Source organism: Chelonia mydas, chromosome 6 (genome assembly GCF_015237465.2).
Source record: "Chelonia mydas isolate rCheMyd1 chromosome 6, rCheMyd1.pri.v2, whole genome shotgun sequence".
NCBI lineage: Eukaryota > Metazoa > Chordata > Testudines > Cheloniidae > Chelonia > Chelonia mydas.
In genome coordinates this window covers 54,489,791-54,561,879 of record NC_051246.2, presented here as the reverse complement: position 1 = coordinate 54,561,879, position 72,089 = coordinate 54,489,791, and the positions used below count along the sequence as shown (strand labels likewise).

Genomic DNA, 72,089 nt, shown 5'->3' with positions numbered 1-72,089 from the left:
TTGCCTAGTGGTTGCACCGGCCCTGGGGTAGAGGCTGACAGCTCGCAACCCCCCACATAATAACCTTGCGACCCCCTGAGGAGTCATGACCCCTAGTTGGAGAACCCCGGAGCTACATTGTTGTAACAACCAAGCAAGGTACTAACAAACTTCAACTTTATTTTTAAAGTGGAAACCTCTTTACCAAGCTGCTGTTGCACCCTCAGTAGCTCTCACTCTGCCTCCTCAACTTCCCCCCCTCCTTCCTGTTTCCTGTCCTTTCAGACTCCCAACAGCCAGTGCTCCCAGTTCTAATCATTACAAGCAACATCCCCTCCTCTCTTAAGAAACTCTCCCAATTAAAATAAACGTTGTTCTAACCACAGAAACAAATATGAAACAAGACACTATACTGTTGGCAGAAATATTACACTGAAAACACTGTAGATACTACATAACATAGTCTCTAGTCCAGACAGGTGGTCGTCTGGGTATGACAGGCCGTCTCTCAAGCCCCGGTTCCAGTGCAATGTCTTGTTGTGTTGATACTACAGTGAAGTCATCCAGTGCAGACTGGGTGTTGGCATAATCTCCTCTTGGTGCATAGGCAGGTGCAAAATAAGAAGCATTCCATACCCACCCATCAGAAAGTAGATAGGTGTAAGGTCCCTTCTTGTCTATGATTTTAAGAGGAGCTGTGAATTTATGGTCCCCTTTGCATAAAATTCCAGCTTTTCGTATTCTAATGAAGGAACCACACTCGAACTTTGGTTCCTTAGCACCTCTCTTCTTGTCTGTGAAAGCCTTATACTTTGCTTGGTTCTGTTCAACTGTTTTTCTCACATCATCCTTGGTTGGGGCATCAGGTCGTGCCTTTAACAATCCAGCAATATTCAGTTTAGTATTCATCTGTTTCCCATGCAGTAATTCTGTGGGTGATCTTTGCGTTGTGGCACATTGTGTAGCCCAGTATGCTTGCAAGAAATCAGTAGTGAAGGTTATCCACAATCACCCTTCCAGTTTAGCTGTTTGCAAACTCTCTTTCAAACTTCTGTTAAACCGTTCAATTTTCCCATTGGCTTGAGGGTAATATAGGGCAGACCTTCTGTATAAAATGTTCCTCTCTGCTAGAAAAGTTTCAAACTCCAGGGAAGTAAATTGACTACCATTATCTGAAACCAGTTCTTTGGGGTTACCTTCTCTGCTAAAAACTGAAGAGAGGAACTTAATTACTGTATCAGAAGAGATTTGCGACGTAAATGGTACCTCAGGCCATTTACTGAAATAGTCTATTAAAGTGAGAGCATAACGGTAGTCACTTGGAGCAAAGGGTCCTACAATGTCAATCGCCACTTTTTCCAATGCAGATTCAGGAAGAGGAACAGGCTCTAATGGAGGGGTACATGTCACTGCTGACTTATCATGCATTTGGCAAGTGACACAGCATTTTATGAGTGCTTCAGTTTGAGAGTCCATCCCTGGCCACCAATACAGATCCCGTAGTCTTTGTTTAGTTCTGACAATTCCTTGATGAGTATCGTGTGCCAGGTGTATGAGTTTTGACTGTAATTCTTCTGGCACAAGTAGCCAGTATGTACCTTGTAGCACACAGCCATCAAGCAAAGAAAGTTCATCCCGAACTCTAAAATAAGGCAGCAAAACTGGGTCAAGGTTTTTAGGGTTACTGGGCCATCTCTTTGTCAGAAATTCCCATAGCGTTTGTTGAATTGGACACGCTGAACAAGCAGCTTGAAATTGTTCTTTTGTAACTGCAGTAAGAGTGCTTGTAATAAGAGCAACTACTACATCCTCATCCTCCAGTGGACCATCTGGTGAAGGCAAAGGCAGGCGAGAAAGGCAATCAGTTACTACATTTTGGTTTCCAGGCTTATATTCCAGCTCATAATTGAAAGAGAGTAGTCTTGCAGACCATCTAGCAATATGATATTCTGCTCTTCCCAGTCCTTTCGTGGTGAGCAACGTCATCAAAGGGCTCTGGTCTGTGCGCAACTTGAACGTGTGGCCCCACAGGTAAGTTCTCCATTTTTCAGTAGCCCAGACACAACCAAGTGCTTCTTTTTCAACTGTAGAATATTTCCTCTCAGCATTACTTAGTGTCCTTGAAGCAAATGCAACAGTCCTCTCTGTGTTGTCCTCATGAAGTTGTGTGAGGACAGCCCCAAGTCCATAATCAGAAGCATCAGTAGTTACAATTATGGGCAATGTAGGAGTGAATAGTGCAACTACTGGACTATGTACAATCAAGTCTTTCACCATTTTGAAACTAGCTTGTGCATCCGTTGTCCACACTGAGGTTGAACTTCTCCATAGTAATTCTCATAACAGTTCCATGACAGAAGCATAATTGGGAATGAATTTTGCATACCAGGAGGTAAGACCCAAGAAGGAACGTAAGGTTTGCAAATCTGTTGGAGGAGGAACATTTGAAATTGCCAGGATATGATCTGAATCAGGTTTTAGTCCAGCCTGTGAAATTGTATATCCCAGAAAGGAGAGTTCAGTTTGTCTAAATTTGCATTTGAACCTATTGAGCTTGAGGCCTGCTTTGCTGATGCAGTTTAGTACAGACTGCAGGTTATTGTCATGCTCCTCAGAAGTATTTCCAAACATGATAATATCATCCAGATAGCACTGAACTCCATGTTAATTCTTCAGAATCAATTACATCATTTTTTGGAAGGCACTTGGGGCAGATGTGAGACCGTATGGAATACCTTTAAAACGAAATAGTCCCTCATGTGTAATAAATGCTGTGAGGTCGCTGCTATCTTCATGCAACATAACCTGGTAGTATGAGGTCTGCAAATCAAGAGTAGAAAACATCTTTGCTCCACGGAGTTCTGCAAATACTTCTTCTAAGTGAGGAAGAGGATGGCTGTCAATCACAATAGCTTTATTTGGCTCCCTTAAGTCCACACAAAGGCGAATGCCTCTATCCTTCTTCTGCGTCACTACTATAGGTGAAACCCATTCCGAGGAGTCAATCTCTTCAATAATGTCCTTTTGAACAAGTTTTCTAAGTTCCTCTGAAACAGCTTCCCTGACTGAAAATGGTAGGCTCCGTAACTTCTGTCGTACAGGCATCACATTATTCCACATTTTAACTTTATTCAGAAACCCATAAGCACAGCCGAGTTTCTTCCCAACTTGGCGTTGGGTCCCATATGAAACTGGTGTGTGTACCACAAGAGTGCTTTGCTGAGGAAGATCAATTCATCCATTAACTATCCTGAGATTTAAAGCAGCCAATAAATCTCTGCCAAGGATCGGAGTGCCTTTTTGGACAATGTAGAACTCTGCAGTTACACAGCAATCACCAAAAGTAACTATTGCTAGCAGGCAGCCATGTACTGGAATATGGGTTTTTTCAAATAGCACACCAAGTGAAGTTTGGGTTCAGTAAGAGGCACATCTTTAAAGTAGTGCAAATAGATTGAATCAAGTAGTATAGATACTGCTGAATCAGCGTCCAACATTAGCTGAATAGAGTGGGATTTGCCTGAGGGTATGGCAGAAACGTTAACAGTGCACTTTATTCATTCTGAAATATGTGCAGTAGTGATTTTGTCCAAGCTCAGCACAGTAACATCTGATATTGTAACTGCATGCACCTGTTGAGTGAACTGGCTGCTGCGACATACTTTAGCAAAATGTCCAATCTTTTTGCAATGATTGCACTGAGCTACTTTTGCCGGACATCCTGTGCAGCTTGCAAGGTGTTGTGGGGATCCACAGCGAAACCATGCTTTTACTGTATTTTGAATTTGCTGATTCGGTGATTTTCCATTAGTTTTCCTCTTGTAATTGTTTGTCTGCAGCGATAGTGAACTTTTCTGCAAAGGAGTCCCAGCCTGGACAGTGCCTCCTGTATCCATGCTCATTATTTTGGCTTCAGCTGTAGCTGACTCAATCAGAGTAGCAATGGTTATTGCTTTTTCTAGTGTAAGTTGTGGTTCTAGAAGTAAGCGTTCTCTTACATGAAGCACGGTTGTTTTCTCAATGAGCTGGTCTCTAATCATCTCATCTGCCATATTCCCAAAGTCACAAGTTACAATCAGACTCCTCAGGGAAGCAATATATTGCATTATAGTCTCCCCTGATTTCTGCTCACGCTGGCGAAATCTGTAGCTTTCTTACTTCAGAAATCTCTGTAGCAGTGCTTGCAAGCAGATAAGTCTCAAACATATGGATCCAGGCAGTAAAAGCAATTGGAGGCTCACCTGGGCTTTCCAGAAAGGGTGCAGGTGGGTTCAGAGGCAGAAGATCCATCCTCGTCACCAAAATGTTGTAACAACCAGGCAAGGTACTAACAAACTTCAACTTTATTTTTAAAGTGGAAACCTCTTTACCAAGCTGCTGCTGCACCCTCAGTAGCTCTCACTCCGCCTCCTCAACTTCCACCCCCCTTCCTGTTTCCTGTCCTTTCAGACTCCCAACAGCCAGTGCTCCCAGTTCTAATAAATACAAGCAGCATCTAAACACCACATATATCAACAGAAGAATTCTTCCTTCAGCCTAGCCAGGTCTATGCTGGGGGTTAGGTCAACCTAACTATGGCAATGAGGGCATGAAATGTTTCACAAGTGGCATAGCTGGGTCAGCCTAAATTTTAGGTGTAGACCAGGCCTGAGTGTCATCGTTATAATCCTACACTGCAGGCCCATGGAAACGTGCATGTCAATTGGTACAATAAAAAAATGTACATGTGCATGTGTGTACACACATAGTCACATGTACACACACACTGTTTTCAGCTCAGCTTTAACTAAGTCTCTGATGTTGTCCCTGAACATTTACAAGCTCTATATAGGTCATTTAAACATCTAACCAACTAATTTCCAGGTGCAGTCATGTACCTAGATATTTAAATTATGCCAGTTACCACCTCAAAATATAACATGCATAATTCTGTCCTTAACTTGCAGTGTCAAAAACAGAAGCTAGTATTTCCCTTTGTTGCTCATTATTTTATATATAATCATTTGAATACTTATTGAAATTATAAGCAGAAATAATAGTATGTGATCATGAAGTTAAAAACTATCATAATGCATACACACATGGGGGCCAAATTAAGGTTACATGGGAAACCTCAAGTCTGGCATTTCCTAACTTTTGAGTGCTTGATTTTGCAACATAATGTTATTTTAATTTAAATTAATTATATTAATTAATATATTAATTGATTAATATACTTACAGTCTGGTGTATTATATCTTAACTACCATGAATGGCTTATTTTCTATATTTTGCCCTGATCCTAAATAATTTTAATGACAATGCAGGACAATATAAAAAGGGCATATTGATCACATTCATAGTATTATTATTGCAATAAAACTCTAGGTTTGTATGTTGTCTAAACTAGCTAACTTAATGGCTGCCATAGAGATACAATCCATAATCTCCTATTCCAAGGACACACTTCTTTACATTTTAGCTAGAGACTCTTGGCTGGCTGTTAATACAGGGTCTATGACAAACAGTTGAGCAGTTCAGATACCATCCAGTAGAGGGCAGAGGTTCACATACATTGGCTGATTCATTCAAGCATTTCAGCCTTCTTTCCTGTCTGTTTTATACTTAACTGCTAGTTAGTAATAACCCCCACCATAAGTAGAAAACAAGAATTTCTGCAGGTTGTGCATAGGGATAAATCCTAACATAGGTATGGGAAGGCCCTCTTAAAGGACTTTACTGTCCCCATTAATATATGTTACTGATATCTGCAAATTGTATCTCACCTTCTTTAACACTGTCAATCAGTATTTCACTATTGGATTTAGGTTTAAAAGTGGGGTAGGAAATAACTTCATATATGACAATGAAATAATTACAAGGGCATATAAGACCCACACAGAAAGGTGGGGGGAAACTCCCGGCCACATGTGGAAACAAAGAATGAATAGCTTTGAGGGGAAAGCTTTTATATGCTATCTGTAAAGAAAATCCCCAAGCTTTACTTTATACAAGAGTTTTCAAAAGATCCGCGGCTTTTGTTGAAAAGAGAGTCTAATGAATAGCCTATGTGAAGCCATTTACAGCTGGAAGACATGCAGATCCTTTGGTAAATTCTGCTAATAGGGCTAAACACTCTTTCCATTCAGCATATGCTTTGGTGACTACTCCTCTGAAGCTTCTGGGAGCCTTTATCTCTTGATACTTTTAATTACCAACTGGGCCAGTCACTGGCTGATGCTATTGTTCTGGCACAAGAATAATAGTACTTGGCACACAGTGTTCCCTCTAATTTTTTCCATCCATGTGGGGAATAAATTTTGTTATGTGCACTGAGGTATGTGCGGATGTGCGCCACCGGTAGAAACAAAAAACCTAGGTATAATATATATATTTTTTAAAAGTTGCCATAGTGATAATTACTCCAGCCAGAACAGGTTAGGCATTTTAGAACTCACTACTCAAAGAATTCAATTTAAGTGTAAGAGAAATAAAAATTATGTAATGCATAGACCAGTCAGAACACTAAAATAACACACTTCAAAAGAATAAAATTACAGAGAATATATGTGCATTGCAGGAAATACCAAGAAGTAACAACAACAATAATATAAGTATGTCTTGGAAGGTGAGTGTGAAAGAGACTCTGTGTGTGTATGAGTGTGACACACAGAGAGAGACAGACAGAGCCAGAGACTCTGTGAGCTGGCTGCTGGGGAAAGCTCAGAAACAGTGCACTGTCTCCTTAAGAAAAGCACTCACTCAGTGTTCACCACAGCAGCTCTGAGTCCTGAGCCAGGCTGTATCCTCTGTCCCCTGCCCTGCAGAGATGAGGTACTGGGCTGGAGGGAAGGGGGCACACTGACATCAGCACCCCCTGCTCCTTCCACCACCCCCTCCTCTGCACAGCCAGCAGGATGGTCCTGGGAGCAGCTGCAGGACGGAGCAACGTGGGGGGAAGGGCACCTGAACACTTGCTGCTGGCTGTGCGTGCTCTGCTAATCAGTTGGGCGGCATTTGAATTTCTCCTGGGCGTCCCGCAAGTGCGCAGCTTACAGGAAACACAGCTTGGCAGTTATATAATACATTAAATTTTCAAAGGCTGCAAAAGTATTATTTTTCACAACACCCCGGTAAGTATTATTAGCTGCATTTTTCAGAACAAGATGTTGTGAAAACAAGGGCTATAACAAGAGAAAGTTACTCATCCCAAGCCATGCAGAACAATTTAGTCATAGATGGGGATTAGAACTTTGTAGTTTTTCTTATGTCTACACTACAAAATTAGGTCGAATTTATAGAAGTCGGTTTTGTAGAAAGCATTTTAATACAGTCGATTGTGTGTGTCCCCACACAAATGCTCTAAGTGCATGTAGTCGGCGGAGTGTGTCCACAGTACCGAGGCAACCATCGACTTCTGGAGCATTGCACTGTGGGTAGCTATCCCACAGTTCCTGCAGTCTCTGCCACCCATTTGAATTCTGGGTAGAAATCCGAATGCCTGATGGGGCTAAAACATAGTGGCGGGTGGTTCTGGGTACATATCGTCAGGCCCCCGTTCCCTCCCTCTCTTCGTGAAAGCAAGGGCAGACAATCATTTTGCACCTTTTTTCTTGAGTTACCTGTGCAGACGCCATAACACAGCAAGCATGGAGCCTGCTCAGCTAACCGTCACTGTATGTCTCCTGGGTGCTGGCAGACGCGGTATTGCATTGCTACACAGCAGCAGTTTATTGCCTTTTGGCAGCAGACAGTGCAGTATGATTGGTAGCCGTCGTCAACGTAGTCCTGGGTGCTCTTTTAACCAGGCGACTGGGCAAACATGGGAGTGACTCAGCTACGTCATTTCCCTTGTTTCGTCTCATGGAGATTCAGTCCTACCGGCAGTGCACTGTCTTTTAATCTGCAGCTAGCAGAAGACGGTGGCCAATAGTCATACTGCATCATCTTCTGCCGAGCACCCAGGAGATGATGATGGCTAGTGGTCATACTGCACAATCTGCTGCCAGCAAGATGTATAAAGATAGATGAAGTGGCTCAAAACAAGAAACAGACCAGATTTGTTTTGTATTCATTTTCTCCTCCCTCCCTCCCTCCCTCTGTGAAATCAACGGCCTGCTAAACCCAGTTTTGAATTCTATCCTTGAGGTTTTGAGTTCTATCCTTGAGGGGGCCATTCAGTTTCTTGCAAAGCCACCCCCTTTGTTGATTTTAATTCCCTGTAAGCCAACCCTGTAAGCCATGTCATCAGTCGCCCCTCCCTCCGTCAGGGCAACGGCAGACAATCGTTCCACGCCTTTTTTCTGTGCAGACGCCATACCACGGCAAGCATGGAGCCTGCTCAGATCACTTTGGCAGTTAGGAGCACATTAAACACCACACACATTATCCAGCAGTATATGCAGCACCAGAACCTGGCAAAACGAAACCGGGCAAGTAGGCAACGTCAGCACAGTGACGAGAGTGATGAGCACATGGACACAGACTTCTCTCAAAGCATGGGCCCTGGCAATGTGGGCATCCTGGTGCTAATGGGGCAGGCTCATGTGGTGGAACGCTGATTCTGGGCCCGGTAAACAAGCACAGACTGGTGGGACCACATAGTGTTGCAGGTCTGGGATGATTCCCAGTGGCTGCAAAACTTTCGCATGCGTAAGGGCACTTTCATGGAACTTTGTGACTTGCTTTCCCCTTCCCTGAGGCGCAAGAATACCAAGATGAGAGCAGCCCTCACAGTTGAGAAGTGAGTGGCAATAGCCCTGTGGAAGCTTGCAATGCCAGACAGCTACCGGTCAGTCAGGAATCAATTTGGAGTGGGCAAATCTACTGTGGGGGCTGCTGTGATGCAAGTAGCCAACGCAATCAAAGATCTGCTGATATCAAGGGTAGTGACCCTGGGAAATGTGCAGGTCATAGTGGATGGCTTTGCTGCAATGGGATTCCCTAACTGTGGTGGGGCCATAGACGGAACCCATATCCCTATCTTGACACCGGAGCACCAAGCCGGCGAGTACATAAACTGCAAGGGGTACTTTTCAATAGTGCTGCAAGGACTGGTGGATCACAAGGGATGTTTCACCAACATCAACGTGGGATGGCCGGGAAAGGTACATGACTCTCGCATCTTCAGGAACTCTGGTCTGTTTCAAAAGCTGCAGGAAGGGACTTTCTTCCCAGACCAGAAAATAACCATTGGGGATGTTGAAATGTCTATAGTTATCCTTGGGGACCCAGCCTACCCCTTAATGCCATGGCTCATAAAGCCATACACAGGCAGCCTGGACAGTAGTCAGGAGCTGTTCAACTACAGGCCGAGCAAGTGCAGAATGGTGGTAGAATGTACATTTGGACGTTTAAAAGCACGCTGGCACAGTTTACTGACTCGGTTAGACCTCAGCAAAACCAATATTCCCACTGTTATTACTGCTTGCTGTGCACTCCACAATATCTGTGAGAGTAAGGGGGAGACATTTATGGCAGGGTGGGAGGTTGAGGCAAATCGCTTGGCTGCTGGTTACGCACAGCCAGACACCAGGCGGTTAGAAGAGCACAGGAGGGCGCAGTGCGCATCAGAGAAGCTTTGAAAACCAGTTTCATGACTGGCCAGGCTATGGTGTGAAAGTTCTGTTTGTTTCTCCTTGATGAAACCCCCCGCCCTTTGGTTTACTCTACTTCCCTGAGGCTAATCACCCTCCCCTCCTCCCTTTGATCACCGCTGGCAGAGGCAATAAAGTCATTGTTGCTTCACATTCATGCATTCTTTATTAATTCATCACACAAATAGGGGGATAACTACCAAGGTAGCCCAGGAGGGGTGGTGGAGGAGAGAAGCACCAGGAGGGGTTGTGGAGGAGGGAAGGACAAGGCCACACAGCACTTTAAAAGTTTAAAACTTTAAAACTTATTGAATGCCAGCCTTCAGTTGCTTGGGCAATCCTCTGGGGTGGAGTGGCTGGGTGGCCGGAGGCTACCGCGTTCTTGGGCATCTGGGTGAGGAGGCTATGGAACTTGGGGAGGAGGGCGGTTGCTTACACAGGGGCTGTAGCGGAAGTCTGTACTCCTGCTGCCTTTCCTGCAGCTCAACCATATGCTGGAGCATATTAGTTTGATCCTCCAGCAGCCTCAGCATTGAATCCTGCCTCCTCTCATCACGCTGCCGCCACCTTTCAGCTTCAGCCCTCTCTTCAGCCCGCCACTTACTCTCTTCGGCCCGCCACCTCTCCTCCCGGTCATTTTGTGCTTTCCTACACTCTGACATTGTCTGCCTCCACGCATTTGTCTGTGCTCTGTCAGAGTGGGAGGACAGCATGAGCTCAGAGAACATTTCATCACGAGTGCATTTTTTTCGCCTTCTAATCTTCGCTAGACTCTAGGAAGGAGAAGATCCTGTGATGGTTGAAAGACATGCAGCTGGTGGAGAAAAAAAAGGGACAGTGGTATTTAAAAAGACACATTTTACAGAACAATGGGTACACTCTTTCACGGTAAACCTTGCTGTTAACATTACATACATAGCACATGTGCTTTCATTCCAAGGTCACATTTTGCCTCCCCCCAGCGCGTGGCTAGCCCCTACACCCTCCCAGCTCCCCAGGGCTAACAGCAGGGAACATTTCTGTTCAGCCACAGGCAAACAGCCCAGCAGGAACGGGCACCTCTGAATGTCCACTTAAGAAAAGCACCCTATTTCAACCAGGTGACCATGAATGATATCACTCTCCTGAGGATAACACAGAGAAATAAAGAATGGATGTTGTTTCAATGCCAGCAAACATACACTTCAATGCTTTGTTCTACAATGATTCCTGAGTACGTGCTACTGGCCTGGAGTGGTAAAATGTCCTACCATGGTGGATGGAATAAGGCTGCCCTCCCCAGAAACCTTTTGCAAAGGCTTTGGGAGTATATCCAGGAGATACACGAATGACAGGGCAAATTAATCATTAAACATGCTTGCTTTTGAACCATGTATACTATTTTAAAAGGTACACTCACCAGAGGTCCCTTCTCCGCCTGGCGGGTCCGGGAGGCAGCCTAGGGTGGGTTCAGGAGGTACTGGCTCCAGGTCCAGGGTGAGAAACAGTTCCTGGCTGTCGGGAAAACCGGTTTCTCCGCTTGCTTGCTGTGAGCTATCTACAACCTCATCATCATCATCTTCCTCATCCCCAAAACCTGTTTCTGTGTTGCCTCCATCTCCATTGAAGGAGTCAAACAACACGGCTGGGGTTGTGGTGGCTGAACCCCCTAAAATGGCATGCAGCTCATCATAGAAGCGGCATGTTTGAGGCTCTGACCCGGAGCGGCCGTTAGCCTCTCTGGTTTTCTGGTAGGCTTGCCTCAGTTCCTTAAGTTTCATGTGGCACTGCTTCGGGTCCCTGTTATGGCCTCTGTCCTTCATGCCCTGGGAGATTTTGACAAATGTTTTGGCATTTCAAAAACTGGAACGGAGTTCTAATAGCATGGATTCCTCTCCCCATACAGCGATCAGATCCAGTACCTCGCATTCGGTCCATGCTGGAGCTCTTTTGTGATTCTGGGCCTCCATCATGGTCACCTCTGCTGATGAGCTCTGCATGGTCACCTGCAGCTTGCCACGCTGGCCAAACAGGAAATTGAGATTCAAAAGTTTGCGAGCCTTCTCCTGTCTACCTGGCCAGTGCAACTGAGCTGAGAGTGCTGTCCAGAGCAGTCACAATGGAGCACTCTGGAATAGCTCCCGGAGGCCAATACCATCTAATTGCTTCCACAGCACCCCAAATTCGACCCGGCAAGGCCGATTTCGGCGCTAATCCCCTTGTCGGGGGTGGAGTAAGGAAATCAATTTTAAGAGCCCTTTAAGTCGAAAAAAAGGGCTTCGTCTTGTGGACGGGTGCAGGGTTAAATCGATTTAACACTTCTAAATTCGACCTCAACTCCTAGTGTAGACCAGGGCTCAGATGTGTGTTTAGGCCACTAAACTGTGATTCCATGTTTCAGAAACATGATGACCTTTTACAGCTTATCTACACTTGGAGATTTAGCAAAACAGCTATTCTGGAATAATTATTTCTGTATAACACTCTGTGCGGACATTCTTATTCTGGAATAGCTTTTTTAGTAACTTTCCAAATGTAAACAAGCCTTTAATGAAGCTTCTGAGTTTTGCTATGAACTGATAACATTTGATGAAGTGCCTGGGAGCTTTGTAGCTCTATAGCTATGAATCTCTGGGCCTGTTCTTATTCACACTAAGGGTACGTCTACACTGTACATTGAGTAGACATGCCCACACTAGCCCTGACTGAACTAGCGTGATAACAACAGAAGTATAGCCATGGTGGTGCAAGCAGGTAGGCACCCAGGGTATGTAACTAGGGTCTTGGATGAGATTGCATTTGACTCTCTCACTGCTTTTGCTGCCACAGGTACACTTCTATTTTTAGTGCACTCAAATCTAGTGCAGTGTAAGGAGGCCTTAAGGTTGAAGTAATTTACATTTACGTCCACTTTAAGGCCCTTTTACATGGCCAGGGATTTAGGACCTCATCCAAAGCTAATTAAAGTCAATTTGGGGGTCTTTCCATTTACTTCAGTGGGCTTTGGATCAGGCCCTTAGCGTAAATGAGAATCAGGCTCTCTATGTCTAAATGTCGATCTTGGGTGCATGATTTAAGACACATAATTTTGCATTTGGGTATTAACTCCAATGCTTAAGAGTGAACTTTGGTCCTGTTTAAGTCAATGAGTTGGAGTTTTGCCAATGAGTCCAATGGAGCCAAGATTTTACCCTGCTCCCACATTTAGGTACCCTCCTCAGTTCAACACCCAGATGCCGAAAACTGTGGTTTGGGTACGTGAGTGTACTAATAACCATTGCTCATTTACAATACATAAATGAATCATTTGGATAAAGTAAGAAGCAGTCTGCACTTTCATCCCAAATTCAACATTCAAACCCAACAAATACCAATCATTTACTTGTTTAAGCTTTTGCTACCCCAATTGTTTCCTTTCTCAAACCCCCCACTTCATTGCTGACTTCCTTGTCTGTTATTCTGGGATAGTTTAGAAAAACTTTTTCTCACTAAAAAGACTGAATGCTTGTGTGACATGTGTGCTCTTTTTGTTTGTCATTAAGTTTCATAGTTCCAGTAACTGAGGTGTTTATCCTTCTGGATTGGGCTGCCGCATGAGATTTCATCATGAAACATTTTATATAAAGTAACAAGACAGACATGCAAGAAACACAATAGCTAGCATCTTCAGTAGGGCTCAGCACCCTCAATCAGGTTTTTGAAACAGCTCAGCTCCCACCAAAATAAGTGGCCAGATTTTCAAGTGAACACAGTATAAGAAATTATGAAAATTCAGCTGTGGGTACTGAGTACTTAAAAATCCGATCCATTGTGAAAGAAATAAAGTAGTAAAAAAACATATACACAATTTGATACAGTTAACTAGTACTGTAGGATCTGTGAGTCCATTGGGGCACCATGTTCTCTGGGTTCCACGTGGCTGTATCTAGACAGACCATCATTGGATGATTAAGATCTGTGGTCCTATTTGAAGGGCGATAAAACAGCTATTCAACGAGTCCAAAGGTAAGCATATTGCAGTTTTGACCTTATTCCCACCTGCCACTCAATGATATCGTCTGATTGATCATCTAATATAAATAGAGATTGAATCTCTAATGAGGGATTCAAGTAAAATTACTCCCACGACGAGTATAATCCAAGTCAAGATTTTATAAACTTTGACTTAGATCAAAATTTTGTTTGCCTTCCTTTTCATAAAAAGATTTACATGCCCTGTGATAGCCTTTTCCTTAGATAGCTAGCACAACTATTATAAGTAATTATGTGACAGATCTCCTAAATTATTATATTAAACAAGGATGAAAACTTATCAAAATATTTAAGGGACCCCTCTGTACAGCTATCCATCTTTGTTCCCTTTTCTTTTATACCTGACTGGTTATGCTATGTCAGTTCAAGGTTCTTTGGACCTGGTTGTGATTGCCTGAAATGGAGTTACTCCTGATTTACACTTGTGTAAAAGCAGAACCAAGTCATTTGTCCCCAGATTCAAAATGTCTTTCACATCATGAATCAAGAGCAACTACATGCCAATTCCTTACTCAAATTTCACTCAGTCCTTATTCAGCCAAAAAAAATCCTGTGACTGTTTGTTTCCCATTGTGAGAAGATTTGTTGCTTTCTCCTGGACTAGGTTCATGCATTCCTTGGGGTGAAACTCACTCCTGTTTAGCAGGCCAGCAGAAGGGCTGTGCACCTCTTAACCTTATTTTGAAGGTTTGTGATGGATTTCAGTGGTGCCTAGACCAAGCCCTAGTCCTCTGCACAAGGTTGAATTTTTCTCTTGAAAAATTTATGAAACTTACATGGTTCGGGGATCACCCAGATAAATACGGAGTTCTAACACCCCATGCCTTGTAACTGTGGTTGCCTTAATGCTCTGCTGCTGTGGCTCCAAGCCCTGACACCAGTAGCCAGCCCAAAATCATAAATGTCTCACCCTGGCTTCCACCAGTCTAGTTAAGCTTTACAGGGTGACCCCAACAGCCCTTGCAGTCCCGAGTCTCCTCACATCCATCTTTTCCCAGCTCTTAACTCCCAGACATTCAGACTTTTCCCCTCTGGTTCATCACTGCTAAAGGACTGAAAACAGCCTCCAGTAATTAGTTCACTTTCGGACACATAGTCCACAGCATTTGTACAACAGAGACTTGCTTGGGGTAAAAATAAATAAAAAATTCATTTAATAGGAAAATTGCAGATTCACAAGCTGAAAGAAAAGGAAAAAGCAAACATATACAAGTTGCACAGAAAACAAGCATAAAGAGGCAACTTCAAGATTTTACACTTCTCTGTTCGATAAATTCTTTTTTCTAATACAAGTTACCTTGTACCTTTGAACAGTTTCCTAGCATGCCCCCTGTCAGAGAGGGGATCCAGCATATCATGGGCATCTTCCTACTTAAAGGTTTGCCCTCAGTTTCTGGATCACCTACACTTCAAACCATGACTCTTTGAAAGGATTGCAGGTTTGTTTGTTTTGTATTTTTCTTTCTCACAAGCAATGGTGATTCATGCTAGGGAAAATTGCCTCTCGGCGTGGCAGTTGGGATGTCCCAATGTCTTCCCTCTAACAGTAACGGTCCATCATTTTTCTCTTCTGGGGTTGTACCATGGATTGTTACTTACATCTGGTTTTGTGTAAGCATTTGGCTTTGGAGAAGCTCCTCCCTGCTGTGAGATGTATTTGAAATTGTAGTACAGGTCATGAGCATAGTATTCTGTATACTTACATGTACAGATTCATAACTAGACCTTTGGGCACATTTACATGAATAAAACACAATTAAAGGAAATTGATATATAACCTCTTGTCAAGAAGGCAAAGGATTTCCCATGTGTTTGATGGTATTTTACAACTTACAGTTGAGTCCACGCTTTTTTCCACTTGTTGCTTTCTAACAGGTTCCCCCATCTAACCGGGACCTGCCATTCCATGTAGTCTGCACCACTGTAACTACAGTAGAGAGACCAGTGTTAGATATAGTGGATTCTTAGCAAAATGTTCAGAAGTATCATCTTAAACTGCAATTTTCTTCTACTTCACTCCAGGCTGTAAGATACCCATGATATAGACAGAGTGCCATATTGCTGCACACAACAAACTCAACCGGAGAAAGTAGCCTGAATACCAACCACTTGGGTACCTGGCTTTTTCTTTTTCAGCTTCATATGCTTTATGTTTTCTGCAAGGGCTCACACTATACAGCTCAATTCTTCTTAGCACTTTTCCACGTCACATCTCACAACTCTGTGGAGAAATGAAACCATATCCCAGAACAGCCTGGAGATTTTTTGATCTGATCCATTAGGTTATGGTGTTCAATGAACCAAGCTATATTTTTCCCCCTGATTTCTTCAGTGGAGTTTATAAGAAGAAAGAAAAAGTTAATTGGAATCATACTCTGCAGCCATAAGAGGAAAAAGAACACACAAATATTCCCTACTAATCAAATCTAGCTTGCTCTATGGCCAATATAGGGATAGGTAACTGCAAGTCCAAGAATTGGATTCCACCAATGATTACATTAGATGTAATTAAGGAACAGGTCCCTTGGCAAAGGAAAGTCCATCAAGAAGGTGGTTGTAGTGCCACAAATTGTCCATAAGCTCTTCTTCAATGGAAATGCTCTCAGACACCTAGCACAACCCCAAAAGTGGACAGCACTGGCCTGGTTAGAGGGGGAGGGCAGACAGCTTCCAGCAACTGAGACCCCAGTAGTTGTTACCCCCCTCCCCAGGCAGAAATGTCAAGGGCAGGCAGGGGGCACTACTTTTGCCTGTCTTTCCTGTAGGTTAATCCCCAAGAGATGTAGCAAATGGGCAGCTGGAGGAAGGTGTATTTACAGGAAAAGAAAGTCTGACCAGTATATTTAGAAAGATGAATGAAGCAATCATATTTCAAATGCATATGAGAATAAATAAATAGATAAAATCAAGACATAACTAGATAGATGCTAGGTAGTTTAATAATCCACAGTATCATAAACACTCCTAGAAGATTACTCAGTAGAGAACTTTATAATGGCCCCTGGTCTCTGCATCAAGACTGAGTAAATGGGCTTGGCACAGCAGGTTGACTAGTGGTTTAAGTGGGGGAAGGTCCAAAATGCCCCTCATGCACCTCAATTGCCACTGCAATAGCTTCTGGCTGCACTCTCTGTTGGGTTCTACCAGTGTCATGGCGGTAATGGATCCAGTGGCTGCATTCTCACCAAGACCATCCAAACACCTCCATGCTCCCACTATGGCAAGAATAGAACCCTGGCAGAGCAGAGTTCTGTGTCATGCACTTTCTTGTAGTGGTCACATCTGCCCACACCAGTCACCATGCAGTTCGATCCACTAGTTCCTCTGCCCCATGGGAAAGGGAACAGGATTTGCTCTAGGGTAGTTATGTTCATGTCCTGAAGTGCTCATGAAGTTGGATTGGAACTATACCTTTGTAATCTATGATAGTTACATAAAGGGAAACATTTCTGAATTTGTTCAAGATTCTTCAGGTCACTCAGATATTCACATATTTATATGTTTCCAAGCAATTTTTAATTAGTTGGCAATTACATTCTTCTTCCTCCTGTAGCTGATGCCTGGCCAGACATGAGTAATTAACACATGACGGGAGACTTCATTTCCTAGAGGATAGAATTAGGGAGGTAAACAGGTCATTTGTAAAACTAAGATTTTGTCATGAATATTTTTACTAAAAGTCAAGGACAGGTCACGGGCAAAAAAGAAAAATTCACAGAAACTGTGACCTGTGCCTGACTTTTACTAAATATATACCAGACAAAATGGGGATCTGCGGGTCCCCACACTGCCTGAACCAGGCAGCTGTTCAGGGGCTAGAAGCCACCTCCAGTAGCTGGTGCCTGCTTCCCACGGGAAGCTGTGGGATTCCCGTGGTGGCTGGAGGCTTGGGGGTTCTCCTGCCACCAGCGGCCAGGGCCTCAGGCCCGGGCTCCCCACATCGAGGGTCCTCTGCCAGGGGCTCTGGGATTCTCCTGCCATTGCCGGCGGTGGCCAGGGGCTCAGGCCTGGGGTTCCCCCACCATGGGTTCTCTGCCACAGGTTCAGGGATTCCCCTGCTGCCGCCAGTGGCTGGGGTGTTCTTCTGCTGGCAGCCCTCTGCCGGTAGGAGCTTGGGGGTCCCCCCCACCACCTGCAGTGGCTGGAAGCTCCGGGGGGCTGCCAGAGGCGCCGGGGGGGGGACCCCACAGCTCCCTGTCCCCGCTGAAGGCAGGGAACCCTGCAGCTCCCAATCACTGCAGGCTGAAGTCAAAGAGGTCACTGGAAGTCACGGATTCCATGACTTCCACGACCTCCATGACTAAATCATAGCCTTAATCATTAGGCTAAAGTAAATAGGTCAATAAGCTAAAAAGACAGAATGGCTGAACAAGCTAAGATAAGAGGGAGAACATCCCGGGAATTATTTGCTAACAATGAACAAGATAAGTTAGGAATGTACAGAGGAGGTCGAGCATGGACAATGCATGGACAACACATGCTGCACAGGGATTGGTTCCTGCAAAGTAATCAAGAGAACCCAAAAATGTGTGATGTAATGTATAGCAAATGCAATGAGATATGTAAACATATATGAATATCAATGTGTAACGTTGGATGTATGGTCTACCTTAAATCCACCCTGTACACTTGAGTCTGATCAACTCAGTGTAGCTTTGCTGTATGCAAAATAAAGGAACATGAGTGATGAAATCGAGAGTTGAACTGAGTTTTTTTGGATCCCGGAAAACTGGATAAAGTGTTCTCCCAGGACTGAAGAAGGTGTTCTGGATAAGCTGAGTTGAAAAGGTATTGAAGGGAATACTGCGCAACCCAGTCAGATATTTTCCCTTTTCTCCCAGCTTGTCTGATTATCTGAGTTCCCCAATCCTGTTTTTCTCCTTCTTAACTCTCAGCACAATCACCTCTTCAGTTGATTTCCATGATTTGGATCTTGGGGCTTCCATTCTCCTTAGTGTTTGTCCTTCTTCTCTCAATTTCCTTCTCCTCAAGCTCCATTAGCCCATTTCTGTAGTCCTGGAAAGCTTGGGCTGGTATCCACAAGTTGGGGTATTTCCTCAGGTACGTGTAGTTGAGGATGTCAAAAATGGGGATGGCCTATTTGAAATTTACCTGTAGCTATCATGTTGCACATTGCATCATTTCATCTCCTCAGCATACACAAAATGTGGATCTCTCTCTCTTTGTTAATGAGTTTGCATAAATGCAATGAAACAGATATCATTTCTTCTCCTCCTCCATCACTCCAGAGCAGCAAAAAGAATGGTAAAGTGAAAACCTTGAAATCTCTATCAGATACTGAATCATAGGGCTTGTCTACACTACTGCTTAACACTATGTAACTTACATCACTCCGGCTGTAAAAAACCACCTTCCCTGAGCAACATAAATTACATCAACTTAAAGCGGTGTCTACACTGTGTGTCTTCACACTGCGCCTGTGTAGCACAATAATGAAGACAAGCCCACAGTGATTAGTTAAATCTTTCTATTCATTTCTAGAGCCTTAGAATGGTAGTAATAAAGATCATTTCAGCAGCAAGGGTGCTCGATGAGAATGACAGAGATAGTAATGAAAATGTTACCGTCTGGGGTTTTTCAACTCCACGTACTATAAGACAGCTTGAAGAGAGTCCATGACAGTGATTCATGGCTTGAAACTCAGGACCATCTGCTCTCTCAGAGAGTTCCCTGGCCAAGGTAAAAAGGTGAGGCTTAACAGCTGTATTGTCTTTGCTTTATAAAGTTTATCTAAAACTGTCCAACGATCAGCAAAATTCTGGCACTAGTACGATTATGGCAGACTCAACCTTCCATATGTTTCAATATCAATGAATTCTCATAAAGCAACTCTCCTGTGTCTTGTCATGTGTTGTCTCTAGGCTGTTGACATGAAGTGTAGATCTGTTGCTCTCTCTTTCAAATCTCAGCTTTTATCCTATGCCACCTTTTGCAATTTATAGACTCCCTTTAGTTTGACTGAAAGTGTTACCACTTAACATGGGCTTTGCATAAAATCTTCAGCATGTGATACTAGAACTTATTGTCTATAGTTTGTCATGTAAGTAACTTCTGCAGAGATATTACAGTCATAGTAGTTACCATTTAGACACTGGTTTACATCTTTGAAGCAACTATTTGACATCCATAAGTCACGGTGAAAATGTCAAATGAATGGAGTCCATATTTATTCTTTCATTACTCTCATGAAGAGAGAAATACCACCCTGTCTTTTTTCTTCCTATTTTAGGTAGCACTGTGCCATTTTTCCCTCCAAGTTGAATGAAAGGACAATATATAATTGTGCTGTCTGTATAACAGAGCAACAGTGCCGGTTTTTTAGGGCTTTACAAGTATTTTACGAACATGACATAAAAACTAAGCAAATAATAATACTTAATATTTATACAGGCTCTCTACACAGGGGCAGGCACTATGCTGCCACTAGCACGCCTTCAGAGCTATAAGAAGGCTGGCTAGGACACTAGTTGAAAACACACTGTCATTTCTTGTAGGAAATTTGTTTTCCCCTACATTTCCTGTGGGGAAAAAAATTCCAGCAGAGAACTGAAACGGGAAGCCTCATATTTTTGGTAAACATTCACCTCCACACACACACACACACACCAAAAAAAGAGTAATGAAATGTTTCGTTTTGGTGAAAAAGTCAAGTTTTATTAACAAAAGGTTTTGGAAAACACACACACACACACACACACACACACACACACACACACACAACCTCCCCAGCTCTGCTATCATTCCATAGCCCAAAGGGGCCATAGTCAGTGAAATTTATGGGAGTGACCAGGGCCAGTCCCTCTGATTCCCCCACCCCTTGCCAATACTAATCCCAGCGTTCAACTGCAGCAGGCAATGGAGGAAGCATGTGCTGATTATATCTGATGGTGTACGGGAAATCTCTGTTCAGACGTTATTTCTCTGATGAAAAAAGCCAACATCTGATTCCATTTTTAACCCTATTAAAATAGTACACTGGGAACAACTGGGAAATGTCAAAGAGCTACAGGGCAAACTTCTCTCTGTACAGAGCCAGTTCTGCAATTCCACCACTGACTTCTGCTCTTTTCCTGAAGGCTCAAACATCTTCCTGGCAGCAATCCACTGCATGTAACTGCAGCTCCCCCCTTTCAGCTAGCTAGCAAAGCTGCAGCTGCATTGACTGACTGTTCACACGTGCTGGGTCCCTCTTCTACTACTGCTCCCCCATAAGTTCACCTCTATGCATTGATCCAGCCTCTATCAGACATAGCTCCTACCTCAGCTGCTATTGATTTTTACCTCCTTTCTTAATTTTAAAAGCTAAGTAGAAATTAAGGGGCTAATGGTACCATAAACTGGCAAGTAGAAATGATGACACAATAAAACCCCATTTCTAAATAGTGACAAGCATGTGGCTGGAACTCCCAATAGCAACACAAGCTTTGACAACGTACTGTCACAGTGGGTTACAAAAACTAAAAGGCAGTAGTCTGGGAGAAAAAACACTGCATATGGGTAATGAACAAGGTGCTAATTGGGTTAGGTGAGTGAGACTATAAAGGAAGCACAGGTGCTACCTCCAAGGTTTGTGCTGTGACCAGAGCAGTTAGGAGGGCTGAGATCTAGGAACAGTCTTAAAACTGACTGAACTTGAACTGAACTGTGTTTTCTTGAACTCTTTGTTACCAATAGCAAGCAGAGACAGAGAATCAGTGTGTCAGAGAGCAATAGGGCTCTTTGAGAAGAGAGGAAACAGAATGAGCCCTTTAGAAACAAAGGCAGAGTCTTGGAAAGGAGAGAGGCTGTTTCCTAAATAGCTAAACTAAACTAATAGTGTAGTAGAAATGTGAAGTAGAAAATCTTAGTTTATTTAGCTTGTCCCCCACCCTAGCTAGTGCAAGATTTTTTAAAGTTAACTAATCCTTTGTCCATTTCAATTTCAAATATCCTAATGAACGAAGCTCCCACCTTTTCACTTGGGAAACTTTTTCAATTTAATATGCAAAGAAATCTGTGATATGTTCTCCTTAAATTTTCCCCTTCTTATTGTCCTTTCATTTTTATTTAGCTATCCTTCTTAAGTAATTTCTCCACTTTTTTTTTCAAACCATTTCTTAACAAAGTCTTATGAAGACTCAACACATTAAAGGAGGTAAAATATTCTATTGATTAAGGTTATGACAGAAAAGACCCAGCTGCTTATGGACTTTTCTGTGTCAAAGTAAACCTAAACTGCTGAATGGTTATCAACTCACATTTGGGGGCATGCATCTACCACTCAGTTTGATGCTGATATGAGTTTGATTTGTATTAGAGCAAATGCAGTCTCTTAGAGATGTGTGCAGGAAGTTAAAGAAACACAAGAACTATACCTGAGTTATTTTCCTTCTCATCTTTTAGGAATTCATCTAGCTGGCATGGCCCCAGGTCAGCCATACCACAGACAGCCTTTTCATTTGTTTCAGAGTAGCAGCCGTGTTAGTCTGTATTTGCAAAAAGAAAAAGAGTACTTGTGGCACCTTAGAGACCAAGGTGAGCTGTAGCTCACGAAAGCTTATGCTCACATAAATTTGTTGGTCTCTAAGGTGCCACAAGTACTCCTTTTCTTTTTTCATTTGTTGTCACTAGCTTGTGGTATTTCAGGAGTGGTGAGGAGTTTTGGGGGAGGGTTGTTTTGATCTTTGTGCTGCTGTTAAGATCTGATGAGAGATGGGCTCTGAGAGAGGCAGTACCCAGGATTGCAAACCCTCCAGGATTGTCCTGGAGTCTCCAGGGATTAAAGATTAATATTTAATTAAAGATTATGTCATGGGACGTAACCTCCAGAAATACGTCCAACCAAAATTGGCAACCCTAGCAGTTCCTGATAGCCTCATGATCTCTTCTTACACCACAGTCAGCTTCCTCTATTTCAGTGGCTCCAATTAGTGGGGACTGGAAGGGAGCTTTTTGCCCCTTTCCCCCTGGCCCAAGATGTTTGCCCGTGCTCAATGTTCCATAGGCTGTGGAGCTCGGGGCGGGAGAGGGAGTGGCTTGGTCACTTTTAAGCAGTGGTCCCATATTAAATCAGTATGACTGTTGCTGGAGCAGTCAGGAGCATAAGTGTTGCTCCGGCTGTGTGGTCACTATGCTGTTGATATTTGACCCAGCCACCCCTCCATTCAAATGCAGTGCTGGCTGGGCCAAATTTCTGCAAGTGGCATTGCAATCCTGTGTGCCAGGTGGCAATGCGGCTCAAATCTGGGGGGCCGGCTGTTTCAAATGTTGTGACAGGGTGCAGAGAGTCTGTACCTGTACAGCGGAGCACTGGGGAATCCATCAAGAACTTGATTCCTGGCAGCACCAGCTCATGCTCTGAGTGGGTGAGAGAGGAGTGACTCCCCAGCAGAGGGAGACCTGGGGTCCCTATGGGAGGAGTGAGGCGGGGGAGGAGAGACTGGAATGGGATCCCTGCTGACGGAGGACACCAGAATTTCCCATCACCCAAGAAACATCTGAGTTGGCGCTCCATTTGACAATTAATTTGTTTTCTTCCTCCAGTATAGTGTGCTTTATCCCCCAACCTTGGTCTTCACCTGAACCTTTCCTTAGGTCAGATCATCCTGTACAGGCTTGAGTGGAGGACAGGAAACTGTAAGCAAAAACTTTGTAGTTACTTCCTAATGATTCTGTCAGAGAGGCAGGGCATGGGTTTTACTCTAAGGGCTCGGCTACACTTGCAAGTTAGAGCGCATTAAAGCAGCCTCAGGTGCCCTAACTCTCATGATCTGTCCACACTGACAAGGCACTTAGAGCACCTGGACTCTGCAGCTGGAGCATTCCTGGTAATCCACCTCCACGAGAAGCATCACGCTTGCTACGCATCGGCTGAAACACCCCAGCGTCAGTGTGAACGAGGTGTTGCATTACTGAGCTCTGATCAGCCTCCAGAAACGTCCCATAACGTCCCATAATCCCCTTAAGATGATAATGAAACTTGAAAATATATGGTTCTGTAAATGTCATTTCTTTTCTTTAAGACAAGGGGGGTGAGATAATATCTTTTATTGGACCAACTTCTGTTGATGTAAGAGACGAGCTTTTGAGTTTCACAGAGCACTTCCTTTCTTTTGGTGAATATTGAAGCTAAAATGAATGAATTAACCAAAGCTGAACACCCAGGAAAAAATAAATGTTGTTGTATTGAGACATTAGTAGTAGTTCTTTGGATATAATTGTGAAGAGGGGCACTTATATAAGGCCCTATGCACCCATCTCACAGGTTACCAGGCTGAAAATTGAATAGCAGCATGCACCCAAGAGACAGCAGAACTCAGCCCCCAGTAAAATACAAAACTCCCTTCCCCTATGGAGATCTAACCTTCATTAAGCAACAAGCCATGCAAATGGATGTTCCTTGCAGTGTAAGTGTGACACCCAATAAAAGGTTAAATTTTATGTAACACTAGATCATCCACTAGCAGCTAGCAATAACATCATATCCTTTAAGACATGACTGACCAATGGGAGTTTATTCCAGTGATGTGCTTTTGGCTTGATATATCCTGTGGCCCCAGATGGAACTGGAATACTTTCTCCTGCTTCCTCATGCAGTTTTAATTAACCTCCAATGTATACATCTCTTACTGTTAATAAAACCACCAGGTGTCTCCATTTCCTTCAGATTTTGAAATAGGATCAACTGTCCCTAGCTGCCATTTGATTTGTTTCACTGCCTGATTTCATTGTGAAATCAGAAATGCCTGATCCAAAATTATGATAAAATGTCAGTTACTCTTTATAATTATTTAAACTCTCTCTCCCCTTGATCTTGGAGGTTGGAATTAATATAATAGTAATAGTAATATAATATTAATAAAATAACTATCAGAATTAAAGCTGGGCCAGAACCCCAAATTTAGTTCTGCATTGCAATCTAAATTGTCTCTAACATATACAAAAATTCCTGATGCACACAGTTGCCGGATGTTTAGAGATCCTCAGGCAGACCCTAAAGGCAACTAGCATCCAGCTTGAATTTCTTAACCATTCTCTGAAGGTGATTTTTGTTGCCTTTTCAGATACATTTTATTATCCTAAATTCTTTGAATAGTATAGCCAAAATAATGCAATCCTGTCAGTGTACATGAAGAGTTCAAAACAGAATGAATGACTGAAAGCTCACCATTCTTGGTCAAGGAATGAGGCTACAGAATGAACTTCCAGAGGAGAATAGATGTTTTATGACATTTTAGTTTATACTACAATCTCTCTTTGAGAGAACATTTCCATCATAACCAGGATAACAATTACAAGAAGTGTTCTTATTCCCCGACCTTCCAAACAGTCCTCTACTTCAAGCGTTACTTCCAATAGTAACCAGAAAAGGGAGGTTTCAGAGTAACAGCCGTGTTAGTCTGTATTCGTAAAAAGAAAAGGAGTACTTGTGGCACCTTAGAGACTAACCAGTTTATTTGAGCATGAGCTTTCGTGAGCTACAGCTCACTTCATCGGATGCATAGCATATCGTGGAAACTGCAGAAAAGGGAGAAGAGCCAAAAACTTCATAAACTTTTGAGGGATTTTGTTATGCTAATCTAATGAAGATGATATACTGAAGATAAATAGAGTCTCTAGACAACCTCTATGAGATCCATTTGTACTCTCTCATGTAAACAGGTCCTCCTCCTTGCAGAAAACCTCCATAACTATTCCTTAACGGTTTATGGGACATTGTGAGACTCCAGGTGGAGTTGAAAGTGACTGAGTTTCCAGAGATTTTTAGGGGAATTATACCAGTTAGATAGATTTGGTTCTATCAGTGGAAATTCTGCAAGTGAATTTGAGATTTCAATAAATGGGTAATACAGTCTATGAGAATACAGATCAGGGAATGGAAACACTATTAGCAGCTGTAGGGGGCTTGATCAAAGTGAGTTTGAAAGCCAGATTAATGAGTGGTATACAAGCTGCTTTGCGGTGACCCTAGGCTGTATGAGGATAACTGGGACTCTCTTGAAAATAGGGACTTTTCTTCCAATTGCAGCTCCAGTGGGGGAGCTGGCAGGGGTATATCACAGGTTTCCCTTCACACACACTTCCTCCTCCTGTTTAGGAGGAAACCTTGATCTACTATCCCTTTGCCCCTTGCATCCCTAAACACATGCAATAGCTATGGGCATAGTCCCTGTCTTCTCCCAGCTTGTACATGGCAGAGCAGTTTGGGACAGATCACACACAGAATCCTGGATCATGCAGAAGGAGAGCCCCATTCAAATGACTTTGCTGGGGACCATGGATTTACCTGAGCCAAACTTTGATCCTAAAGATGACGCATGTGCACGTATGCAGATATATGCACGCTTGTGCTACAAGTACCTAGTCCCATGGCCCTTCCTCACACAAAATGCCAATTGAAATCAATAGTTTTGCCTCAGGTAAGAAAGCAAGGTCAGGCCCAAAATGTATTATTCAAGGAAGTTCTAATAAAGAGCTTGTGCAGCCCAGAATGCAGCAAAAAAATACATCAGATTAGAGCAGCAGCAGCAAGTGGCAACTGCTTTTCTGAAGCTAAATACAAAGCAAAACGATTTCCTGCGTGCAAGATAATTTGCAAATGCTAAAGCCGTTAATCCTACCAACACCCTCGCTGTCTAATTAGCAACTCATGCATCATTGTTCAGCAAAAGGCAGAGGGAGATTCTAACATTTGTATTTAATAATGAGTGGGAAATGAATGTACCCAAAAGAAACCACCAAACAAAACCCCATTGTCTCTGGGAATCCAGCTCATACCTGCGCTGTACAAGTGCACAAACTTCCTGCTGGCTCCACAAACAGCAGTTGCTTGGCAACGGGAGCCCAGCTCCCAATAATAACCCGAGCGGCTTTACAACTGCTGCTAGACCCAATCTTCCTACACCCAAATGTATTTATTTATTTTAAACAGGGAAAAAAATCTTGCCTTATTTACAGTGGAGCAAGTTGAAGATTCTTAATGAATGCAAAATCAGATGAAATGTTAATCAAGCGGGGGAACAAATAAAAATGAGGCACAGATGTGTCCTTTTCCATCTCTTCTTCTCTTCCGCTCTTGAAGCATTGTTATTTAAAACACCTATCCAATTTGGCTCAGGGGCCTAGTACACCGTGGTGTCATAGCCCATTGAAATCTGAGAAGGACAGGTCTGACCCCAGCCAGCAAACTAATTAGAACTGCAGCAGCAGCAGAAGCAAGGAGCTGAGCTGAAATAACAGGCAAGGTGGGTAAATGTGCAGTTGGGATTTGTAGTTAATATCCTCCTGAAAGAAATTAAATCTTGTTTGAGTGAGTCAGTGGGTGGGGAGGGCGAGAAAGTGAGTGAACGAGCCTTGCTGTGAAATTAATAGATACAAAATAGACTGCACTAAAGCAGCTAAACTTCCTTCTATAATAACTTTGGGAGGAGGCTGGCATGAAGGATGTGGCACAGAGCAATAGAAATGTTTAACACCTAAGAGGGAGCTTTTAGAACTGTGTTAGAATAACTGTGTTGAATGTAATGTAAAGCTTGAGTGTGTGCTGTGGAGGTGAATGATGTAAAACAAACTTCAGTTCCTCTGAATATCTGGCAGATAATGACTTAAGCACAGGTACAACCATTTGAGACTTTTTTCAAATCACAGATGATCCATCTGCATGAACGTCTCTTTGATTCAATCCCTGAGTTTCTCATGTTGCACTCTGAGCCTTTTCTTCCCTTCAGTTCCTTTTTTCCTTATTCTCCTCTATTAAAGGCAAAAAGAAAAGGAGTACTTGTGGCACCTTAGAGACTAACCAATTTATTTAGTCTCTAAGGTGCCACAAGTACTCCTTTTCTTTTTGCGAATACAGACTAACACGGCTGCTACTCTGAAATCTATTAAAGGCAGATAACACAGCATCTTCTATTAACTTAGAATCATAGAAGTTGTCAAAAGTAGCTTTGGAAGGAACTGTGTTCTTGTCACTTGTTAAAAAGTAACTTCCTTGCTAGGTGGGTATTTTCAATATCCCAAAACTCTCCCACAGGACTACCTGTGTGGAGAAATTCTTTGGCTGTGAGGTATACTGGGGGACAGAGGGGAAAAAACAGCTTTGGATCTTTTTGAATGAAATTAATTGGAATCCAAGTGCATTGCTACGATAAATAGAACAGGGGGAAATATCATTGCAGAATGAAGCGGTGATGTGCTTGGCCTTCATAATGGCTGTTCTAGAGCATTAGGTGCCTGTGCGCACATCTTCATTATTAGTATTTCAGACTGCAATCTTTCATCTGCGGGAGAAACCCACATTAGTGAGATGCCTCAGTAATGTAATATCAAGGCTTTTTTGTTCAGGGAGACTAGATTCTTACCACTCTTACGTTTTAGTTTCACAAATTCCTTTTGTGGAGTGGTGGGCGGGAGAAGTGTGTGCTGTTGCTGCTCAAAAGCAGAAATGCTTGGCAAGTCACATCAGATCAGGCTAGTATGGCATTGTTCAACTGTACTGGGAGGACGCCAGGAGACACTGGATGTGGTTTTATTAGACCGCAACTTTATTATTAACTGTCTGAGAGTTCCTGACAAATTAGTGCACAGTGCAGATAATTCTATGATCATTTCAATATATGCCCGGGGGCTTCTGTCAGCCTCCCCATATTTTCCCATCCTGGTCCTTAGCCAACCCACTGTTGGGACCTTACCATCCTCACCCCTCAAATGAGGGTAAATGTAGGCTACAGAGGAGGGGGGTTGGCTTCCTGCTGTGCTAGTCATAGGAGCACTGAACCCCTCTACCCCCGTGCCCACTCCTTTAACGAATAGCTCCTTTACATCTTTTACCAATCTCTTTATCTGGTTACTGTATCCCTTCCCTACAGAGTACCTGCACTGGACATCTGCCACAAAGAGGCAGCCTCAATTAGCTTGGCTGCCTCCCACCCTATATACAGCCGGGTTCCCAGACATCCCCTAATGCCCCCTTTAATATCAGCCGAAACCGTGTCAGCCCCCAAGTCTGACAAGTGAACCCCATTCTCCCTGAATAATTTTGGGGTCCCATATGCTATGTCGGGATGTGAAGTTACCAACCCCTCTTATAACTCCCATGAATTTAGCCACCTCCCTATTCACATGCGTCCTAGCCTTGTCGACCGTGGGGACATCATAGCTCCCCACTACACCCTGCATTGCAGCATGTCCAGCCATAAAAGTGTTTTTACACCTGGGAAAAGTTCCAAGATCTGTCCCAAGTCCCTCTTAGCACTGAGCATTAAGGCTATCCCTTTACACGTTACCAGAGCATTTTCCCCAAGGTGAACCACAATCATATCTGGTGCACATTCACAGGCCACTACGGTGTACAGAAGGCGCATCAGCTGGTTCCATAATACACCCCTTCTTCCATGCCATCTCAGGACAGATTCATTACTGAGACCGAGTTGTGAACCTGGAAGCATGCCTATGTACCCAGAAAGCAATACTGTGCCCACAGATCCACAGAACAATCTGCCTGGCCTGTCTTCCTGCATCTGGAACGAAAACACAAAGGAAAATTATCACTGATTGCCATGGGTGGCGGGTATAAGAGGCCAGGGAAGGCTTAGCCTTCCCTGGTGCTGCCACTGACCTGACACCTGAAGCCACCCTTCCCTGAGACCCACATTGCCTCCTCCACTCCACACACACCCCACCCCACCCCAGGTCCCCACTGCTCGCTGCATCCCTCCTCCTTGGCCAGTCATCTGAGGAGGGTCGGGTGGCTGGTGGCGGCAGCTTGGCCCAATGCAGTTGGGGTTGGTGGGCCGGGACCCCTCAGAGCTTCTCCTTTTATGGGTTGGGGGAGGGTTTAAGGCTCTGGTGTGCGGGGTGGTGGCCTTAGATGGAAGGGGCTGGCCAGCAGGCTAGCCTCCCCAAAGCAGGGGTTCACCCGCCGCCCATGCTGATTGCCTGCTGGGGTCTCATGTACGTTCTGTATGCTTCCAAATGTCAATGTCCAGTTGCCTAGTCCCCATACCTGTCTGTGCCCATGATGTTGCAACTCCAATCCTGAATGAGTGGGAACCAAATTCATGGTCTGGGAGCCCCAATCTCATCAGTCCCCATCTCAACACTGTAACAAACTCATATGCTGTGAGGGGACTCCTGTCTCTGTGCATAAAGAGGGGCACACCCATCCCCATTCTTATCACCATGTAGGCTATCAAAGCCTCCAGTAGGCAGACCCTGGGCCCACCACCCTCCCATAGGATAATGGATTCACCCCAGCCTTCTTGATCTGTCTTTGACTTCTACTATAACTATTTGCCCCTCCCAGTGTATATCCAACAGTTCCAAAGCCCTTCCAGAAAAATCCTTACAGGACCAAGGTACAAATTCTCTGATCCTAAAAAATCCAAAAAGTGATACCAAAAATGCCGCTCTGAACAAGGCCACCACCTGTTCATTGTGGACAGGATATATATGACATATATTCTCCAGGATCCACACCAAATCCCTAAGAGTAGCAAATGTGATGGGACAATGTGTATGCTTCCTGAAGTCAGGGGTCAGTGCTGCGTGACCACCCTTCTAGAAACCTTCAAATTAAAAAATTGCTGCAAGGATATGGGGTAACCCTTCAGGCTACTTACAAATGTCAGGGCTGATAGGTGATTGGAGATAGTTGAGGACACCAGTTGTCGAGTTACTAACAATACCATTTACTGCAGCACATGTTCCTCTGTAATGGGCCATGTAGGTAAGTGGCCTTCCAGATCCTGAAATTGCACAAAATCATTAAAACTTCTCCCACAGCTCTGCAGTGTTTGTGCACTACACTAACAGCCATCATACGCCAAGGTTCCATAGAGCTAGCTATATCTGTTTGGGTTCCTTGCTGGCTCCTGGTGCTGGTTCCCAAAATCTGTCCATCTAAAAATGAGGCATGCATTTGCTATTCCATTATCAGTCCTGAGCATATGCTTGGAAAAGAAGTGGTGGACTTCTTTTGGATCATGCCTATGGGAGAAATCCACAAATTCTGTAGAGGTAATTGCCTGAATGGCCCTGCTACCCTATTCTCATTTAATTCCTGTGTAATCTTTTTTGTTACAATATGACCCATCTCCACTAAGGACTTCAAATTTGTAGACATCACTTGACCCCCTTTCCCCATAAAGATGATTCTAAACCTCACAGTAAATCAATCCCACAAATATGCCCCATCTACCTTGTTAAGGGTTCTCCTTTGGGATTACCTTAACACCTCCAGCTTAATTGAGGCAAGTGCCTTTGTCCAACCCACTGTTTTCAGCTCACCCCCCACCCTTGCCTCTGTTTTGTCCCCCATCTCCTGCTCCCTATGTGCAGCACCTGACCTACCCCCAATCCTGTTCGCGCACTGTGACCTTCCTCTACTGATCTGTCAAAAACGGCTGTCTGGGCTCCAAAGCACATTTCACAAGCATGCCTGAATTTGCAGATGCTACAAAAACTAATGTTTTCATTGAATGTCCAGAAAATGTTGTTACATGCCGCAGGCCTCCGTTGGGCTTGTGCCAGAATGAACAGTCCACTGTCCATGTGGACTTCAGGCTCCTGTGGCATCATTCACTCCAACCACAGAGTATGATGTGATATGTCCCACCGGATCTCAGTTTGTGTGGTTGCCTCAATCTAAACTGTTTGTCATAATTAAACCAAGCCATGTTCCTGAGCGTATTATATGCCAGCCTGATTATACCCATATATTTAATCAGTGTTGGGCTTCTGTCTGGGTAAGCCTCTGCAATAACTCCCACATAGATCAGGAAGGCAATCTCCCAATTTTCCCATGTTCTAGCTATACGTGCCCGCTTGGGCATTTCATTGCCCCTGTTGCTCTGCCCCAACTTACTGTCTGGCAGCACTTCTCTGTGCAACAATGATAATATGTGTACATATTCACCTCTCAACATTTTATCCCTGATAGTACTGAGAAGGTGAACTCCACCGAGTCAGCCACCCCAGCGTAACTGTACTCGAGGGTGACCGTTGGGGCACACTCCATGTCCTATTGCCCCCCTATTGCCCCCCAGCAAGCCTTGGGACTGCAGTTCTATCCCATGAATAGAATCCCATGAATAGTTCTATCCCATGAATAGTCCCTGTCAATGGGTGAATCAAAAGGTGCCCAGAAATCTACCCCCCATTAGGGGATCACATCCCCTGGTAAGGGGCCTGCCCTGCTTATCTCCTGTTTCTCAAACTCGAGCCCACGCTGGGCTTCCATTACTACCCATTCCAGACCCCTGCACCCATGTGCACTCCCAGCTGCTGCAACAACTGCAGATTAGCTTGCAGCAGCTATGTAACACCATTAGCATCCATAGAAGGTGTTTGTACCCCAGACATCTCAGATACAATTCCAACTTCCCAGGACACCCAGTGTTCCCCATGGTCTATTTATTACCCTCCTATGTCCACCCTCTGCTCCCCTGTGTAAGTGCCCTAAGGGGAAAGGTGCGGTCCCTGAACTGCAATAGGGTTCCCCCTACAACACCTATTGCCACACTGGGTGACAAGGACTCACATTCACACCCTGCCCATGTAACATCCATCTGGTGCCGTCATGGATACACAGGTCCAGTGCTCTGGAACAGCTATGGAACAATCCCTCGGAGGACACTTTTAGTGTGCCAGACCCACTTAGTGTCTCACGCTGTCACTCGGATAAGCTGCTAGGGTACTTACCCTTGGACTAAATCTCGGCGCCTTCAGAGCCCCTGCTTCACACCATGAGCTCCCTTCAGTCAGTCCACCCGAGTTAGGCACCTGAGAGAGACTTGTACACAGAGGCGGATTAGGAGGTTGTCGGGCCCTGCACCAAAGCAAGCGGGGGTCCCTCCCTATCCCTTCTGCCTGCAGTCCCCTGGCACTCCTGTCAGGGAGTGAGATCAGGATGCAGGGGCTTCCCCTACTCCCCGGCGATGGGCAGAGCAGGTTGGAGCACAGGGCCACCCATTTTTCTGGAGGAACCCTCAGTTGGCTGGTCCCCCTGGGCACGGGCTCCGTTGGCCCAATGGCTAATCCACCACTGCTTGTACAGCCAAAGGGAGCAAAACACTGCCACCTTCAGCAGCTGCAGTGACTCTCAGCCAGTGTTGTAAAAGCAGTAGAGTTTATTAGATGTCAGGATCACAGCATAGAAAGTTCTTGGTCAGCACAGAGAAAAGAAAGTTATAGCATGGTCCATTCTGGATACCCAGAGCCCCAGCCAAACAGTGTCCACCCTTGGCTTCTGCTCTGTCCCTCTGTCCTCTTTTTCAAATTCCTGAGCTAGTCTCACCTGGCCCTTCCTCATGCTTTGTTGTCCAGCTGGTCAAACATGGCTGGCTTCCAGGAAAGATGGGCCATCCAGAGTTGGGTTCATCTTAATTAATTAGCCTCTTACCGTTTGTATGGCAACTTCCACCTTCTCTGTATGTGTGTGTGTGTGTGTGTTCTTACTATATGTTCCATTCTATTCATCCGATGAAGTGGGCTGTAGCCCACGAAAGCTTATGCTCTAATAAATTTGTTAGTCTCTAATGTGCCACGAGTACTCCTTTTCTTCATCCAGAGTTGTTAATTGTTAAGTAGTAAATGTCCCACTGATTGGATTTGCCATTGTCTTCATGGATCCTCCACTGACCTGGGCCACAAACCCTGGAGAGTTAGACTCCACCACCAACCCTAGTAAAATATGCACTAGGAACTATTTTGGATACATTCTATGGCCTGTGTTATATAGATGATCAGATTAAATGATCACAGTAGTCCCTTCTGGCCTGGGAATCTACAAATCCCTTCATTATTTTTACACAAATTAGGCCTAATTCCCAACATATCAGTTTTGGTCCATTAATTTCTGTTTCCATTCTCCTGTTATTCAACAGTCAAGATCTCAACACAATCCTTACGGTGGTATCAGTTTGAACTAATCCACTCTCTCTCTCGTAATCTTTTTTCTAAACAATTTTATATATCTTTTTAAGCTGGACATTTGTAGACTTGGGCAATTTAGAGTGCAGGTATCTGCATAACACTTGGATGTGAATGGGATTGCTCATATGCCAAAAGTTGCACACATGCTTAGGTACCATGTTGAATTCAGGTATAAATGCAGCTCTTTCAAGAGAGGGGAAACTGTGATAGTCAGTAAAACGTATTTTCTAGTTCAGAGCCCAGAAATAGTGCATTTATGTCTTTGCATACTGACTCTGTATATTGCCTTTGGGGAATCTTTCAGTGTTGTGCCATCATAGGGAGGGATTCCTCCCCAGGGTGATTGTGGAGTGAAGGGCACTATGTGAAATGTCGGATGAAATTATTGCAATATTCTTTTCTGTGCCCATTGAAGCTCTGGGACATGCATTCCTTATCACTTTCTTTCATGAGGAATACCTTCCAAGGTATCAGATCTGTGGATCTTTCACCAATTTCTAAGACATGGCTACTATACTGAGTATTGAATACTGGTTATTGGTGGAATATGAGGTTCAGTGCAAGATTCTGCAGCTTTTAAATAATGCTATGGGTAGATGGGTCCAAATTTGTTTCCAGGACATATAACCTTCCATTTCTTATGGCCTTTTCTTTATTCCTCACATGAAAACTTGATAGGTTAATCACACTATGCTCCCCTGGTATGACACCTCCAAAATTCTCCTTTCTGTAGTTCTTCTTGGAAGAGCTTACAAAGATTTACATCTAACTATAACACCTGCTTCTCGAGTCAAACTTTTTAAAAATTCACTGTTGCAGAGCATTTTGACATTGCTTGCTAGGAAGATTCTGTGAAGAGAGAGATGAAGAGAGGAAATAACCTGGTGATACACATTAGCAGCCATGAAATATACCACGGATTGACAGTGAATTGACTGCAGATTCTGGTGGCTCACTGTGAATTACAATAAAGTAGCTGCAATATTACTATTGGGGAACAGTGGTAACTACATCATGGCTATCCCACAGCATGGCAATTAATTTGTACCTCACTGTATTTCTCAGATTATAATTAGTCTAGGGTGGGTTGTTGTTTTTTTAGTTGTTATTTTATGGAAGGGAGGAAGTCAGCCCGCCAGGTGTGGACTTCAGTGGGAGTTGAGGTCACTCAGCATCTTAAAGAAGGCTCTCAGAGCCTTCATAGAGATTTTTGAAGGGTTTTTGTATATCAAAGACGCCTCTGGATTTTTTAGGTGATTTCCAAAATCAGATCAGCCAAGTAATAAGGGCCACACTGAGGCCCTTTAAGATATAAAGGTATTTCTATTTTGATTTTATCCCTTCACTTGAAGTAGGAAGAAGGTCTTCCTTTGTGTTTATATAGCTCCTGATCAGGGTCTCTGGGTTCTACTTGAATATAAATACTCAATATAATGTTATTCTGAAAGGGGCTAATGGCCACCAGCAGGTGTCTTGAATGCAAAGACAATCACAGATCTCATTAAAGCCAATGGGTGTGCCATGTATAACTCTTTCAGGCTCAACAGGAGCAATGAAGGCTCTTTATTTAGTAAAAACAACTGGGATCCATGGAGCAAGCAATTGCCTTAGGCATGGCAGGTGTAGACTGTGTATGTTGGAGTCAGTGAAAGCCAGGAGAAACAGTTGTGAGTGTGACCCTGAGAAGAAGCTAAGGGACATGGATTGTTTGGGCACAGAGTTCACTGGAGTAGCTGATTTGGGGATTTCTGAGCAAGGAATGGTCTGTTGATATTGGTTTCTACTGGCAGAGAAAAATGACTTTTTGCACCATTTTAAAACAAACATGATTACATTGTGAATATACCTGTCATGTCACCAATTTCTAATCCTAATAGAAGCAACCCGGCAAGGCCTCAAATTTTGGCTAACTGCTTGGGCCAGAGGGGCAATAATCAGAATAATAATAAGCATAGAATAAGAAATTTGCTACCATAGTGTAAAAATAAGTGTTGATGAACTTCCCTAGTTGAATTTCTCTAGCCAACTCTTCTTCTAAGGAATGGCCAGCAACATTCTAAGCCATCCCTTTGCACTTCAGTATCTGCAGCAAAGTGTTCTTTTAAACAAAATGACTTTTATACAATTGCATTAGGCCCAGAAATGAAAGTGCAATATATTAAACTCAGATTTTAGATTGCCCTGGAAATACATAGATTCAGGTCTTTTATTGTCGTTAGACAGAGACAATTTGTACAATTGCTCTGCTGAGCAGAGCTCCTGTGCTAGACAAGCACCTATATTTCAGTATTAGATTTGGCATATGAAATCTATCTGAGGGATTTCTTCCACTCTCCCTCTTGCCTTGTACACTGTTGTTGTTGTTGTTAGTTTGTTTCCATTGGAGAGTTGCACAGTAAATCTACAGACCTTATTATCCAGTCCTTGAAGAGAACAACCCATGGACCAAAGACACAGTCTTGTGTTATGGAAACAGCAGTGAGGCTGAATCAAAGGAGTCTCCAAGAGGAATTCTGGGATTGCAGCTGGTGGGAGGTATGGCTAAAACTAAAAGCCACCTTTCTGTTCCCCCCAGTCCTGAGCTAGCCAGAAGCCAAAACGCCCACTGGCATAACTGAAAGCAGACTTAGGAATGCAGTTAGCTGCTGTTCCAGCTGAAGATCTGGGAGATACCATGCACTCTGACCTTCCCCAAAATACACACCTATCCATGCCCAGCGCACTCTTACCCAGCGATTGGAGGGGAGGCACAGCCTGTGGTGTAAAGTTGACTACTTGTGCTTTGTGCAACCCCAGTGTTCCCTGGGGGATCCTTTGCTGCCCCTTTCTGCCTGAATCAGAGATAATTCTTCCTGGGGAGTGCATGCAGCGGCTGTGCCGCCCTTTAAATAGATCCAGTGTGTGCTGTGCAGCCCAGATTCAGGAGGCAGTGAGGCATGGTCCCACCCTCGTTTCCTTTACCCCTCTAATAGCTAGTGCCACTGCTGGTGCTAGCATGGAGCAGCATCAGTTGTCCCCAGCCACATTGTCCACGAAAAAATAGAGGGGGAAGATTCCTGGATCCTCAACTCTCAACGCTTTGCACACTATGGAGAGCCAGTTACAATTTGGACCGGTAAATTTAAAGGGGTTTGATAAACTGTTTGATCAGCATGTGCTAATTCAGTTTTGCAAAACTCTCCTGGAAACTTACCAGCCCAGACACAAAATCTCCTCAGCCCCTTTCTACTATGGCTTTGAGGGGGGAAATGAGCATTGTTTTACTCACACTACATAAATGCAAAGGGGTAAATCCTCAGATGGTATAAACTGGCATAGCTCCATTGATTTCAAATGGATCTGCCTCAGAGTGTTTATACTTTTTTCCCTTCCACTATTGCATTCTAAATATACTATATACAGAGCACTGTCTCTTGGATTAAGAAGATGTGGTGAACCACAAATAACCATGGCCAACAGATGGGATTTAGATCTGAGCTTCCTTACATTTTAAGGATGTTTGGATCTGGGTTTTGGTTCAGGACCATCTCTAAAATTTTTCTTGAATGTTTTTAATCAAGTTTTTACCACTATTAAAGGTCTCTCAAAAAGATGTAAAGAACAAAGGACTAATTCTGATCTCACTCAGGTCAGTTTTACACTAACGTAACTTTGTAGATATCAGTGGAGTTTCTCCTAATTTCCACTGGTAGAACTGAGATCTGCATCTTGCTCCAACTCTGTGTGGACAGATACTGTACAGGATGAGTTGCACTTGGAAGAACCTAGAAGGAAAATGTCAAAAGTATCTTAACACATATCTCTTATAAAAGATGTAAAACCACTGCAGTTCATACACAAGGTAATTAGATGTTCAGTCTGTTGTTATCAAATTGCAGGTGTTACTCCTGCATAAAAGGTGGCGTTGCTGACATTTTTCCTAGTCAAGACAGCAGCAGATCTAACAGCTACCTATTCAATCACCTATTCAGATATAGCAAAGAGTTTTTTGTAGCTTCTCAAAAGCAAACCTTTTTTTTCCCCCCCTCCCTTTGGGAAATCTATGTCTTTTCTAACTCCGTGGGGAAAAAATGAACTAATAGGACATTTTGGAATCTGAGTTACGAATGCAGTCTCATGGGATTTTTTCAAAATTCAGAGACTAGATAGAGAGAAGCTCATCAGAGGGTGATGAAATAAAGAATGATACTCCCCTTTGTCTGACCGTCAGATCATACATTATCCAAAACTTTGGAGTGATGAACCTGTGAAGCACAGAAAGCCGTCAGAGAACTGTGAGCTTCAAGGTTCCATCTGAACATAAAGCTATATAAAGAACAGAGCAATGAAATAAAGAAGGCTGCACACATTAACCTAGCAGAGTAATGGAGAAGAATTCAGCCTCAAGGTAAAGGCCTTATCTACACTACAAACAAAACCATCTCGGGGGGTCAATTGAAATGTAGTTGTCTCCTGACACAGTTAAAACACTCATCCATTTTCCAGCCAAGATGGATCCTTCACCATTAGTGTGTATTTGAAGTGAGCAAGGGGGAAGAATTTCATTTTGGATAACATTTCATGAAATGCTGAAAAAATTCCTTCTGGGTTTTTTAACTCTTGTCCAAATTTCAGCTGCCTGAATCTCAGATATGGTCAATCTCAAGGTCTTTAGCTGTCACCAAATGCAAGTTTTACAACTTTATAGGCAATTTTAATTCTTCTGCACCTTTACCCTGAACTGTGGGTGAGGAGGTTCACCTCCCCAATTCCCTTACAGTGCGTCTGTGTGAGGTCCTCAAGTCTTTGGGCTTTAGGTGGAGGCAGTAGATTTCACTCAATCTGAATGCAGAAACAAATCACATTTAAGTGAATAAAGAGGGACAGATGGCATAAGAAAAAAAAAGGGAAAATCCTTTTCCAGGTCTGGAGCCAGCCAGTATTCCCAAATATTTTATAACATAGCCCACTGTAGTCTATACATATGCCATATAAAATGAACTGTAAATCTAAGGACCACTGAACAATGAATTTTCCCATTATGTCACAATTACAGAAATATCTGCACTAAATATCTTTGAGCTGATCCAGGAAGAAAATGTAAAGAGTGTTTGCAATCCTTCAGAATATAGCCTTTTGTCCCTGTGGTGAAATGGCTCGCTCCTTGATTCTCATATAGACTTCCTCTGAAACCCTGGAGAACTCATTTATCCTCTCTCTGACCGATCCATCTATCTGTAAAATGAAGGTAATATTTCCCCATTTCCAAGACTCAATTCCTGAATGTTCAAAGCACTCTGAATTTCTGGGATGGAGGGCACAATATAGGCATGAAGTTTTGTTATTATTTATTGGAAGGTGTTAATGTGCTTAGCAAATATAATCCAGCAATTGAAGGATTAATTATCTGTTTCTGTTGTACATATAAATAAAACAAGTGGTGCCTGCTTTGTCTCCTATTTGATCAAAGCACCTAGGAATGGGGAAAAAATACAAGGCCTTGTTGAATCTAAAGTTGTAACATTCTTTTGTGTTCATTCTTTCAGATGATGTCACAGCATCCTTTCATGCTGAGGATACCCCTCCGGGCAAAGGAACCCCAGTTATTAGGAACAACTGGGTAATAGTAATGCGGGATTGATTATTACAAGTATAGATAGTTGGGTTTGTGATGACTGGAAGAACCGTATGGTGAATTCACGGCTGGGTGTGAAGATAGGCACACAGGATCTGTGTCAAGAGATAAATATAGCTGAACTACTCAGTAATAACAACCATAATATCATTGTATTGAACATCTTTGTAGGGGGGAAATGCCTAAGAAACCCACCACAGTAGCATTTAACTTCAAAAAAGTTAAAGAACTACAAAAAAATGAGGAAGTTAGTTAAATGGGAATTAAAAGGAACAGTCACAAGACTGAAATGCCTGCAGGCTGCATCATAACTATTTATAAACACCATAATAGAGGCTCAAACTAGATGTATACCCCCAAGTAAAAAAAATAAAAGCAATAAGAGGACAAAAAGAAATGCCATCATGGCTAAACAACAGAGTTAAAGATGCAGTTAGAGACAAAAGGACATAATTTTAAAAACTGGAAGTCATACCCTAATAAGTAAAATAGAAAGAGCAAGTCAAGAATAAAAATATAATTAAGCAGGTCAGAAAAGAATTTGAAGAGCAACTAGCAAAAGACAAAAAAATTAACAGCAAACATTTTTTCAAACATATGGGAAACAGGAAGGCTTCCAAAAAAGTCAGTGGGGCCACTGGATAATCAGGTTGCTAAAGGAGCACTCAAGGAAGACAAGCCATTGAGAAGAAGCTAAATTAACTCTTTGCATTGGTCTTTACTGCAGATAATGTGTAGCAGATTCCCACACCTGAGTCATATTCTTTTTCAGTGACAAATCTGATGAACTGTCACAGATTGAGAGTCAATAGAGGAGATTGTGGAACAAATTGATAAATTAAACAGTAGTAAGTCACCAGGGCCAGATGATATTCACCCAAGAGTTCTGAAGGAATTCAAATATGAAATTTCAGAACTACTAACTGTGGTATGCAATCTATAGCTTAATTCAGCCTCTGTACCATATGGCTGAAGGATAGCTAATGTAACATGGATTTTCAAAAAAGGTTCCAGAGGCAATCCTGGAAATTACAGGCCACTAAACCTAATTTCAGTACCAGGAAAATTGGTCGAAACTATAGTAAAGAACAGAATTATCAGACACACAGATAAACATGATATGTTGGGGAAGAGTCAACATAGCATTTGTAAAGGGAAATCACGCCTCGCCCATCTATCAGAACTTTTTGTGGGTGTCAACAACCATGTGGATAAGGGTATTCCAGTTGATATAATGTATTTGGACTTTCAGAAAGTCTTGGACAACGTCCCACACTAAAGGCTTTTAAACAAAGTAAGCAGTCATGGTATAAGAGGGAAGGTCCTCTCATGGATCAATGACTGATTGACAGGAAACAAAGACAGGAAACAAAGGGTAGGAATAAATGGTCAGTTTTCACTGGAAAGAGAAGTAAACAGTGGGGTCCCTCAAGAGATCTGTACAGGGACCAGTGCTTTTCAACATTTTCATAAATGATCTGGAAAAGGGGATAAACAGTGAGGTGGCAAATTTGCAGATGAAACAAAAGTACTCAAGACAGTTAAATCCAAAGCTGACTGCAGAGAGTTACAAAGGGATCTCACAAAACTGGGTGATGGGGCAACAAAATGGCAGATGAAATTCAATGTTGATAAGTGCAAAGTAATGCACATTGGAAAACATAATCCCCACTATACATACTAAATGATGGAGTCTAAATTAGGTTTTACCACTCAAAAAAGAGATCTTGGAGTCATGGTGTACAGTTCTCTGAAAACATCTGTTCAATGTGTAGTAGCAGTCAAAAATGCTAACAGAATGTTAGGAACCATTAAGAAAGGGAGAGATAATAAGACAGAAAATATCATAATGTTATTATATAAATCCATTGTATGCCCAAACCTTCAATACTGTGTGCAGTTCTGGTTGCCCCAACTCAAAAAAGATATAATAGAATTGGAAAAAGTACAGAGAAGAGCATCTGAAATGATTAGGTATATGGAACAACTTCCATATGAGGAGAAATTAAAATGACTGGGACTATTCAACTTAAAAAAGAGATGACTAAGGTGGAATATGATAGAGGTCTATAAAATCATGAATGGTGTGGAGAAAATGAGTAATGAAGTGTTATTAGCCCCTTTTCTTAACACAAGAACCAGGGTCACACAATGAAAGTAATAGGCAGCAGGTTTCAAACAAGCATAAAGTACTTCTTCACACAATGGATAGTCAACTTGTGGAACTCATTGCCATGGGATGTTGTGAAAACCAAAAGTATGACTGGCTTAAAAAAAGAATTAGATAAGTTCCTGGAGGATAGGTCCATCAATGGTTATTAGCCAAGATGGTCAGGGACAAAACCCCATGCTCCTGATATCCCTAAACCTTGACTATCAGAAGCTGGACTGGATGATAGGATGAATCACTCAATAATTGCTCTGTTCTGTTCATTCCCTCTAAAGCATCTGGCACCAGCTGCTGTCAGAAGACAGGATACTGCGCTAGATGGACCACTGGTCTGACCCACTTTGGCCATTCCTTTGTTCCTATTAATTACTATAAAAACAGCCCTGCAAAATAACAATTTAAGAGCTACATAGGAGAGGCCGTGTTGGCTTTGAGTAGACTTCTGTTTAAAAAAAAATGTTTTTCTCTGTATAATAAATCTTTGCTTTGGTAGTCTTCAATATAATGTGGAATGAAATAGGCTTCACCTGGATAAGATCATTATAGGTTCTCATGACAGTCATGGAAATGGAAAGAACAAGGGAAAGAAATACAAAAGGTTAACTGGGGAGGGGGGTGTCTCAGCAATCTTAATACAGAGGCCAAAGACTGAATAAGCCTGAAGACAATTACAAATGATCTTTCAGATCAAGGATGAGGAGCAGCCAGGGATGGACTGCAATTGCTTTGCATTCTGTTCTAGCCTATCCTATAATGGGGACTCTTATTCTGTATATAAGTTTTCATCACCACCCATTTAAATTTTACACATCTGCGCGTTGTTAGCAGTGTATTTAACAGTGTTTCTGAAAATGCCCAGGTTTATGGTAAATCATGTGTGCATTCTTTCCTACATTTTTTAGTCAATTTGGTTAATTTACTGTGGTTCTGTTTAGACAACCACCTACTGCCCAAAATCCTCTATATCTCCTTAGAACAGGTGGTTGTTTTACCAAAAGCTTCAGATCATCATTTGAATTTTTGACTGCTTATTAGAGCCCACATCTCTGAATCATTTGAGGTTACTGCTTTCTACCTCAATCGAATTTAAAATTGGGCTTCCAAAGGTTAAAGCCTACCCCGGTAACCACTGGACCACCAAACAATATGTCGAGGTCTGATTTTGAATAATCATAAAGCTGGAAAGTTTTATGGGAAGATTTCAAAGGCACCAGTGGGAGTTAGGTGCCCAGCACCCAGTGAAAGACTTGATTAGACATAATTAGACTTTCATTGGAAGCTGGGTATTTGTGCCTTTGAACGTCTCCCCCTTAATATCTAATTGTAACTACCAATTTTGTTTGTGTTATTTGTATGTTTGACTGTCCCCAGTCAAGTGCCATAGCAAGTTTGACTGTCCCCAGTCAAGTGCTCTGAGTTACACTTTCAGATTAAATATATGGGGGGTAATTCATCCCTGTGAGTGCAGGGAAGAGCAATTTGTACCCTTTGCACAGAAGGGAGCCGCAACACCTAAGCAGGATTCTACACAGTGTATAACCCCGACTCCCACCTTCTACCAGCAGGGAGTAACTTTCTATTCTGACTAAGGCTCCTTGAGCCTCCAACAACAGAGGCTGCAGGAGAAACCTGCTGTATCAGAACATCTCTCATGTGCACTTACCAGCCTACTCAGTGCGTTGTGCCAGTCAGCTCCACTCTCCTCAACAGAATAGGGCTTACAGGTAACTTGCACCTCTCTACCCCTGCTCCAGGTGGACTTTTTATGATCATGAGCTTACAGTCTTTTTCCTGCTAGCTGTAAACTAGTCCATCATTGTCTTAATGTCCTCTGGAGACATTCTAAGTGACTGGCTATGCATTTTTGCTGTTTCTAATGTTACATGATCATCAAACAGCAGCAATGGCATCTGAAATGCACAGTAAGTAATATATGATTCAGACAAGAATTACCTGTGTTCACACAGCTATTTATAAAATACACTGACAATAAGATGAAGTAGTCAGCTTCCTCTATGCTTCCACAGCCAATGCATATATAACCCAACCCAATAAGTACATACACTTGCAGCATTAAATAGATTTCCTTTTTTGTTCTATTGCGCTATGCCCTAGGGTTCCAAAGCTGGGATGTATGAGTTTAGATACAAGTCAATCGGTAGCTGCCAGATAAATTGTGTCTAAATAAATAGAAGTTCTAGATAAAATTAAACAGCCTGTGGCAAGACACTTGTGGAAATAAACCCACTGATACTTAGTATATGATATATGAAAATTGTATTTGTCAGACCCAAAAGAATGAACACATATTGTGCACGCGAGCACACAAAAGGCAACTAGTTTAGGACAAAATGATGTCGTTCAATAAAAAGATTTATTGTGTGACTAAAATTAAAATTAAATTCCTGTTAAAATATTTATGTAGATGTGGCTGAAACGTTCTGCTTAGAGATAAATCAGGGAAGCCTTTGGCATTTCACAGGGATATAATTCCACTATTCTTCTGCTGCAAATTTAGTGCTTACAAGATGTTAATGGCAGTTCAGTTTTCAGGACAGTCTCCAAAGACTATTTTTTGTTCAGCAGGTGGTGAGGATTTGCATCCATATTTCAAATATACTTCTATCTCATTACTGGCTTCTTATTTCTTTGTGATTTATATCTCTATAAAATTCTGGCTTGCTCAATGGGGAATGGGATTTCAAAAAGGCAAATTCTGCATAATGTGGACATTTATCATTTTCCTTTTTTTTTCTTTAGACTTCACTTCTTGAGAGAGAGTGGGAGAATGACATGCTGCACTTAACCAAAAAAAAAGAAGAAAGAAAGAAAGACTTTTCTATCTGAAATTCAACTGCTTTAAAAAAGCTTTAGAAATTGGGGTACTTGTATACAGAAATGGTACTCCACCCTGAGTGGCAATATTATTTTGCTGTTACCTCTGTTAAACTGAACTGTAATCTTTAAATAATATATGTACATTGGAAAGTGAGTGTGCTTGGGTAACTGTTAATTTGTAAGAGTTGTAATCAGTACAAATTCAGTAAGTGCTTTTTGTAATAGGACTGAACATAATGAATTGATTTGGTATTCATGCAGATGTCACAAGTAATTTCAGAGCTGTTACACTGTAATTTTGTAGCACTTAATAGAGATTATGGCGGTAGCAATTTTGTCACTGTAGATAAGGGGCTCTTTAGTGTTTCCTTCATAAATTTTCAGCTTCTGCTTTTCAGGTGTTTATGATTTAGGCCAAAGGTGAAATCCCCTGGCCTAATAAAACCAGGGCATAATTGACCAAGCCCAGAAACAGAGATGGGCCAAGCAGCAAAATTCAGAGCGGATTTTCAACACCACAAAGTTTGGGAAGAGAGTTCAGATCCGGAGCTTTGGTTCAACCCATTATACAATCAAATATACAGAATCACATTGAGATTTTGGAAACTATGAATGCATTTGCTTGAAACTCTCTACACAAAGTTTGGGGTGTTTAAAACTAGAGGGGAAAAGGTCCAGCTATTACATTTGGATTTGAATGTCAAATCCTTCCAACATCCTACTCTGGAAAAAAAAAAATTCTCTCCCATCATATCTCTCTCCATTCCTTTCCAGAAAGAAATGTTAGGGTTGTTTGTACTCATTTCTTTCCAGAAGATAGGTCATTTGGAGATGACAGGAAAAAGAAAGCAATTCTCCTTATATATGAAACAAATTAATGACTTTCTTTCAAGTACTTGGATAGCAAAAAGAAATAAATTCAAACCTGAGTATTTTGAGCAGCTGACCTTTAAAAATAGCCTCACGGCCAGGTTTGGGGGGCTTTCAGAAAAGCAATGTGGGCCCTTGCAATCTGCAATACATAGTGTTAGGGGGCTTATTCCTTCACACACTTACTTCCCTGGTCCTTCTCGCATGAACAGAGAGCAGCAATACCCAAAGTTCAAAGGTGCAAACAATTCGATGTTTATTGGGGTGAACTTCCAGCAAGCATGATTCCAGTTTCCTTCCTGAGTGTCCCCCTTCCCAGCTCTGATACCACAGAGCCTTACCTGTGTCCCTGTTCCCATTCCCCCCCTTAGCAAAACATGATTCCAATTTCCTCACCCCCATTCTCTGTTCCCATTCCCCCACTCTTACTTCCTGATTGACTGCAGACTATATAGTAAAACTTGAGATCTGCTTAGCTATACCTTAACCAATCATTTTACTGAAATTTAACTAACCAAACCTAACATATTGTAACATGATTATTTAATCAATTATTTCCCACCACCTTAATTAGTTTACACCCAGCAAAATTAATTATACAGCAGACAGAAACAATCACAGAACCAGACAGAGATTATACAGACAAACAATAGGGAAATGGGGACTACAACGATAGAATAACAGAGAAATGAGGATTTCACATCCCAGCTATTAATAAGTGAGTTCTTGCCAGACAGGATGCTATCAAACTAATTTTCCTTTTACATCTTCTAGGCACTTCCCTTTCTCTGGAGGTGATAGGCATTATCAGGACAGGGTTGTATTCCTAACAGCCCTATAGCACCTTATTTCAATGTGACTAGTTTGGAATGTGAGGATGTGACCTTTTGCTTATGGCTGCCTCTGCTGCTTAGCCAAAGATCTTAGCCTAAGAACAGGGCCTCAGACTGTCACAGCAAGAGAAGGCCCTTACACCGGCAGACAATGATTTTGAGTCTTTCTTTTATACCTCTATAACTAGCTAAGTGATAAGAATACACCTAAATTCTTAGAGTATAGGCCTTTCAAGACAGGCCTGAATATCTATATCCTAACACATAGTCTTACGGCTAAGCATTAAGAATGGAAAGGGATGCCTCTGAATTTCCCTGGCCTTTAACATTATTTTCAGTGCATGTGGATTTCTTGTTTAGTCTATGGAACTCTTCAGGATAGGGCTTGTGTTCTTCACACACTACCTATTGTTTGTGTCCCATGCAATTAAAGTGTTACAGAAAAAATAATAATCAATAATAAGGGAATTTAGTGCTGTGGCACCCCAAAGACCAGAGTCCTACATCCACAGAAAAACAGCAGAGATGCAAGGTTCACCACACCACATGGGCCATGTATTTACACCTTGAGGTAGAGTTCAGAGAATAAATTAGTCTCCCCATCTTTGAGTCCTGTTAAGTATTATATTTCCATGTAGTTATATTTTCTTTATAATGCTAAAACAGAATCAAGTGACTTGTCTAATCATTTTTTTCTTTCCCTTTAAAATGTTATTTTGCCATCAGCTAATTTTCCATATTTAACTTATACCAAAAACGTCTATGAACTTCCTTTACAAATGAGCCTGTCTTACTGCCATCCAGCAAAAGAGTCAGAAGGCAAGGATATGAGCCACTAAAATGAGAAGAAATGCTTTAATTTATTACTCCCCAATCTCTGGGGCTTCTATGCCACTCAGACTTAACTTCTTTCCCATATTAATTATTTGACAATTTACTGTTCCACACTCGTAATGAAAGCGACTTACATTTATATACCACCTTATTTCCAGAAGGATCTCAAACAGTGCCGGCGCTAGGCATAAGCAGACTAAGCAATTGCTTAGAGCCCCAAGCAGCTCAAGGTGGTCCCTTATTCGCTTTTTACTATTACTAAGGCTACAAGTCAGTCACGGAGGTCACCGATTCTGTGATTTTATGTGAACGCTGCGATTTCAGCCCCATTTGGCAGGGCTCAGGCTGTCAGTGTTGTGGGGGGCCTTCAAAAATATTCCTGCTTAGGGCCCCTAATGTGCTATCACTGCCTCTGATCTCAAAGCACTTTACATACTTGAGGCTTGAGCCAAAGCCCATTGAAGTCAATGGGAGTCTTCTGATCAGACCCTTACAGATCATATTCTGTTCTGGAGAACAAACTCTCAGTATATTTGAGGAGAGAAGTTGGATATATGTATGGAACAACTCCTCTATCTCTGGCAGGCAGTCTCTGGTGTGAAAGGCAACAGCAATTAGGCAGTGCACAGCGACACTACACAACAGTTCAGGATCAGAAATGAAGATACATGAAAGGATCATTACAAGGACAAACAGAAGAGGCACTGTTCAGTAGAAGGTAAAATGATCTTTCCTTCAGTCATCAAACCTGCTTCCCCCACCCCGCCAAACCCCAGAGTTAATCTTGTGAAGAAAAACCTCAAAAGCACTTAGAATCAATATCTGATTTCAGTTACACAGGTGTATTTCTTTTGACTTCTGCAAAGCTACTTTGGATTTACACCAGCGTAGTGGAGATCAGATATTGGCTCTTAAAGTTCTCAGTTTTATGACAAGCTTGCACAACCTTGACTTTAATAAAAGAATCTTATATTATGCACTGTATAATGAACTCACCACTACAGGATATTTAATGAGACGGGTAGCTTAGTGTCATCTTATTCAGGCCGCTACATATGGCGAGTCCCAGAAGATCAGATAAACTGCCTGTGCAGTGGGCTGATCTACTGAGGGAAAGATTTTCCCGAACTCAGAGGGACAAAGAATACATGCAAATAACTCTTCCCATGCCACCAGACACCCTGCTTCTAATTCTCTGTTGCCTTCTCTCCATTCTACTGGGGTCAGTCAGTTTTGGGGTTGTTTTATGCAGCTGCAGTCTTACATTTTTTTCTCTATTATTGATTAGCACATACTTTTGGTAAGAATGCTTATTTAGAACATGTCAGTAAGGAAGCCAAAGAAATATGTATGGGAGTACAAATTGCTTCTGTGTTTTATTTGCTCAGGGAACATGGAAAACCCTTTGTGGAAGCTAATAAAAAAAAGAGAAAATGCATTCGAGTTTGCAAAAATATTAGTCTGCATCATGAAACTTTCAAAATTCCACTCACTAAACAAAGCAATTCCCTCCCCTCCATGAATCAAATTAGTAAAAAATAGAAAACAATGTCCTGTTTATAAATTGCATAGTCACACTACTTCAAAGTTTAGTAAGAACTCTTTCTGATTTCTAAGGTTTTGTCACATCTGGAATAAAAATGCATAGGTATTTCCCCCCAGAAAATGTATTTCCTTAGGTGGAACTCCTACAGTGCAAAATATCTGCTGCTGTCTAACCTGTATAAGATCCTTCTGTTTGTAACGCTGTCAGACGGTTATATCTAGAGCTGTAGTGAGATACAAGACCAAGATTTTTTAAAAATACAATAGTCTGTCTGCTTTTCAAAAGTGCTGAGCACCCCACAGCTGCTCAGAACATGCTGTTGAGATATTGGATGTTCTACACCTTGACAAATTGGGCAGATACCTAAAATGTAGATTCAGGACCTAACATTAGGCAGCTGGTTTTGAAAATCTTTGCCCCCAAATTATTCAACAATATTTATAAGGAATATTAAGAGTAAAGAGAATTTTTAATGGGATTTTGTATTATAAGGCACAGTAAATCTCAAAAAGTCTTTTTGGTTTTGTTTTATACCATGTTGTGTGCCGGTGGGCAGAACCATCAACCAGAGAAGATTAATAACACTCTCACCAGCAGCAGAGTTACCATCCTTTTCCTCAGGGCCTTCTTTTATTGATTCCTAAACAAAGGATTCCAGACAAAAACAAGCCATTTAGAACAGTAGATCTCAGTTGCCACAGACCTTTCCAGCTTCTTAGGTAGCTGGAAGGAGAAGGGCACACGCCCTTTTCCCCCTAGGTAGCCATCAGCAGTGCTGCTTCCTCTCTATCTTTATATTCCCATCCCCAATCACCTATGCGACAGGCAGGGTCGGGGGTTATTTCCTCACCCACTGGGGCTTTGGAGCACCTTTCACCATTTATCACATGGCTCGTGTATCCTCCTGTGAGACATCAGTTATTTTCCATGAGAAGTATATTTATTGAATCTAGGAATGTTATCCTTTAAGATTGAGTCTGAACTGCAATGTAGCCCTTTCTTTCCTTGGTGGGTAAAAGGCATATATGAATGCCTGAGAGGTGTAGCTAACTAAGCCTGATGCTGGGAAGCAAATGCTGGAGGCTGCTCAGAGTATTCTTGAGTCTTGGAGAACTACTTCTTAATTCTCTCCATGGACTCACCGTCTATTGCAACTAAGTGCTGCCTAGTGGGAATCTGATGCTTGTGCAGTGTGGGAAAAGTTGGTCTCTGCTGGAACTGGCTGTAAAGAACTTTCTTCTACAAATGGGAGGAGACTGGGTTGCTCGATACACTGAAGGATTGACACTCTCAACCCAGACAGCATCTTTTAGTCCAAATTGCATAGTTTGGATTTGGATCTGACTCTGGATCCTAACATCTCAAGGGAAGGGTTAGGTCAGGTGTTCTAGTATCTGCCATCTCTAACATGTATTGCTCATGTATAGCATATATAACCTGCAAGGATTGAGCACAGGTTATTAACTGGATAGCTAGGTCAATGGAGATAAAAAGTTGCCTTTCATCTTTAGAAGGCAGTTCTGAATCCAGCCCGCATTGGTACTGACTGAAATATGTTGCATCTGATGGCTCTTCAGTGTTCCAGGGGTTATCTTAGTCCAGTCCCATCTTGCCAAAGGAGAGGTGTCCACATCACAGAATCCACCTCCACCACCACTGATCTAGTTGTCAATCTCTGCAGAGAAACCAAGTACTGAATAAGTCAGGAAAGTAAATGACCATCTTTCTCTTAAAGGCGGTCCCTCCAGAAAAGGGGGCAAGGCACATTTGCAGGCCCACATATGGGGAACTGGCACTGACACTGCCCATGTTGTTCCTCATCTAGAAATTCAGTCTCCAGAGCTCTCTGTCCAGTACTGGTCAGAAAATTCCAGTGAAAATGAAATTTTGACTAAAACCTGTTCAGAAGCGAACTTTTGTGAAAATTATTGTGACAATATTTTTCTGTCTTCAACCAGCTCTGCCCAGCCAATGTTGACAGTGGTACCACTGGGGAGTCGGCCATGTTTGCATTTACATTAATGGAGTTCATGCTATTAAATCCCTGTACATCATCTGAGCACTGTCTCTCACTGTTTATACTCTCCTGTTTGTCTGTATCCATCAGTTGTCTACTTAGATTGTAAACTCTTTGGGGCAGGGACTGTCTTTTTATTGTGTGTTTGCATAGCATCTAATGCAATGGGATCCTGGTCCATGACTTGGGTTCCTAAGCACTATGGTAAATACAAATAATAAATAAGAATAATAATTTCAAGTGCTTTTCCAAAGGAATTATTGTACGACCAAACAAACGGACAGAACAAAACAACTCAAAATATTCTCAACTGCCACTTAGGATCTTGTCCCAGCCCTCATCTCTCTCATACTTAGCTCAGGCTATCCTTTACATAGTTCCCAAATATGGTAACCTAGTCACCTTCTTTCCTAGTCATGTGACTTCTAGACTCTCAGTCCCTCCAAGGAAACTACATTTCTCAGTGCCTGCTCTTAAAAGGCCCAAGGCCTGTAATAGGCATTCTGAAATCTGCCCATCACCCCAAGGTCCAGTGAAAAAGAACCTAAAAGCTTTTACAGTTCTATTACCCTTTTGAGGACTAGGACCCCTACATTTTCTTAAAATATATTAGTTCTCTGTTTTCCCATCTCTGATTAGAACTGAGCAAAAAAGAAAACATGAAAGTGCCACAACAAACATTTCATCAGAAACATTCCACAGCACCAGAACTCTTACATTGGGACAAAGCCTACTTGCCTTACTCATGCAGGAAATCCCAGTGAAGTCAGTACCGCCCCAGATTCAGCACTGGGCTTGTGCATATACTTGAGTCCATTTCTATTCAGTAAATCACTTAAGCACATGCCTTACCTGGTCATTGAGTTGACATCAGTAGGTCTTAAAGTTAAGCAAATACTTAAGGGCTTTGCTGAATCAGTCTCTAAATGGACTGATTTCAGAGTAGAGGCCATGTTAGTCTGTATCCGCAAATGGACTGAAGCTCTAAATGGAATGAATAGTGCCATTGAACTCAGTAGGACCACTCTGATGAGTTAAGTCATGCAGGATGTTGCCTGTACATATAAGTATGTCTCTGAACTAGATTAATTTAGGAAATGGATAAACAAGCATCCACTTATTTAAGTAGCAAAACACATGGAAACCTGTTCATGTAAGAAACAATGAACTGTACACATTTATTGAAAAGCTTTGATAACTTTGAAAACAATATTAGATAAATATTTGCTTTCAAACAGCATTTTCTATCACATTGTTCACGTTTGCCACAGAGTAATAGTTCTTCTTCATCTTCATTTATTATTTTCTGATTTCAAAAAACACAAAGAAGTGAATAATTTAAGGGTAGAGTTCTTGACAGGCAGGTAGATGATTACAAGGCTATGAGGTAACAAAGGCAGAGGAAAGGTTTGGAAGGAAACTACCATTTGCTGTACTACCTTCCAGCTCCCCTACTTGCTTCTCTCCAATTAAAAAGGCCCAGATGCTGAACTGCAGAACATATTGTGTCAAGCACAGTACCTAGCTCCCTGGTGGATGATGTTGAAAGCTGCCCTGGCAGCTTTGGAATTCATGCTTCAGACATTTCACACCCATGGGAAGGCCATAAAGCTTGCAACATGCTGCCACTACCTTCTGGACATATTTCGTCTCGGGCAATTATTGTCTGGAAAAGGTGGTTGCTCTTAACAATTTGTGCAGATGGTCATTGTATAGTAAACAGGAGAGCCAGGAAGCTTCAGGAAAGCCTCTTATTAGAGTCTTGTAGTTGCAACACTACAAATAAAGTTTTCTCAAAGTGTTTATTATTATTTTATTACTATCTAATTGGCAACAGTGTGCTCTAGAGACAAAATAAAGACAACCCCTGTTCCAAGAAGTTTATAATAAGAACATAAGAGCGGCCATACTGGGTCAGACCAAAGGTCCATCTAGGCCAGTATCCTGTCTTCTGATAGTGGCCAATGCCAGGTGCCCCAGAGGGAATGAACAGAGCAGGTAATCAACAAGTGATCCATCCCCTGTCGCCCATTCCCAACTTCTGGCAAACAGAGGCTAGGGACACCATCCCTGCCCATCCTGGCTAATAGCCATTGAATCCTGCATAGAAACAGAGAAAACTTCGTCACATTATGAAACCAAAAGAAAATAATAAGTTGTTTGGTTTCTTTCATGTGCCACAGAACTGAGAAGCAAGGAATTTAACTGCAGAAGATGTGTTGGCCTGGTAAATCAGTATAGGGACTACATATTCCATACATATGGGGAGGTGCAGGAGAAAGGTGAGGCACTCAGGGTTGGATCACTATCAGAGTGGAATGGATGGTAATATAAGTTAAGATCAAAGGTAGAGACTAGAGTGAACTCAGCTAGGACCATTAGTGCCTCATATATTGAGGTATCTAGAACTCTGAAAAACATTTCCTTTTAGGATGAGAAGTGACTAATAGAATCTTATCCAGGAAAGAGATTATTTCTATAATTTGGTACAATCAGTTTATTTATTTTTCTACTAAAGGAGAGTTATCCAACAGATTTTCATCTGTTAACTGCTAACGATAAGTAGTCTGTTACTCATGGCAGATGGGATCCCAATGAGAGAGAGAAAATTCATTCTCCTCATACTTGTTTCCCACACGGGTACAGGCACATTATAATCTGATCCAATCCCCCTTAACACATCCAGATGCCTTAGGGATATCAAAGGAAGAACTGAGTGAAATTCCATGGGAAAACTCAAATATGTCTTCTTCTAAACAAACAAACAAACAAAAAGAAAATTTTCAAACATAGGACTGTCACACAAACCATTAAAAGCAAGAAAGCACAGCTAAGGAGCAAATATTCCATACTGGGAGACAGATTATGATCTGTTACAGTAGCACAAATCTGGAATAACTCCCTGAACATTCCATTGGAGTCAATCAGAATTTACACCAGCACATGTAAGATTGAGATCTGGCTCTGTTTGTCATCTTCTACCCGCTAATATTGGAATCTGCCTTAGCTGTTTGACTTTCAGTTTGTTTCTGAATATGGCAAAATGCCTCCATTTATGGAACATATCCCTCTTAATTCTCCCTTGTTTTCTTTTATTTGTTCAGATCACTACCTCAGTATTCTTTTAATGAATTTTTTGTGTTGTAATAAAAAAGGGCTTGAAAAAATTGTGTCTAGGCTAAGGAAGAGTAAATCTAGTATTTTTTTCTGTGCATTCTTTCCTATTCCACCTCAAAAATTTCTTCAAAACTGAGGTTTTGGACACAGAATGGAAAATTTCAGAGAAACAGCAAACATTTTGTAAAACACATGTGCCACCTATAGCTTCATGGTTGTCCTTCTGGGCCTCATGGCCACTTGCAACTTCATGGTACTGTAGCAATCAGGATGAAACCTAAATCTATCTGCTCCAAACATACAGGTCTCCAGCAGTTAAAAAAGGAATCCCAGTTAATCATTAGCAGTCTAGGGGCAATGGCACACAGGGGAATAGTTCTCATTCCATCCAGCAGATGGCTACGGTTCACATACACAGTTTGTTACATTCTATTGGATTCTCGTCTGTCCACATCCTTTTGTAGCGGTGTTTTAAATATACAATACTGTCATTTCTTCTGTGAGGCTACACTAAATTCACAGCCTCCCAATGAACTCACATATTTTTGGTATGCATGCACACAAGCTCTCTGTTGGAACAGGCCTTGAATTTCCCCAGCTAATCCAAATCATTTTAATAATTACATCTTGTCCAACTTTTCATTTTTAATTTATATTTTAGCCTCAACTCCATGTCACTCAAGTGATTCCTTCAAAGAGAAAATGACTTTGCTGGCAAGAGACTACTTTCCCCCCCTTCCTCAAGCCATAAGGCTCTTTAAGTATTTCCATAATCTGATATTCTGCAGCTAATGTTCATTTACATATCTGCGGAGATCTTGGTAGGGAATTTAACAGAGCTTGCAGCTAAGTCATACATTTCCTTCAATCAAGATGGAAGGGAAATTGATTGTGGAATAAGGTACATTGCTGAGCTGCAGGACTGTGCCAAATGCATGTAGAAAGCAAATGGTTCCCTAACTGCGATGTATTCCCTCTCCTGTGAAATCTGATACTGTGCTCAAAGATCCCACAGAGCCTGGGAAGGTTAGAGGTTACCTGTAAAGGAAAAAGGTTTGTCATATAGCTATTTTATGAGAGAAAGAAAAGCACAGAGGCTGAGCCTTTTTCTATGCATGGTGGGCCAAATACTTCCCTGATGTAACACCACTGTTGTGTTTATTGTCAGCAGAGGATTTTTCATCTGCTGTCCATGGTGATAATCACCATCAGTAAAATTTGGCGCTACTAATAAAGATATTATAAGGGGAATGTATGCAATTTATGAGAAAACCATTTTAAGAAGCAGCAAATATTATAGTAATATGTCTTCTTCTTGACCCCACAGTCTATTACTGTGTATGCAAAGAGTCGATTATTCCCATGAGTTTTTCCTACAGGATTTCATGACATCATGCCATTGATTTTAACATTAAATATGATTAGTTTTCATTCTGCTTCTTTCCTATGGCTTACTGCCAAATGATCAATACTGTTTTATTTAGTGTTTAAACTGAGGTAAAGCAAGTCTCCCCTCCACACACACCTCAGAATCTCTGATCAGTACCACTGCTTACCATGGGATTAAAGAAGCCTTTCTTCTTCATATGAAATGATTCCAGCCTCTGAAACAAATGACTGTTGTAAACAAAATAAAGTATGTTATTTCTCTTACCCTGAAGTCAGGCCATCTCCAGCTGTGACTGGTTGAGATTTCTTAGGCCACTGTGTTGCCTATTCACCTAGCTTGGTTAAGTCCCTCTGAAGTTCCTCACTGTCTTTTCTAGACTTGACTAATCTAAATAACTTTGTGCCATCTGCAAATTTTGCTACTTCACTGCTCATCCCCAGTTTCCAGATCATTGATAAATATACTAAACACAGGATCTCCTACAGAACCATGATGCCAGTTGTTAACCATGATAAAAACTGGCCCAGCAATGCAAAATGGATTGTGCATGTTTGCGTATTTCACAGAGCGAGAATTTCTATGGGTGTGTTATATGCATACCCATCACATTTGAAGAAATAATACTCTTTATTTCCTGTTTCTTAGCCAGTTTTGTATCCATGACAATACTTTGCTTCTCACCCCAAGACTAGGAGGGATCCTGTGGAAAAAGTAATAGGCCATCACATAGTTAAAGACTGTATCATAATGCACAAAAGGGCTGAATTAAAGTTGCATACACAACCTTGCTTCTGGTATTTCCTAACTTATTAGTTTTTGACTTTGCAAACATGATGCTTTTTAACATAGTTTTTATGTTTTTTATAAAATTAAGTTTTTACTACTAATTCCAATAACTTCACCTCTAATATTCCCTGAAGCATGAGGACGGATAACTTTTATATTTCAGCACAGATAATGTAATTGCTGGTACTGTTCTTATTCATATAAATGATGATTATTTCTATTTAAAAAGTGCATAGTAATTTGCTTCAATAATATCCTGCTGTAGTAAGTCCCAAAGGTTATTCTTGATCATTAGTCCAGAAGAGCAGTGTTGATATCATCATAACTAAGACTACACATAAAAATTATTTTATTTTATTTGTTTTGCAATTGGTAAACCATTTAGCATCCTTTGCTCCTAAATCTATCCTGAATTTCTGTAAAATGATTGGGTGTATATATGGATGCTAATGTGTCCAGCAACCCTCAGATGATGCTCACTCATTACCAGCCAGGCAGCCTTCCTTCAGAGTATTTTCTGACTGCCATTTGTGTACTACCAGAGTGACATTCACTGGCTACTTTGGTTATTCACAGACATTCACTCTGTGTGATGAAAAACAAAGCCTTATCCTCTCCTCTCTGATAAATCTCATAAGTGGATAGAGTTGCTCTCTACATGTGCAATTTCTTTAAATCAAGAGACCAAATGAGATTACAGATTTTGGAATTAAGGCTGGGAAAAGCAGCATTCAGACAAAAAATCTTCACTGATGGATTTTTATAATTAATTACTACTTGGAACAAAAATGAGCAACCCCCCCCCCCCCACACACCCATTAGCTAGGGCTCTCATTTTGAGATGATAGTTGAATTTGATACCTGAATCAATCTACCAAACCAATATGATATATTCCTAATTTTGAAACTGGGATAATACAGCCTTTAGGAAGGGAATTAAAAACTTCTAATTACATCTTTTGTTTTTGGCTTTTCTATACAACTTAAGGTAACAGTACGACAAACAAAGACAGGGAAATGATATTTGATGTGCGTGTACATGCATGTGTAAGGAGGTTGGATGGGAGGTGGTTGCCTGAGTTTTCAACCCTATACATTCTGTCCCAGATTTTCTTCTCCCTAATTAGTTGGTTTGTACTACTTAAGGGGCACAAGGTAGCCAGAATCTGTCAGTAGCTGGTGGGAGGGTGATGGGTGTTAGCTGATCTACTATGTGCCTGCATCAACTACTCCCTTTTTTTCTCCTTGGCTCCTGTGTAGGGGATGTTGGGGGGGGGGGGAGCAGCGGAGTGCAGCTATGTTCTGCCATTCCCAGCTGACACATATGGTCCCTTGGGACTGGCACAGACTGGCCTTCAGGATCGTGGAGATGTAATGGTGGCCCCCAAAACCCTACTCCCCTGTATTGACTGGATTTCAGCAAAGCTGAGAATCTGGCCATCTGTTGTTAGTGTTAGATGCAGCTGATGTTTAACCCAGTAAGGCAAAAGGGATCACACAGAGCAAAATCTGTGTGAGCACATAGTATGCATACACACCACGTATAAAGAAGTAATATCCATGTATAGTAATTTGCAGAGCTGTGTAATACACTGCCTTTCTCGTGGATCTTTGACCACTAACAGGATCTAACAGGACTATTTCCAATATTCTAGACCTCCAAGGACCTTCCAAAAACTCCCCCCCCACCCCCGTTTTAAGATAAATATATACTTTCCCCCATGTGGAATTTTCTCCCTCATCCTTCAACCCCATTCGCCACCCTCCTCCAAAAAAAAAAATCATGGGTCTGAGAACAAGAACAGCCACTATTCAGTCCCTCACCATTGAGAGTTTTAATGTCAGTATCTAGTAACCTATTTGGGCTAGAAGTTGGGTGCCATAAAGCATTGTAGAAGGATGGTTCCTAACTTTCCAGTGCAACACACAGCAGGAAGAACCTGAGATACCAAACCATATACAAGGTATTGTGGGTGAGAGCTTTCTAAGACTGTATCTGTTTTTTCTCTCTCTTTTTGAAGACCATACAGTGGGAATAATTGGTAACAAGGCTTCTTGCTGTACAGACAGAGGGACATAAAATTTAAACATAAGATCAATTAAACTCTAAAATATTTATTAAAAAGCTTTTCTGTAAAATATGTAGCTTAGTGAAGGCATAAGAAACTTGACTGTGGTTCTGACATTCTAGCTATGTACAGGGCTGGATTTTTACCTTTCGTGCCCCTAGACACAGCATCTTCAGTGCCCCCCTTCCCATCTACAGCTGATCTCTGTGTTGCACACAGTTTTAGAGCGGTGAGGCACCCCTAGAATGCCAGAGCCCGTAGGCATGTACCCACTGTGCCTAATTAGAAATCCGGCCCTGGTTGTGTGTCACCCTGGCGAGTCACTTAGGGTGAACTTCACAAAGGTATTTAGGCAACTTACTCACTGATTTTAGTGGGAGTTAGGTGCCTACTTATCTTTCTGAATCCCACCCTTAAAAAAACCCTGTACCTCAGTTTCCCCATTTATAATATGAGGAAGATGATACTTCATTTCCCTTTGTGTGTTTTGTTTATTTAGACTGTATGCTATTTGGGGCAGGAACTCACTCTTAACATGTGTTTGTACAGTGCCTAGGACATGGGGACTTAATCTCTACTGAAGCCTGTAGAAGGTACCATAATACAATTAAATAACAACAATAATGAGGTGTGATATAATGGGTTTATCAACACTTGTTTGGGCTGACCTGCATACCTCATTTGTGGCTTTGCTATTTGTGAATAATGCAGCTTATTCCAAACCCATCAATCTGATAACAACCATAACAGTGTGTCACCCCAAACTCATGTGGATAAAACCTTTATACCGCAATACACAGGTATATGGTTTCTAGAAAGAGCAAAAACATCTCCGTTTTTCTTTCAATTTTTTTCAACAGTTTACAGACTGAACTCCATAGTGGATGAAATCCTTCCTAGGAATGGGGTGGTAAAAGGACTGGCAGCTGGCATTTTACAGACTTAAAGGATTCAGTGTCTGAGTAAGCAGCATTAGAAAGAGCCATATGAAAAATGAGAGCTACTAGAATGAGCTGCTTCTCTTTGAAAATATTATAAATGGCTAGAATTGCTCTCTCCATGTGTTTCAGAGTAGCAGCCGTGTTAGTCTATATTCGCAAAAAGAAAAGGAGTACTTGTGGCACCTTAGAGACTAACAAATTTATTTGAGCATAAGCTTTCGTCTGTTAGTCTCTAAGGTGCCACAAGTATTCCTTTTCTTTTTGCGAATACAGACTAACACGGCTGCTACTCTGAAACCTGTCATTATGCAAGGCACTGCATTTAGTCGTATGGAGTGGAAATCTATCAACTTCAAGGAATGCATCCGATGAAGTGAGCTGTAGCTCACGAAAGCTTATGCTCAAATAAATTTGTTAGTCTCTAAGGTGCCACAAGTCCTCCTTTTCTCTCTCCATGTGCAATTTCTTTAAATCCAGAGAGCAAATCAGATTAACAACGTTATAGTTCTTTCTGGAGGAAGCAGCATTTTGTCCATAAAATCCTGTGTAATTAATTCTGATCCCTAAATATTGCTGTATAGAAATATTCAGCAGTAATCTTTTAGAAATGCCTCACTTGAAGAGTAAAGACCTCAGCAGATGCAAAATTACAGGGGATACACTTATACAGCCCACCTAGAACCATTGAGTTCTGTTTATAGCGATTTCTATGGTAAAATAAAATGAAATAATAGTTAATGATGGGGGAGAACACATTAACTTCCAGGAATTAACCCACTAAATTGCTGGGAAAGCAAAGGAATATCTAAGATAGTTTTTTCAATTCATTCCATTGAAGAGAGTGAGACCACATGCTGTGCTATCAGTGCAATAAGTTGGAGAGTCAAATGAGTCTTTGAAATATAAGAAATGGACAGCTTTCATCCACACACAGAACTTTGCTAAAGTACCCTTACTCGGTGCTTTGCTGACTAACTGCAACCTAAGTTATAAAAAGTGTTATAGTCTGCTTACAAACTGGACAGACAACTATTTTATGCAAAAACCACCCCTACACATCCATTTGTTTGTTTCATCTACTTGTGCATCTTGCCTTTACCCAAGACTGTAAACTCTTTCAGGCAATGACTGTCTTCTACTATATATCTGAACAGCACCTATCACAATGGGGCTCTCATCTCTTTGCGGTCTTTTAGCACTATGGTAATGCAAATAAATCTTGACAATGATGTGAATATCCACACTTAATCACTTTGTGATTCCTTATTCTTCCTTCAGTTCATACATAAAGGTTTGAAAGTAGATTTTTATTGAATGGGGACAACTAAAATAAGAATAAATCTGAACCTACACCTAACCATGGACTGAAACTTTCTTGGGTTCATGAATGTTCTTTTTGTACTGACTGTGCATTTTTGTAGTCCAGCTTGGAGAGTAAACAGGCTGAAATATCACAAGGGAAGATCTCAACATAGGATATATGTCCCTGTTATGGACTGGGTCATGGGTGGCCTTGCCTAATGAGCAGGGTGAGAAGTTGTCCTTATGTTTGGAACTAGGATGATTGGGCCTAGTGGCCAGAATCCCAAATCAGGAGCTGAATTACCAAATCCAGGACACAAGCTACAGTAGAGGCCCAGAAACTAGGAGTCAAGGGTCAGAGCTGGTATCAGAAGCCAAATATAAAATCTAGGGAGTGAGCTGGGACCAGGAGCCTGGAGTAGGAGGTCAGAAACAGAGTATCAGCTGGAGCAGGGGCAGGAGCCAGGAGCAGGAATCAAAAACTGGGAGCACGGATAAGGAGACCAAGAGTGGTAATAATGAGCTGGAGGAAGGAGCAAGGGCCCGAGTGAAGAGGTTGTTGAGAACAGGAGCAAGAAGCAGGAAGTGGATCAGAAACACAACTCTGGGCCTGGAATACTGTTGAGCAGCCAGGGATCTAGTGCTGCTGAAAGGTCTGTACCTTCTGGAATCTTCAGCCAATCCAGAGACCAGGCTCATTAGCTGAATCCCTCTTCACTGGAGATTTTCATCTCAGCTTTGCAGATTGCAGAGATTCAGATGCTTTGGAGAATAGTCAGGAACATATTCAAACTTCTGGATGATATCATGAATAGAAGTCACAAGCCTTTGAGGATCATTTGTCAGCAGATCTGGACAAAAAAAATTAATGGAAACACCTTTTAATGAAAAATGGTGGCTTTTTTTACAGATTTTTTTTTCAAATTTTAGTTTTGGAGCAAATTTTTCAGTTTCTTGATCAAAACAAGTTTTTTGGTTCAGTGGAAAAAAGATGAGGGGAAAAACAAAACCTACTTTTCTTATTAACAAAAAGTTTAATCAGCCTAAAATTTCTGCAATATTTTAACAAAAGAAAAATATTATATTTTGATTTTTAGCACAATTCTGACCAGTTTTACTTGCTGTGGTTAGCAGCAACCCAATCGCTTCCTTTATCACAAAATTTCTTTCTAAGGTGAAGTTTCACAATAGACACTAAGGAAGCAACAGCTACTAAATCATTGCAGATGTTCAGTAATGACTTATAGAAACTATTTAGCTGTGTGAGAATTGTCTGCTCATTTTTATACACGCGTACACACAAAAGAAATCCTTCTCCTCATACTATGAGTTTCTGTCTCGAGCACAAGTCATTATGGACTTATTCTTACTCACATTGGTGATCCTATTGATGTGAATAAAGGCTACAGGATTAAGGCCTGTATGAGAGAGAATAAAGTTTCCAATTACCCACTTTGTGAGCAGATTCAACCCATCAGGTGCCGGCCATCAAGAATGAGAATAAATCCCTGCTGTATACAGTGGTGCTATGTGATATCCTCCTCTGTGTTGTCCAAAATCCCATTTCCCATTGTATTTGTATTTCAGCCAGCAGCCACTGAAGTGATATGGTTCTTCATTTATTTTTACTTATCTTAAAAATTGACAATGATCTTTCTGGATTTACTAAGACATAAACCCCCTAGATGACATGATGATGTACCATGGGCATTTGATAATGATAGTTTGTTTTATTATTGCACATGCACAGATGAAATGGAAAAAAGAACTAGAAATGCACTAACCTGTCCTCAGCTGCCATGCTTTCAGCTACATTAATTGGACACTGAAACTTGGTGGCGAACTGCTCATCTACTTGTTCTTAGTCAGAGAGATGTTATGAATAGCAAAAACATGCAGGGTTTTTTTCTTAGGGAAAATACAGATTATTAGTGAAGTGTTACTGGTGATAAGAATCTACCACAGTAGCTGTGCACAGCACTTAGTCCAAGGCAGTGTGGCTACTGCCCAGAGCAGGGGACTAGCACTTGGAACTCCTGTGTTTATTCCTTGATCTGCCACTAACTCACTGTTAGACCTTGAGCAAGTAACGTACACGTTCTTTACCTCCGTTTCCCCATCTATAAAATAGGGGTAATACTGCTGACTGGCCTAGCCATAGGGGTGTTGTAAGCTTAGTTAATTATAATTTGTAAAGCACTTGAGATGCTTGCTACTAGAAGGGGACACATTTATAATTATTGTTTGTTTGTGTAAGCATATGAACTCTAAACAAATGTAAGATTCTGGGCTAAAAGAATGACTGAAGTCCTCTGTTTACTCACAGAGTCAATACAAGTTTCAGACCTGACTTGGATGGACTCCCTTTAGTCAGGAGATGTAAGTTTTTATGTCCATTTAATCCATGACATCTTCACTCTTTTATTGTGAATCTGGCATGTCGTGGGTGATTACTGAGTAATAGCCTCCCCGTGCCATTTTTTGATCCAGTCTCCTTTAAGATGTTAGGACCAGTTGCACACAGTGTGGATGATTTGTTGGTTTCGACTTCCCTTAACTTATTCAATATCTCTGCCTCACTAGCACTGAAGTCATCCGTGATAGTGGATACAACAGACAGTTTCAGTTGGCACATCTTTTAGTGTTCTTGCCTGTAAAGTATTCATTTAATGCTTCAGCTCTTTTCACATCCTCAGTGACTTCATTTCCCATTCATTTCTGTACTATTGTCACTTCCTCTCTGGCCACTGTCTCATTTCAAAAGAGCCATGAGAACCTAGTCAATCTTTTCAGTATTTCAGTCCATCACTCAAGACATTTTTAGCATTGCCAACCTCCTCCTGCGTTCTTGTTATTGTAATTAATCCTTTAGTATGAGACATTCTGAAAACAAAAGCCATAGATTTCAGAATACGTAATCTACAATTGAGAGCATTCTGCAGAATGACCCATTGTAATACTTTGTGTGAGCATGTATGGATGTATTGCATATAAGATTACAATACAGGACATGGACTCAGGGTTCCTGAATTTTGTCACTACATTGTATCAAGTTGGGGAAATCTCTTAGTTTCTCTATCCCTTAGTTACCAATAAACTGAATAAAGTGGGTATACAAATGCTTAGTATTTCACAAGGATATTGTGATGCCTAAATAATGTTGGCAATATGCTTTGAAATCCTTAAATAAAAGGTGAAATATACTGTGCATCTGAAAATATGATTATTTCTAATATGATCTCTAAATCTAAAATGTTCTGTACACCACAAACTCATTCCTGAACCTCCATACAACTCCTTTTGTGTTGCCATAAAGCTAGTATAAACACCCTCCCTAGTGTAGAAGGAATCACCAAACTGATGTAAAGCTGATATGGCTGCCCCTACACCAACCCCTTCCAGTTCCAAAGGGGCCTCATTGAAGGTGAGGCATTGCTTAGAGCAGTTCTGCAGCAGCCATGCACTAACCCCCAAGATCAGGGACCTGCAACAGGTTCCTTTAGGGCTCTGCCACTTTTGCCACTCAACAACAACTGGGTACAGTAGGTGAGTGAATCCCTGTGGCTGGAACTGAAAATGAACTTCTTCCACTTGAAACACAGGCATTTTCTGCACAACCCAAGCACAAATAAAAACAAAGGGGCATAAAAAAACAAGACAAAATATTGTTCGGAATGAGTGTGCCAAAGAAATGTGCAAGGCACCCAAACAACTCTGGAGATAAATTAGTAACAGCAGTTGCCCTGGGGAAACCTGGTTTGTCATTACCACAGACTTGGTATAACCATGTAAGTCTTATGACACTGCAGTAGTTACCATTAAAAATACTGTATACAGCTGTTGGTCTTACTACTGCCATTCATGGCCCTCTCAGTACTCAAGACAAGACTCCTAGTGTTTAAAGCTCTCACTTTGCCCCAGAGCTATGCTTGTTCTTGCTGATGCTTCCCATAGCACTGCCAGCCACGCCCAACGATGTTTGTGGTGAATAAAGCCCATGGGTATTATTTGCTGCTTGGGATTCTCCTCACCCAGTCTACCATTCCTGAGGGTTCTCCTAACATACAGTGCCTCTGAGCTAAGTGTGTGTTCTCCGCACTTACCTTTGGGGCTTCTCCTCACTTACCTTTGGGGGTTGTCCTCACTTCCTTCTTCACTTGTCTCTGTTCATAGAGGGGAAATGTTATATCTGATGCATGGGTGAGCGTGTAAGTGTATGTGCTTGTATTTGTAATTGACCAGTGGGTACACGTGTATGCATGGATAAAACACATATAAGTTCTATTTTTGTCCCTGACCATGGCACTGTAAGCAGCCCATCTTGTTCTTGACTTGTTTCCCACCTGTCTCCATCCTGCCTCCATCTTGCCCCCTGTCTCTATCTCCCCCACCCATAAGAATAGCAGCTATTAGCTATGAAGCAACATCACTTTGGTGCATGGGCAGTGATCCCTGGGGAGGGGCGCCATTCTCTATCTCCCATCTCAGGGAATGGAGAAAGAGGACATGCCTGGATCTCCCTCATGCCTGGTAATCCCTAGGAGTACAAAAGATCTGAGAGTTCAATAGGCAGCTGATGTGAATAAAAACAGGTATCAGGCTGCTCTAATGTGTGCCAGGGACTGACCTAGAGCATGGACAGCCCAAGATCAGAGAAGTACAAAGTGCAGTGTTGGACCACTTTGTCAGCTGTACTAAGTGCCCCTTAGCCCCTGCTGAGTATCTTGTCACTTAAGTTTTATTCATTCATAGTGCCTTTTCACCAACAAAAGAAAAACACCTCCACACCCTTCCTTTTCTTTTCCAGGAAGCAGGGATACACTGCTTCTCTCTCTCTCTAGAAGACACCAGAAATTTTTTTGGTGAATCCAAGAAGGCAGAGCTTTCATTGCCTACAAATATCAAGTTATAACTCTAGACTAATACATTAGAGATAGAAAAGACCTATTAGATCAGGTGCTCTTGTCCACCATCCTAGAGAGTCCCCCCAGGATTCTCCAGTGCTTGGTTCTGACAAATTTTGAGTGATTTGTGGGTTTAGTTTTCCCGTTCTTTAATGGAAGGAATTTTTTAGAGGACTTGTGAAATCTTTTCCACCCATCAAGTTTGTTCTAAGTATTGTATTTCTCTTGGGATGTCATCTAGCTAGTTATCTGAATTTTTGTTTCAGTAACCTGTTGCAGTGTAACACACATTTGTATTACTCTTTTTGTAAGAAAAACTGCTTCCGACAGTCTGTTCTGAATTAATTTGTCTTTCAGTTTCCCTTTAGGGCTCGGTGTTCCACTCTCCAATAGCTAGGCACAGTATGAGCAGCCACAAAGGGCCTTGAGATTGCAATCTTTGGAGTGTAATGAGAGTAGGAGAAATTGATACCATTAGTCCTGTTTCATCTCTTATCCCAAGGATGGATTAATGCATGGGGGTCATTTTGTATTCCCCTTGTAATCTTGGTCATTAAATGAGACATCAGAATGTAAAAGCCTTTATACCTTGGGTGGAATATATCAATACGCTGTACTTCTCTGGCCTTTCAGTGTTTGATAGTTTAATTGTCTGGTAATACCAACATCATCACAGCAGCTTCAGGGGTTTAAAGGAGGGAGAGAAGAAGGATGGTCCAGCAGTTAGGGTGCTAGCTGGAGCCTCAAGAAACCTGGTTTCTATTCCCTGCTCTGCCTCAGGCCCCTTGTGTGACCTTTGAAAAGTCACTTAGGCCCATATGTTTGAAGATATTTAGGCGTTGTTCTGTTAAGCACTGCAATGCCTAACTGCCTTAGTATCCTAAGGGCCAGATTTTTAGGCCATTAACTCCCATTGAAATCATGGGCAGTTAGGCACCTAAATACCTTTAAAAATTTGGCATAAGTCTCATTGCCAAAACTGACTTAAGAATTTAGGAGCCTAATTCTTATTGAAAGTCAGCAGGACTTATATAGCTCTATTTGCCATCATATCTGAACACCTCACAATTTTTAATGTAACTATCCTCACTATGCCAGCTGTGAGGTAGGGAATTGAAGTTATCCCCATTTACAGATGCGGAACTAAGGCACAGACAGGCAAAGGCCCAGATTTTTAAAGGTATTTAGGTGGTATTCCACTCAGTGTTGCAATGTCTAAATACTTTTAGAAATCTGGGCCTTACGATTCTAAACCTCAGTTCCTGATCTGTAAACAGGGATAATAGCACTTCTCTGCCTCCTGAGGGTGTTGTGAGCATAGGGAAATTAAAGAGTATGAGGTGCTCAGATACTATGGTAAATGCGGTAATATACATATGTAAACTATATATCTAGATAGACAGGAGAGGGCAGTGTACAGCTAACGTATCATAAATGGTTGGAGAAGTCAAAGTTCACAGCATGGCCATGAGAACTCCTGGGACATTAAAATGACATCCCAATCTCAAAACAAGGCTTAATGAAAACAGAAAATGGCACAATGTTAATCCCGCCTTGAGACAATGACGGTAATGGGAACAGGAACTGGCTGAGATTTAACCCATTCTTGTTATGCTCTTAAAACTGTAATCTCATAATCCTCTTTAGAAGATGGACTTTGTGAGGCTGGAAATAGTAATTTGTGATGACATTGTCTAAACCATTTAAGAATGTATGTACCTCAGCAGAATGCCACATGTCACTATCTTTTTCCAGGCTGAAAAGAGTTTGGGATTATTTTTGTTTTGTCTGTTTTTGTGCTCTCAGTCTTTTTATCCCCAAATCTAATCTGCCGCCTGTTTTCCCTATGTCTTTTTGTTCCAAAATGCTATCACATCAACAAGGACATTCTGGGTGCTGTTCTGTCTCGCTGAACACCAAGGACCTGATGTAATGTCCATAGAAGTTTATGAGAATCTTTCCATTGACTTTTCTGGCAATTGGATTGGGTCCAAATCATTACTACACTACCCCAGGTTTCAGAGTAGTAGCCTTGTTAGTCTGTATCCGCAAAAAGAAAAGGAGGACTTGTGGCACCTTAGAGACTAACCAATTTATTTGATCATAAGCTTTCGTGAGCTACAGCTCACTTCATCAGATGCATGCAGTGGAAAATACAGTGGAGAGATTTTATATACACAGAGAACATGAAACAATGGGTGTTATTTTCCCATGTTATTTCCCCAAACTATTTCCCCATGTTTATTTTCCCCCAATACTGTCCCTCACACGTTCCTGTCAATTGCTGGAAATGGCCCACCTTGATTATCACTACAAAAGGTTTTTTTTCTCTCCTGCTGGTAATAGCTCACCTTACCTGATCACTCTCGTTACAGTGTGTATGGTAAGACCCATTGTTTCACGTTCTCTTTGTATATAAAATCTCCCCACTGTATTTTCCACTGAATGTATCCAATGAAGTGAGCTGTAGCTCACGAAAGCTTATGCTCAAATAAATTTGTTAGTCTCTAACGTGCCACAAGTACTCCTTTTCTTTTTACACTACCCCAGTAAAGTAACTGTGACAATACTAAATAGTACTGACCCTCTTATGTGTGAAGGCAGTGATGGAGTTAGGGAAACATGAGAATCCCCCCAAAAATAGAATTACTGTGAGCCTTTGAAAACTGTTTTGAAAGTTCTAGGGTAGAAGATATAGCCAAAAACACTCTGAAACGCAGGTGCACAATTTATGCACAACTCTCCTCTTCTCCAGTATGTGTTCAAGCAGTGGATGTCATGATCCCTGACCTGAAGAGTTTATAATCTAATTAGGGTTGGTCATATTCATACTGGAGATTAAGGAGGTACTTTAAAAAGGTCTCTTGGAACAGGAAGGTGCCTAGTTGCGTGGAATCCTTCACGCAGGTTTCCTTGTATTACTTTCTTTAGCCCAGCTTTTGAAGGCTTGCACATTTTGCTTTCCCATCTGACTCAGCCCTGTTTGCAGCGCTCCTTTCACCCTTTGGTGCTCCCCTAGGCTGCACACCTGCACAGAAGGAAGCTGATGTAATTATCTACAAAATGTTCTTCCATGGTATCTGCACAAATCTGGCATTTGTTTTTTTTTTCCCGACGAAGCCCTTAGTTAAATTATCATCAGACAAAAACTTCTGTCAAGTTTAATTTATGGGTAAGGGAATATAGGACAAAGAAATAGCTTTGAAATAATAATAAAAAAGACTAATAATAGTATTTTTTAAAGTAACAATGCAGCTTCCAGCACAGAAGACCAGCTGTCAGTTGAAAATACAATTAGAAGGATTTTTCAATAGCTGTGAACAAAAAAAAAAAAAACAAAAAACCCACCTCATGATGAAGATATTCAAGGAGAATTCAGCTTTATGTCAGGTGTTCAATATATTCAAGCTTGTTAAAGTGGATTGAAAACATGATCTGCTTAATTTTGAATTGTAGCATTGTTTGGACATGAGAAACAGGTCACTCTGAGATCCTGTCTCTTTGTTATTGATGTATGTTGGAACTGGAAGGCTCCAGTCAATTTATGACAGGGACATGCACAGCCCAGATGAAGGTCCACATTTTAATCCCAAATTTAGATTCGTCCTCTTGAACCATTAAGACCTGCATTCATGTGGACATAGTGTACTTTTAGCTGGGGCAGAGAATGTAATTCTGACCTTATATCCATCACCACACAGCAAAACAATGCCACATAAGCTCACATCCTAGCTTGAGGTTGTCACAAAAACTTCCAACCTTTAGGTTTGACCAAAATTCGGGCTATAGTACTGGAGAAGGTATATGAGTCCCTACTGCCCTCTGTTGGAAGGAATTTGAGAGCTGTTTAAACCACAATTTGAGGTTGATAAAGGAGATTCTGCTTTAGCTGCCAAGTGATAGAAACCTGCACTTGTGCAGAAGGAATATATCCCTATTGATGTCTGTGAAATTCTGGATAGTCACAGATTATTTTTTTGTAATAACTCTGCCCATAGGGCCTGTTCCAAAGCCCATTGGTGTCAATGGAGAGATGCCTGTTGTCTTCAATGGACTTTAGATCAAGCCCATATTGCACGACTATTATACCAATCTCAAAATCCATGCTTCTGGTGAGCATACAAGTTAGAAGGAATGACGTAGTGAGCATGCATTCAAAATGGATAATGGTCAGACTACATGTCCCCAGGGAATTTTTCTGGCACTACTATCTAAGATTAAGTGACAAAGTGACTAATTAATAAGGCTGATGGATGATATTCTTACATAAAAGCAATTCCCTCCCTACTACCTTTGTGTCAGGAAAATTAAATGTAGATTAAGAGAAGTATAGTTGTGATCTTCACATTTGGAACTTAACGGCATTCCTGTAAGCATGATGTTCAATTGGAATGTCACTGCCCTAACAATGAGGTTCCTGAACAGCACTGGAGGTGTGTTTTGCCACATTTATAGGTGTGTTAGATATCATTAAGTGCTTATTGTTGTTTTCATATTGCAGTAAAGGTGGAAAAACTGGCATGGATAAAATAAAGACTGAACTTTTATGGGGTTCAATATTCAGTCATCTATGTTTTCCATCACTTTAAATTTCTTCTCATCATTTCATTCTATTGTTGTTATTTATCATTTATTTGCTTCAGATGGAATGTTAAGAGAAATGTCAAAGTACTCAAAGAAAATGTATCCTGTGATAGTTAAATTTTGGTCCCACTGAAGTCAATGGAACCAGGATTTGACCCACCATTGCATTCTGACAAACTATGGGGTGAAATAATTTTATCTGAATCTGAATCCCATGATATCTTCACTCTGGCATGTCACTGAACTGCAATGGCTAGAAAATAATCCTGGCAATGATTTTTCACAAATGATTTACTAAATTATTTCTTTGTGAATATGTTGACTTATATTGGAATTATGTTGCCAGGTTCTCTACCACTTGGGCCCATCTGATGTCACTAGCTTCATAAAGGAAAGTCGTTTTTGGGTACAATGGAAATAAATAGAAAGAAAAGAAAGCCTGCACTATGCAGATTACTTACTGGAGTATTGTACAAGGAAAAACTAACACCTAACCATTTATAAATAAGGATTCTGCTAAATCTAGGTTATACTAGGGCTTTTTTGGCCTGTTTTAGCTATCCCTAAAACATGCATTCTCTGAAGGTGCCTAATACAATTTATAAATAAACAATTGTTGCACTGTGTGCCAAATCTTTCAGGATTTAATGATCATCCACTCACTGTGGATATAATTCCATATATCTCCATTGCCAAATTGAAGGAGTTTTAGTTTTGTACAAAGGAAACCCATTAAGCTCTTCAGTTCATAGTAACATTAAAAAAATACTTTAAAAAAATGTACTTGTGGGAACATAGAAATATGGCTGTCTTAATAAAACAATACAGTTGTAGCACAATATATTAGCTAATATCTGTAAAGCAGATGAAAACCCTACATGCAAAACTAAAGCAATAACCAAGTATATGTAGCTATACCACTTTGATGATTAAGACGGAGGTCATGCAGATTCCCTCCCCCACCCTCAATTTGCACCCATGTGCCCAAAAGAATAGCGGCATTTCTGGAAGGCAGTTCCTCACAGGGTATCCCCACCAGGGAGCTCCAGCAGGACAGAGTGAGAAGCTTTAAAAGCTGGCCAAGGCTCCATAGAAATCCCTCCAGCTGAATCTGCCTGGAAAAGGCACTGAACCAGTGTCTCTTCTAGCTGCCCACTTTTACTGATGCACCATTTCTCAACCAGAACCTGGGATGTGCTGACTTCACAAACCTGATGCTTCAGGGCAATGGCCTGAAGGGATTAGGAAGCCAGTTGTATTATGGGTTTGGTTTGGTTTGGTTTTTGTCTTCCTCTGAACCATAAGATATTGGCAGCTGCTGGACTTGCTGAACCAGTGGTTGGTTATGGTATGGAAAATATTACATAGATATATGTAGCAGAGAAATACAAACATCAAGTACTTCGAAGTGGAATTTAAAAAGCAGCTCTTGCCCAATCCACCTAGCAGTCTAAAAGTAATAGCAGCATAATACAGTGTGTGACTCAGCAATTAAAGGCTCTCATAGCTCATGGTCCAATTACGCCAAATCAGAAACTCTTTATAGAAACATTACATTAGAAGAGAAATACTTAACAGACAAAAAATGAAAAAGAATTATTCAGGGAAAATATTGCACCAAACAAGCAATTATTCCACTGAGACATTTCACAAAGCCATCAATTATTATTTCATAAGACATTATGCACAATGTGAACGATTCTTCCGAAATGTATCTCATGCTTTCAGTAAGAAGGCATGTCATTTACTGAGCAATAATTATACCCCAGGAAGGCTGGTCTTTGACTTGAACTCTGGAAATAATTGTACAGATTAAGCAATAGCAAACCCCCACAAAATTCAGATTTGGAGGGTCTGTTACCTGGTCAGTCAAGAGATGATTCAGATTAAAGAAGTATTATGAGAGCTAACTGGAAAAACACCTACCATACTTTTGAGTATTATAGGCATTGTAAATAATAATGATTAACTATAATAGGATAGGCAGTGGAGTGAGGGCAGCAGCATAACAAAGGTAGGAGGGATGGGGATTTGGTTCTATTTTTCTTTTTAGTAGGTATGGAACTAGATACATGTGAATGAAATTTGCCCGGGTCACGTGACTGACAGCCTAACTCGAAGCACTTATTGTCTGGAATGCTTTCATGAGACTTGGAAACTTTCCCTGAATTCATTTTGGCACATGCTCTCCCAGATATTAGTAGCTGAATGCAATAAGTTCCAACTGACATTTGGAAACTTTTGGCTATTTGAATGGTGCTGTACAGCAAATTGAATACTTAGGACCTTATCCAAAGATCAGTGCAGTCAATGGGAGCCTCTCAAGTCAATGGGAGGCCTTAAGTTTTCTTGGCCTTAACAGTTCCTGTCAACCTCTGTGCTCCCCGACTTTAAAAAAAAGGTATAAGTGACAAGTGATCTGTACCAGCAAAACTTTCCCTGAGTTACTTCTGCTATTCCTTTACATTTTCTGTGAAAAGGAATGAAACTCCACCTTTGAAAATTGTAATGAAATACTTTTACATTCCCTCAGTGCTGTTCTTGACTCCCTTGAGTTCTCTTCTAATGTCACACATTTGTAGTACTTCATTTGTGACCCATGGTTTTGTCTTCTTATGGTGTTTCCCAAGGATGTCCATTGCTGCCTCATTCATTACAGTGTTGAAATTGCAATTCAAGACAAAGAAGGGAACAGTCTTACAGAAGAAAGAGACATCATCAATTGGTGGACAAACTACTGGTCTGATCTATACAACCACCAGACAAATGGAGATCCT

The 72,089-nt window shown here is 41.6% G+C and overlaps 2 long non-coding RNA genes across 2 annotated transcripts; one reads left to right on the top strand and one right to left on the bottom strand.

Annotated features, from left to right (window-relative positions):
- Nucleotides 1-19,158: 19,158 nt before the first annotated feature.
- On the bottom strand, nucleotides 19,159-37,741 carry LOC122466364. The gene is made up of 4 exons (XR_006291795.1): nucleotides 32,265-37,741; nucleotides 30,185-30,310; nucleotides 28,900-29,083; nucleotides 19,159-19,256 (listed from the first exon to the last, which is right to left on the bottom strand). It is a non-coding gene; the product is annotated as an uncharacterized LOC122466364 (long non-coding RNA).
- On the top strand, nucleotides 26,587-44,715 carry LOC119566526. Its single transcript, XR_005225682.2, has 3 exons — nucleotides 26,587-26,809; nucleotides 39,023-39,096; nucleotides 44,042-44,715. It is a non-coding gene; the product is annotated as an uncharacterized LOC119566526 (long non-coding RNA).
- Nucleotides 44,716-72,089: the final 27,374 nt, after the last annotated feature.